The sequence below is a fragment of the Pezoporus wallicus genome, unplaced genomic scaffold (assembly GCF_028554395.1).
Source record: "Pezoporus wallicus isolate ANWC-B61680 ecotype Strahan unplaced genomic scaffold, APGP_CSIRO_Pwel_v1 contig_8341, whole genome shotgun sequence".
Classification (NCBI taxonomy): Eukaryota; Metazoa; Chordata; class Aves; order Psittaciformes; family Psittacidae; genus Pezoporus; species Pezoporus wallicus.
In genome coordinates this window covers 2,451,229-2,511,092 of record NW_026638083.1, presented here as the reverse complement: position 1 = coordinate 2,511,092, position 59,864 = coordinate 2,451,229, and the positions used below count along the sequence as shown (strand labels likewise).

General features: G+C 52.1%; 1 protein-coding gene across 2 annotated transcripts; it reads left to right on the top strand.

The window, feature by feature from the left end:
* Positions 1 to 19,306: 19,306 nt before the first annotated feature.
* Positions 19,307 to 48,787, top strand: OLFM1 (olfactomedin 1). 2 transcript variants are annotated; one of them, XM_057409162.1, is made up of 6 exons: positions 19,307 to 19,843; positions 30,649 to 30,798; positions 35,983 to 36,138; positions 38,565 to 38,784; positions 43,863 to 43,969; positions 47,035 to 48,787. In XM_057409162.1, the coding sequence occupies exons 1-6, from the start codon at positions 19,778 to 19,780 to the stop codon at positions 47,707 to 47,709; spliced, it is 1,374 nt and encodes a 457-aa protein (XP_057265145.1). In that variant the 5' UTR covers positions 19,307 to 19,777; the 3' UTR covers positions 47,710 to 48,787. The 2 variants fall into 2 exon arrangements, with proteins under 2 accessions (XP_057265145.1, XP_057265143.1); XM_057409160.1 differs by lacking the exon at positions 19,307 to 19,843 and adding an exon at positions 28,492 to 28,916.
* The last annotated feature ends 11,077 nt before the right edge of the window (positions 48,788 to 59,864 follow it).

Genomic DNA, 59,864 nt, shown 5'->3' with positions numbered 1-59,864 from the left:
TGGCAATGCTCTGATCCTGGGGCTGGGTGCTCTGGGAAATGGGACATGGTGCTTCCCCGGCTTTGCAGGCTCCTGTTCCCTGCCCAGTCATTGCCTGTGGGAAGCTGGGTGTGATGGAGCCGAGGGGCTCAGGCAGAAGCATGGCTTGCTGTAAAAACTGTTTGCATCATTCACATTCATGGCCGGAGGTGCCAGGCGTGACAGTGACACATGGGGCAGGAGCCGGATCGGCCCCAGCCTTCCCAATGTCTGGATACGGTTTGATGCCCATGGGTAGCACCCCAAGGTGCACAGGACGCCCCGAGAGGTCCCACAAACGTCCTGGGTGGGAGGGACAGGATTAAACCACCTCCCATTGCAGAAAGCTCCTGCAGCCAAAGGCGAGCCTTAGTCAGGTGTGATGAGCCCTTAATGACTTTTAATCAGCAGGTCATTAGCACGGGGGCTGTACTAAGGGGAGGGCCTGGAAGCAGAAGGGTTTAGGTCTTTCTGTGCTTCCAGGTGAGTACAAGCATTTTGGTCCTTCCCTTTAGAGGCTATGGATGTTGCTGTAATATTGCCATTCCTTGCCTGGCATTTAGACGTGGCTGCTCTTTCCCTGAGGTTTCCGTATTCAGGCTTCAATTCCTCTCCTTGTACGCGCTGTTTCATTTCCTAGGGATCAGGGTGAGGTGGGCATCCTCCTGCTAAAGGTGTTCAGAGCTGCAGGGGGGGCTCAGGGCAGAGATAAGGGGCTGACCACTGCAGCCACTCTCCTCCCTCTTCTGTGTGTGGGATGAGAAACCGAAACACAAACCCTGCTTTTGCTTGCACAGCCCCTGGTTTTCGTATCTTCATCTTCAGTGAATGCTCTCAGCAGAGCAGTGTAACTGCAGCTCAGACCTGGTGAAAACCTGGGGCAATTCCAGGTGTCCCTGTGAGGGTTTGTGGTCACCATCATCCCAGGAACTTGTTGACAGGGTTGGTTTTGAGGTTGTTTTTGCCTTTGCTTTTGGAAAGAACAGTTCCCCCGTGCAAAATCACCATCTTGACTCCTTCTGTCACACTTCCTCCTGTTCCTTCCATCTGCTGTTTCTTGGATAGTTGGACCTGGCAGTCCTGCCTCCCTTTTGCTTCCCCTTTGCCAGCGTGCTCACATCCGTGCTGCCGTGAAGTGCTGAGCATCCTCCTGTGCTGCAGAGGAGTCTGATGCCAAGAGAAGGTACCTGCTTTCCCATCCACACACGTGTACATGTGATGGGCATCAGATGTGGTGTTTGGTTCGAGGGGTGTGCTGGGTGCTGGTGCTCAGGAGGCAGCAGAGGCTGGCTCAGGTCCTGTGCACTTCCAGCATTTGCTCCCTGCTGAGAAGCTCCTGGGAGGGAAATTCCAGCTGTGGCAATGGTGAAGCTGTGCCCTGGCAGCACACAGCTCCTGGCTGCCAGGAACACCCAGCACTGGAGCGCTGCTGCTCTGAACCGGACACCGGGAAACCTCGCAATTGCGTGGCAGCATCGGGTTTAGAGAATTCTCCTTGGGTTCCTTTCTCTTTCCCTCCTGCCTTTGTTTCAGAGCCATTAGCTGGTGCATGGATCAATGTTCTTCCACCTTTGCTCTGGCACCCTAAAGGCAAGCAAGAAAAGCTTGTTTTAAAGTAAAATGTGTGATTCCCAGGTAACTACTAACCTTGAAGCTGTGGGTTTAAGAAAAACACTGAATACCTTATAGCTCGCAACTGAAACGCTGCCAGTGATCAAAGCAGCTCTGGGCACATTATTTACCCTTGAAGAAAGGAAGGTGCAGCATAAGCATTAGGGAAAGTTCCAGCTATCAGGATGGGCATTCCAGTTATCAGGCTGGGAGGGAGGGGTGGCTGGAGCCGGGTCACAGGAGATGGTGGTGGTCACGTTCCCCTGCAGCTGGTTCTCTGTACATTGGCCAGTGGAGTCCCAGTCCTGACTGTCCCGCTGATGGGAGCTCAGTAAACTGGGCTAAGACCTTCCCTCACTGGAGTCTCTGCCTCGGTGGCTGCATTGTCCTTTTCACACATTCAGCCCCTGTTGGGTTTTGCTGTAAAAACCCAAGAAAAAGCAAAAGCGGGGCCCCAAGGCCTGAGCCTGATTTAATACTAATCTCCACAAACATCCGAACTGGGGCTGGCTGTAATTAAAATGACAAACTGGGGGAGCCAGGGGGATGAATTACTGAAGGAAAACGTTACATTTCCCTACAGCTAGTTTAATTAAAAAGAGCAACGCATCAGGCAGAAGAGCCACTTCCCTGTGCCAAAGCAGGAGGGGCAGGGCTGGCAGTGGCATCCCGGTAGGACCATGTCACCCAATGGTTTCCTCTGTCATTAAACCCCATTGCCAGCTCCAGAAACCCTTCTGGCACATCCACTTGGCTGGGCTTTGCTGCCGTTTTTCCCCTTAGCTGCCCTTTGTCATTTGTATAAATTAACATCCCCCCAGGATCCAACATCTCAGATGCTGCAAAAGGAGAAACAAACGCAGGGAGTGGTGCCTCTCCCCAAGCACGGGCCTTCCAGGGCATCTGCTCTGCTCATGGGTGTGCTTTGGGCTGAAGGAGGTCGGGAGGCAGAACGTGGCCCCTGCAGCAGCTGTGGGCATGGCACAGGTTGGGGGCAATGGCCTTGCCCCCATGTCCTTTTCATGTATGTGACGTTTAAGATCTGAAGGATGGAGGCAGGTCTTTAACTTTGGAAGGGAGGTGGTGGGGGTCTTCCCAGCGCTCCCCCGCTGGAGCAGTGCCTGGACAATGGGGAAGAAGTATTTAGCAATCGCAGAGGAGGATTTAAAGGCAGTTTTCTTCATCCTGTTAGACAGTTACTTGCCTTCTGTATCACCTACTACAAGCTCAGAGCTGCCCTGGCTACATCAGGAGGTGCATTGCCCAGCCCCAAAGTCACTGGGGTCTAGTTGAGCCTTTAATTTCCCTACCTGATAGAAGAGCCCTATTCCAAGGGCTTCTTTCCAAGACTATTTTGGGATTCTCTTTAGAGCAGAAGAGTGTCTCTGGATAAATAATTCTTGACCCATGGTTTGACACCTGCATTCAGCTGAACCCAGAGCATGATCTCTCTGCTCTCCTTCTCCTATTAAAAATAACACTTATATCTGGTGCTTGCTTCTTGCCCATATGTGAACTCCCAGGATCATCTGGGCCTGCGTTAAACAAGCAGAGCCCATCTTCTGATCTCCCTGGCTTTGGCAAGCAGAGCACATGTACTGTTCCTCACTAAGCCCCAGCACGCTTTGATGCTTATTGATCACTCATTTCCATCCCTCGTGGTAGCCAAAGAGCTTTGTCCAGTGCTTGGGTTAAAGGAAACCTTGGTGTGAATCCATCAGTGTGTCAGGTAGCACAGGGCTTCTCGTGCCTTTTGTACCACGCTGAAGAATTAAATCATCCTCTGAGTCAATACATGCGTGTCTGTGTGGATTACCATGCCTGCAGATAACTGTGCAACCATGGTTACAGTCTTTGAGGTGCTGGGATATTTGGGGCAGGCTGTAATTCTGGCTCGGTGGCTGTGCTTCAAAAGATGAAGGGGAATGTGCTAGAAAAGGCTCCTTTCCTCTGGGTCTTTGGGAGATGGAAAGCGTCGGGCTGTTGCAGTGGTTACGGCACAAGGACCTGCAACAGCACATTCGTGCCTCAGCATAATGCGTGTGTATTTGTTACTGCTAAAACAACACCTGAGAGATGGCTTTTCCTCTTGGCCGTGGGTCATGGTGAGCAATCGGTCCCCGGTGACCCACGCTGGGTCAGACAGACCGTTCCCTGCTCCGTGGCTGGGCGCTCTTCAGCCGCTGCTCCATCCATCCAGGAATGACACATAGACCTGTGGGGCCCGCTTCGCAGGGAGGGCAAAGCCTACTGCCGTGGGGCTGGTGCCTCCAGCTGATCTAGCACTGAACGGTGATGCTGAGCTGGCCGCTGAGGAAGCCAGACTTCGGAATGGAATTAAATAATTATTCTCACTTTCCTTGACTTAGGGAAGATCCTATTAGAGAAACAAGCCTGGATTACTGCCGGGCTGACATTTTCCCCTGAGCCTGTCTCCGGATTGGATTTAGCTCCTTTATCTCCTAATCCCCAAAGCTTTTTAATGTAGAAAGTAATGGCATCCAAAGGCAAATTTAATTTTGACAAGTGATCTGACTTCCTTTCCTTTTCTGGAGCCGGGGTTTAATCCTGTTTGCTGTCTGAAGCTGCATTATGTGGATGTATTTAAAATCTCTCAAAGAGAAAAATAAGGGAAGCTGCAAGCCTGGGAGCAAGGAATAGTTTCTTATCAAACATTTCTAAACGCTTTATTGCTGCTGGTTTCATTAACCCCTGCACCACGCTGCAGCTTGGCTCGGAGCTGCCTTTCTCTTGCTCCATTGCAAGCTTTGGAATCGCTCAAGGAGTGGCAATGTCAGGTCTTCTCCAGCTCTTCTCTTTGTGTCAGCAGGCAGGGCCTGGACTGCGCCTGCAGGGAGCTGTGACCCCCTTGGGGTGGTGATGCTCTGCCACCAACACGCACCAGAGTGCAGGATGCTGCCTACCGGGTATTTGGTGTTAGGCATCAAGCACTGCAAAAAAAACCCAACCCAAAGCTAACAAAGGCAAGGCAAAGGGCAGGGTAATGGAGCTTCAAAGCCACTAATCTCAGCAGAGAAAATAGAAATTTCTGTTGTTATTACATTTCTCCAGCTCCAGGTCCCAGAGAGTTTCCATCACGGCAAATCTCACCCTGTGCTGTTGTCCTGCTCTGTTCCAGCCCAGAGCTCCCTTTTTCCCTGAAAATATCAATTGCAAATAGGTCTTCTCCTCCTGAGAAAATCTGTGCTTATTGACTGGGGGCTGTTTTCACAAAAAGCCATAAGATGCAGAATGTTCCTGTCACTCTGCAGCAGCTCAGCTGATGGGTCATTGTTCCAGCACGTAAATACCTGGCTCCTGCAGAAGCAAAATGTGCAGCTTGGGGCACCGATGGCATCTCCTTATTAACTAAATAAAATGCGTATCTGTCTCATTGCAGCTTGGCTTGAAGGCACCTCAGCAAAAGAAGTGATTGTGTATAAATACGTACATTTGCACGTGTCGGCCTCAGAATGGGAAGAAAAGCTTGCAGCAGCACTGTGGGCCTGGCAGAGATGGAAACGGGTCGGTTCTGAGCAGCAAGGTGCAGCTTGTCAGCGGGAAGCCAAGTGAAACAAATGGGAGCTCTGCTGTGGGATCCTTGGTGCTGAAGGCAATTAGGGTAAGTCGAGTCCCATCCCGTGTGCCAATGTGCTCCATTAGTCTTCAGACCAAGCCTGTGTGCTTGCTGTAGGAAACCAGAGCTCAAGCAGCAATAGCTGATCAAGGGGCAAAAAGATAAACCACTTTCTAACCACACCTTGGCCATGCCTCTGCCTGTTTTGCCACCTCACCACCAACACGTGCTGCATAAACCTGGCATGGCCACAGAGTGGAGGGCGATCTTGTAGGCAGTTGACTGGAAAGGCTTGTGAAAGGACACACCGCTTTGAAGCCCTCCCTGGTGCAGCTATAAGTGCCTGAACCCTGATGGCCAGCCAGTATCTCCATCATGGACCAGTAAGCTCAATTTTATCATTGCTCTGCTGCCTGGTTTCTTTGGTCCCCCCAAAGAGGGGTTTGCAGATGGTGCACCCATGGTGCAGAGATGCTCTCCCCTGTCCCGGTGTAGGGACCACAAGGGCAATCACAGCCAGTGGAGCTGAAATGGGAAATAAGGCAGCTAACCCCCCGCACCCCAATCCATCAGCTTCCCTGTAGGGTAATCTGGACCTGCCCTGCTATTAGAGCAGGGCAAATTGAGTTCACTGGGGCGGCTGCTGCTGCAGTGGATGTTTCCTCGCAGCCTCCCGGTGCAGGCAGCTCTGAACATTTGTGTCAGTAATGATGATGAGCACTGGAAATATGTCTCTTTAGGAAATAAAGATCAGATGAGCCCAAGCACCATGTAAGCTTCATTTCTTTCACAAGGCAGATTACTTGGGCATGAAATATTGTCACACTTTACCTCGTGGATGACTGATTCCAGAGTTGACCTAGTGCAAGCCAGTGTAAGTAAACACATCTCCATAACGCTGGTAAATGATCTAAGCGATCTGATACTGACAACAAGGACAGAAGGGAAAAGACTGTCCCAGTGTCGCTGGATGAGATGAATGTATTTTTCTCTATGTGTTTAGCAGGGTGTTTTGAATGGGATGGTGCGGGATGCGTCTGTCAGTGCGCAGATGACGTTCATCCCTGGTGGGTGCAACGTTACCGGCTCACTCACGTGCAGTGCTTTGGGATGATTCACTGTGACTCCAAGTCCCTTTTGTCACCAGTCAGCCCAACCCACAGCTTTCAGATACCAGTTCTCCAAAGCTTTTCAAGTGTATTTCAGTTCAGCAAACCCAGATCCCAGAACCAAACTGTCTCTGATGTATCAGATGTATCCATCCCTGGGGTCTAACGCAGATTCCTGCTCCATTGACTGGCCACGGTGACACCCACAGCCTGGAAGGGAGCGTGGATGTTGGGTGCTGCAGGAGGGGCACAGCTGATGGTCATCAACGTGACTGCAAAAGGAGCAAACGCTTCCTTTTTTTTGTTGACAGCATTTAAAACCTGAAATGTTTAAAGCCAGTTTTAGAAAGAACCCGTTCGAGTTTACAATAGATGAGGATCACTAGGAGCTATTTATTTTTTCTCTCTTGCTTTACCACCTGATGGCCAAACACAAAGCTCCTGAAACACCATTTCCTATAGTAACCCAAGCCAAAGTGCAGGCAGGAACACCACGATGAACTTAGTAAAGATGACTTGGGAAAATGGTAACTGCAGTGACAATTCTGCCTCGTACCATCCGGGTTTGTAATTTCAGGAAAGGAACATTGAGAGGAGAGGATTTCAACCCATCTACAGCAAATAAAGAGTTCTACTGGACAGTAAGTGCCAAGCTTCCGGAGGAATCAAGTGGGAATCAATTCTCTGATGAAATGGGTAGGAAATTTGTCTTGTTCCAGGTGACGTGAGCAGCAGTGAAGAGCAGATTAATAAAACCCTGCATTCACTGCCCTTACAGCAACCGTGTAACACTGGTGCGTATGTATTAGTTAAATGACGTGTCTGCTCTGGTGTGGCCCCTCCACCGGTGCCCATGAGCGGTCAGCCACAATGCCTGGGGTGGGAAGGGTTTATCCAGCCAAGCAGGACTGAAATGGCAAACCCAGCCCCCTGCCTGCATCGCAGGGCTGTGAAACGAGAGGATGCCGGCTCTTGGGACAGATGGAGAGGAAAGGGAGACAGCCAGAGAAAAACACAGTCCCAGCCAAGCAATATGTCCGGTTACCCAGCTCCCCCCTTGCCTTTAATATTAAAGTCGTACCAGTGCATTGTGTGGATCTGAGACACCTCTCTCAGGACTGAGCTTTTCTCATGTGCAGGCTGAAGGGTGATTGACAAGCCAAGAAGCATCGCTGTGTATCTGGGAGCCGGTGACAGACGGGAGAGTGTGATCCCTGCCTCCCAGCACTGCAGGGAAGCTGTGCGAAGCCGAGCATCCTGTCTCCTTCTACCTTTTCCTTCCTTTTTTATTATAACTAAAAATATTCACATTCATATTAGCCTTCTGGAACTGCCTCTAAAGGCGTGCTGGAGTCGGGCTTTATGAATATCCACAGAGTCTCTTGGGAGCAGCAAGAGCCTCTGAAGAAGCAATATTTGGATGGGAAACTTATGTCCTGCAAGCTGGCAAGTTGCAGCACTGACACAGATTTTCGTGTAACTGCAAAGCTCCCTGTACAAAGGGTTTAAAATCCCTCCTGCCTTCCCCTCCTTCTCCCCTCCATTATTTAACAACTGGCTATGATTTACATGGTTCATTAATGCAATGGTAACAGACACGCACGTTCCCAAATAAGCCAGAAGGTTTATATTTGACCTGGGCCCTCTGTTCACTGCAGATGCCCCGGAGGGTCTGAGGAGCAGTGATTTGAAGTGATTGCATTGGATAAGTACGTTTCACAGTGCAAACACAACTGGATGCAAGCATTTAATTTTTAAAACCACGGCTGTTGGAGTCCCTTTGAGGCAGCAGAGGCAGCAGTTCAGCTCCCCCCATGGACTTGGCTCTTTCCTCTCCCTGACGATACAGAAGGGAAGCAGGACCAGTTTCAAACTGGAGAGGGGTCATCAGGAGCTTGGCTGGGATTGCTCCGAATGCTCCCTTTCCCTCCACGTCCCACCTTGGATCCCAACAGAGGTCTGAGGTGTCCCTGTACCATTCACCCCCTCCGAACCCTTATGCTCCAGCAGCGAGCAGGTGAGGCTCAGGGATTATTTGTCCCCCACAGGCTGGATATTTATTGCTCCATTTGGGTTATTGTGGAGTGAGGGGAAGCAAAGGAGAGGGTGCAAAATGATGATTGCACAATAAATGGCAGCATCTCTGCCAATGTGCTGAGTGCCCACAAGCAGCTGCCAGTTAAATACCCACAAGGTTTGCTTTGATGAGGTGTGTGACCTTCCCCCTTCCTGCAAACGGCTTAACTCCATCAGCTCCTTGCCCTTTCCCAGACAGGTGCTGGAAATCAGGGAGCTGGAGGACACAAAGCACAAGCCCGGGGTCAGCAGGAGGGGATGGAGGAATCCTCAGGGACCAGTGCGATTCCCGGAGCTCCCTTCCTGCTGTGGAGCCCATCAGGCTCAGAGATGGTGACGTGATGAAAGGAAGCCTGCAAAACCCACTGGAGTAGGAGACAAGATTGCAGAACACAGGAGGGAACAAAGCAGCGAGACCGTTCCCGAATCCTCATGTGCCAAAGATTCCCCAGGGTCCCCCCTCGGACGGCTCTGAGGAAACGTTTTCATCTGTGAAGTTTATTAAAGAGGATCCCAAAAGAACCGTGAGAAGGACGGACCCTTTAGAGACATAAATAGTTCTGGTTCCACCTATTCACACCATTTCTTCACCTTTTTCACCCCAGCAATTTCAGCCCATGGAAGCCAGCCCACGGTTCTGTACATCCTGCAGCCGCTCTCCCTGCTTAATCCTCCTTACACCCTCTAAGAACTCCTGTGACCCGCACAGCTCTTCCCACCTGAACAGCTCCCATCTATTTACACACAGAAGGATGATTACAGCCTCTCTTCCTGGCTCCCTGGGCTGCAGGAAGCATCAATGGATGATTTGGCAGGCGGGAGGCTTTCCTGGGGAAAGCAGGGGAAGCAGTGCCTTGCCTCGGTGCCAGCTCCACCCCCAGGAGCTCTGGCACCATCCGACTTCGAGAGGAGGAGAGAGGTTTTGAGGATGTTACCTTGGACTTGCACAGGATGGGTTAGATGGAGGAAGACCCAAGTTAAAGGCTCCAGGGTTGCTCGAGCCCTGGCTGCCCAGGAGCACCTATAGCTGCTGTCTGGTTGTCTATGAAAGGGGACACGATTGGAGCCCGGGATGGCAAAAGGCTTCTCTGATCCAGTACCATTACAAGGAACCAAGATGGAAAGAGTGGAGACAGCTGTCCCTGCACCCCTGCAAGCTCTCAGCAGTCCTGCAGGAGAAGGGCAGGATGCTGGTGGGTCTCCATGGGGAGCGAGCTGGGAAGTGCAGGGATTATCTGTAGCAGCTTTTGGCTCAGTCTGAAAGGAAGCACTGAAGGCATTGCAAAGGGTTAGAGCAAAGTGAAGACACTGAAGCGCTTCGCAAAACACCCCTGTGGACCTATTAATTGAGGTATTGGCCCTTCCGCCTTTTCCAGCAGGTTCCTGGAATGGGCTCGCAGCCAGCTTGGCTGTGGCTCTGTTTGTTTTCCAGCTAATGGAGCAGCAGGATCAGTTCCAGCTAACAAAGCTGGCAGTCGGAGAAGCCATGTCCAGCTCCCATGGATAATTTGTAACACACACCTGGTAGACACTCGGTAGCTGCACAATTAATCCAGCCCCACGGCACAGGAATAGGAACGCCATGCAAAAGCGGACGTGAACCATGGGAAACCCATCACCAGAAGAGCAGTAAAAGCACATTTGCCTTTGATTGTCACTGGTGGATGGGAAAACTGCGCTTGGCAATTTGGAAGTGTGGCAGCACACACAAGAGCTTGGCTGGGAGCATCCCCTGAGGAACCTCTCCTGGAAGTGGCATCTGAGTGGTGCTCATCTGGCACCATGCTGCAAATGAGTTCTGCACGTGGCTGTCCAAACTGAGCCATAAGCACTTGTTACCAACCCCGTTAAGCTTTAAACAGCACTTGAGCCTTGCTCATCCGTGCAGGGTTATTTAAGACATGAGGCCTGACACACATGGTCCAGTTAGAGCAGGAACAGCCAGAAACCTGCATCCCCAGCCCTGCCTGTGAGGCAGCACAAGCCGGGTGCTCCGATGGGAAGAACAACAGAAAAAATCAGGAAAACCAAGAAAAGGGCAGGAGCAGGCCAAGAACAAACAAAAACTGGATTTAAAAATTCATGGGGTTTGCCTTTTCCAGTAGCTTGAGTTGGATTTCATTGGGTGCCACCTTCCTTTCACTGGGTGCTCCCTGTGAGCGCTGGGCTCTGCAGGTCAGCGCTTGCCATGCGCAGACTCTTCCCTTTTATCTTCTCGCCTCTCTCTTATTTTTAAATATGCAAATAGATCAGAGTGTTTCAGACGCCTGCCTACAAATAGATCTGAAGGGCCTGAGAGCTTTGAGAGGCTCCTGCCTTACTCTAAAACACCCAAACCCCACAAACGCACGGATGCTGCGCATCCCCTCTGCTGTGCCTCTGAGATGGACCCAGTGGGAGATCCAGTCCTGACTCCTGCCTTTGTCCTCCCAGCTTCAGCATCGTCTCCCAGCACAGGCACCAAGCTCCTACTTCACATCCTTCTCTAGGGTGGGTTCAGCTCTGTCTTGGGCAGGGTTTTGAGGAGGAAAGCGGGGCGTTGAGGAGCTGAATGAGCAGAGGGAACGTGGGTCTCCAATGTGAAAACACTGAGTGTGAGCCAGAAACCTCAGGAAATGGAACAAAAGGAAATACCAGCTGGGAAGCATGGACAGAGGGTCTGAAAATCCCTGATGGGCTCCGACTGAAGCATTCAACTGCAGTGGGTCTGCTGGAGAAACCTGAATGAAGGCACCAAGGCCCTAATTTGCTCAGGCCGACCTGTGGTGTACAAGTTAATAAGGCTGGCTTATGCACACTGTACCCTAAATCTAAAGGTCAGAAGGGTTGGTGGCCATCAAGATTCAATCTGCACAGATTGGGTCTTATAAACTTCATTTTAAATATTTATGAGGGTGCTTCCATAGCTGCAGGAGAATGTTGTAATAGTATTAAGAAGAAAAAAATGTTCTTCTGTATTTAAAAGCTCAGCATGAGCCATTTTCATATATTATGCATCACTAAGTGCTGTTTATGGCATCCTGCAGTGTATGTGGCAGGGATCATGGATTCCGGATGTTGGCTCTGCCATGCATTAGCCCAGCGGTGGGCACAGCCGATGGGAGGGACGAGGTCCCAGCAGCCCAGGGCAGTGGGGTCCTTGCACGGTAAGCACGGTGGCACTGCCAGCTCTTGTCCTCTGCATCTCTGTTCCTTTGCTGGAACACCTTCTGCTAGAGCAGCTCGCTCCAAGCCCCTGTGTCCAACCTGGCCTTGAGCACTGCCAGGGATGGGGCAGCCACAGCTTCTCTGGGCACCCTGTGCCAGCGCCTCAGCACCCTCCCAGGGAAGAGCTTCTGCCTAAGAGCTCATCTCAGTCTCCCCTCTGGCAGGTTAAAGCCATTCCCCTTGGCCTGTCCCTACAGGCCCTTGTCCCAAGCCCCTCTCCAGGTTTCCTGGAGCCCCTTTAGGCACTGGAGCTGCTCTCAGGTCTCCCCTTCGGGAGCCTTCCCTTCTCCAGGCTGACCCAGCCCAGCTCTCTCAGCCTGGCTCCAGAGCAGAGCTGCTCCAGCCCTGGGAGCATCTCTGTGGCTCCTCCTCTCTGTTTGTGCCAGCTGAATGGTGGGCATGGGCATGCAGTTATTCTGCTGTTTATTGTCTCATGATATTTAGCAGAGAAATGTCAGAGGAGAGCAGAGCTCCATCAACGTCAGCTGCAGGCAAACATCCCCTGGCTTTCCCAGTGCCACTGGTTCCAGGCACAGCTGCGCCCCGCTGCCTCCTGACAGAGCTCTGCTGAGTCTGGAAATCATCTGCAAACAAGAGCAGGTGGGTGGGATGCAGTCAGCAGGATCCCAGATCCCAGAGCTCTGTCCAAGCATCACCCCCTCCATGCCAGGGCTTGGGACCACCCCGATGCGACACCATCACTGCTGGTCTCTGCGGATCAAACTGGGTACCACAGGGTGAGCCAGCAGGGAGGTCAGCAAAGCTGGAATCACTTACAGGCTTTAATCAGCTTGTAATTACAGCTGAGATGAGTTTTTGTCCCTGTGTAGAGCAGCACAATTCAGCCTGAGTGGTGCCTCTTCCCAGGGGCTGCTGAGAACCAGCCTTACTGCCCTTATCTCTCTAATTTTCAGCAGTGCTCATGGTCCAGGGGAAAATGCTGTGTCAGCTCGGTTTCCCAGGACTCATGAACTTGTATCATGAAGTTAATCTCCCACATAAAGTCATTTTGTGCAGTGTGAGGGGAAGCAAACTGGGTTTTTGCCTTACTGGATTGAAATCGGCCCCCAAGCTCTAAAGAAATAGGAGGGTGATGGACAAGGGAAGGGATGCGCAGCATGCACCAGCATGCATGAGCGGATGTCACAGGCCTCATTTCCTTAGGAAATCAGGTTTAAAATTAAGGCTAATCAGAGTTAAAAAACACTGCAGTTACCCTACACCAAATGATACTATAATGTACTCAGTATATTACATTCTCAATAGCAAAGCAGCATCTGCTACATAAAATGAAATGTGTGTGTCACCATATGTAGGCAGCATAATGTGGACTCAAATTAAATAAAAACATTTCAGGGTATATGGTCCAATCTGCAATCTGGGCCCTGGGAAATGCTGAGATTTACTCTAAAGTTCTTAGCAGTTGGCTAAAAAGCTGAACCCAAAACAGTGCAAACGGGGATTTTTAGCAACATAAGCTGTTGTCAGCACTTCCCTCCCTATGAGCTGAAATTACTGCTGGAAATTCAGGAATTTATCGGTTTTCCTTTTAATGATGTTTTAATTTTAGCCTTTTCTCTTTGGTTTGTTTGTTTGTTTTTGTCTGAAGCTTTTTGCATCTTTCCAGTGGTTGCAAAACATCTGAGAGCAAATTCTGCTTTCCATGTAATAGCTGCCCTCCAGAAACACCACGGAGCACACCAAAGCCCCATAAACCGGTCAGATGGCCTGGTAGCTGTGCACCAGAATTAAAATGAAAGAGGTAAACTCTGCAGAATGACTTGACTTTCACCTTTTCCAGCTCTCTTTTTTTCCGGCTGAAATCTCTCCCAGGCAAGGATGCACAATTTAGTGCTATTTTAAAAGAGATCAGGCTGCAGAACTGCACCAGGCAATCTTCCCTCGAGGCTGATGGTGGTTGTTATCTTCCTTGACCCTGTTTATTGGTAGGAAAAGGGGGTATGAAGTGTGGCTTCCCTGCAAGTGTCAGAAAACCAGGAATGTGCTGGAAGTTTTGCCTGGCTTGGAGAGAAGATGAGTTTGTGATCATAAAGCATTGATCCCTGTGTGAGTTCAGGGCTGCTGGGAAGCCTGCAAGCCCCTTAGGATCTACTAATGTGGGGTCTGCTTTCTTTCTAAGAGAATATATGCAGTGTAAAAACCACTTTCCAGTGCCAGGAAGGAAGGTAATACTTGCAGAAAACTGTGCTCTTGCACCCAGTTTGCCTGGTTGGGGGGGGGATCTCTTCCTCAGGTCCTTGAATTATTTGGGCACTAAAAAGGCAAGGAAAGGCCTCATTCTGCTCTTTAAAAGCAGCAATTTCCAACTGTGAAGCCTGGACTGAAACATTTGATGGAGGAAAAAAATACCCCTGTACCAGAAAGCAAAGGAAAACACAATGCTGCTAACGCAACTGGCTGTGCAACCATCGGGCAATGCTGGATGCACCTGTAAAGGCTCTGGGAAGTCACCAGGACACAAAGGCAGGATACCCACGTGCTGCCTGCACCAGGATGAGGGAGCGTACGATAAGTGATGGAGAGAAGACTGTAACAGGTCTGTTCCTGCCTGGGGCACTGCAGCTGACAGCAGCAGACTGTGCCTTGGGGTCATCTGGGACTCCATGGGGCAGTGGGGAAAGGACTCAGTGTCTCACAGAAGTGGAACCACAAGGCTGGATGCCACCAAAGCTGCCATCTCACACATCCATCCATCACCCCGTCCTCACCTCAGCCGTGCACGGATTCAGTGCAGCAAACATTACAGAATATCAACCTGGATGGGGTCTGGTTTTCCTTCCGCCATTGGCTCTGTCTTTTCCAGCTCCCTTCCTGCTATTGTCTTCCGCACCTCCCTGTGTTTCCAGCGGCTGTGCTAATTCTTCTCTCTGATGGAAGGGGCTCGTTCTTACCATTCCTCACACACACCACTGGTTTCTGACCTGTTCTCACTTGGTCTCCCCAAAGCATTGGTGAATGAATTGAAGTCTGTCGGTGTCTGCTCCTCAGCCCCCTGCTGAGCAGGAGGGTGAGGACCTGCAGAGAATGAAAGATGTTTCCTTTCAAACAAACATGCCATGTTTTCAGATGCACACATGCAGCTCGCCTTTCATTCCCATCCCCTCTGTCCTTTGCATTCCCAGTGCTGAGGCAGCGGGTGAAAATCCATGGGAAGTGGCCTTGTCTGACTCCAAACCGCACCGCACGAGAGATGAGAGCCTCAGAGAAGGAGATAAATCAATGAAACTTGCCTGAAAGTCTCATTTCAGGGCATGGGTAGACACCAAGGCAGCTTTTCCAGTGTCACCTTTCTGGCTTGGCTAATCCATGGCTTTTCCATGCCATCCTCATGACCAGTGCGCTCTGCACACCCATAGAGGCTCTCCTGCGGCTGGTGAAGGTGAGGAGGGGACCTGCCAGGAGGGGCTGAGCTGACAGAGCAGGAAGATGCTGTGGGCTGGAAGCCAGTCCCCAGGAGCAGTTATGGCATTGGGGTGCCTTTCCCCTGGACAGGGAGCAGAGCTGAGCCCGCATCCCTGCCAGGGATGCTGCAGCAGTTGGTAATGGAACAGGAGGAAGTGTGTTCATTTAGATTTACTGTTTGGAGCACGGCACTGCCTGATCGTGGCCCACAGCCGCTTTGGACTACATGCTGTAAAAACGTGCAATAAACAGGGGTATTTTCCAAGAGTATTCCCACTTTGTAAGGGAAGAAAAAGGACATTAAGTGCCCACAGGCAGGCTGGATCAGGTTTGGTCAGGTCTCTCCACCTCTGTTAGCATCTCCTGTTAGAGCAGGCTGGTTTTCTAGGAGAGAACAGGTTTTGCTTCCATTTGGGTTGATACCAGTAAAACCAAGGGAGAAATTCACCCCCAGTATCTGTAGCTGGGATTATGAGGCAATTCCTAAGAAGAGATAAGAGGAAAAACAATTACACTGGCAGCCATGGTGGTATCCCAGCTGCGTCCATCACTGATTCTGTCTGTGTGCAATGGGCTGTTTGGGAGGATCACACAGGAATGATTTCCTCTGAGGACAGGTTGCCTGCTCCTGGAGTATCAGATGCATCAAACCCGTCACTGCAGTGAGTCCTGTCACACACCCTATGACAGAGACGCTCGTGCCTGGCATCTCTCCCCCTTCTGATCAAGGAATCAACAGTTTGGGTCTATTTGGCCCTTGAAGGACCTACCATCAAAGTGTCAGCTGAGCCAGCAGCCCCAGGAGGGGACAAGATGATCTTCAGGTCCTTTCCAACCGTAACTGTTCTAAGATCCATCTGGATCTTGTACAGGAGTGATGAAAAGGGGAGGAGACAGGAGGGTTTTACAAATGGCTATCCCTAAATGGGTCTAGGAAGGAGTCTCCTGGGGGTTCACGTTTGTTGGAGTTGTTGTCCAGTGTAAATCAGCGGCAATGCTCAATTTGGGTATTTATCACTGGGTAGTGATAAATTTATCACTGTGTCCTTCACCCACAGAGGGTGGAGGCGGTTTTGTGGAGGATCATAGAATCCCAGACTGGTTTGGGTTGGAAGAGACCTTAAAGCTCATCCAGTTCCAACCCAGCAGGGGGGAGCAGAGCAGGACCTTCAGCAAGTGCTTGGCTCTGTGAGGGGTTTGCAGAAAGGCGGCAGGAGAGAGGAGATTACGGAGGCAGGAGGGAGACCATCACCCTGCTCTCTTTAAATCTGGACCCTAGTAAAGGGCAGTGAGAACTAGGCTGTGTGAAGGGCCACCATCTGGCCACCATCCCTTAATTTTCCTGTGCAGGGGAAACAGTGGATGGGGTTGTGTGAGGTCCTCTCTGAATGCACTGCATCACCCAAAACCCACCCTGGGGGAAGCAGGGTCAGGCAGGAGCTCACGGGCTGCCAGGGGAGCATCAGCATCCTCAGTTGAGACCTAAAGAGGGAACCATGTGCCCATCTCCCCAGTGCACAGCAGCACCCAGCTGCCCATGTCACGGCTCTGCAGATGCCTCCAGTTCTCAGCACAGAGGAAGGGGGTCCCAAACATCGCCTGCCATCCCCTGCCTCTGTGATGCTCACACAGCGGGCTGCTCTGGAGAGCAGAGCTCTGGCTTATTCATATCTTGTCAATCAAGAAGAGAAACCAGAAGTGTTTTGACCTCCTCTCCTGCACCACACAGCAGAGCTTCATTGAAGGCATCTCGCCTGTAATTTCTGGAGGAGTCAGGATGCATCTTCCGGAAAGGCTCTTGGCTCTGATTTAACTATGCCAAGCAATGCAGAGGGCACCGTGCCTTCAGCTGAGCTATTTCACAGTCTGATTATCTTCCCCTGAGGGAAAAAACAGGTCCTATTTCTACTCCAAACCTGCTTTGACTTCTTTTAATGAGATGAAAAACTTCCTGTGCAGAAACCTTCCTGGGGCAGCCTCCTCCAGCCCATCCCTTTGCTGGTGGAAGAGCTGGATCCTCTTTAGCTGCTCTCCATGGGCAGGTTCTCCAGCCCTTGAACCCTTTCCAAGCTGGTGGAGGTATTTTTCAAGGCCTGGATAAGACACTGTGGGAATGCAAAGTTCCGGGTTGTGTTGCCAGGTTCTGCTGTGTCACACTGGCTGGTTTTTTCCCTTTTACTTCTCTGGGTTTCTGTGATTTTACATCCTGGAAATGGAGCTCTGCAGGTTTCTGTCCCGGAGGAAGGACTATACAGGGCTTCACACTCCGGAGATGAAGCTCAATAACAAGGGTCTTGATATTAATTATAAGGGTTTTGAAAGGGGAATAAATGAGAACTAATTGCACAGCTGATGCTTTTGCCATTTACACAGGTGAAAGCCCTGACTATTGCCATGAGGCCAATGGAGCCAGATGTGTATAAAAGCAAAGTAGGGAGAAAAGCGATTCCCCTTTGGGGATGTGCCGTTGCTGACTTGGAAAAGGTTCTGTTTCAGAGCCTTATCTTGTGCCACTGTGGAAATCAAATCAAAGGAGGGGCTCTTCTGTTCTGAGGTCTAGGACAGCCAAACTGGAGTCACCCTCCATGGGCCCAGCAACTTAAGGTGAAGCTCGTCTCATCCTTGAAAATCTCAGTGTGAAAGCAGTTCTCATTGCTGTTCTTGCACCTCTTGAATCTCAGTGGTGGACTTGGCAGTGTTAGTGGTCGGGCTTGATGATCTTAAAGGTCTTTTCTAACATAAATGATTCTATTTCAAGCCCCCTGAGCCCCAGACGTGCCTGGGCCCTTGCATGAAGCATCCTGACCTGCATCAACCACGTTTCACAGGGTTAATGGGAACCTGCTCGGGAGGGTTTTGAAGGCACTTTCAGCAGTGCACCCAGCAGGGAAACAAAACCACATACAAGTCACTCATCCTCCCTCCTTCCCTTGGTTTGAGGGAAGTTTTTGTCCCTCTCTGATCCCTGCCAGGGCTGGGTGATGCCTGTGGTAAAAATAAAAAGCTAACTAAAACACCTAAGGCATCAGGGGAGTGTATGTTCAAACCCTGTCACACCATGGATGCTTTTGGCCTCATCGCACTGCTCTTGATAAAGTCAAGGGGAGCTTAATGCTTTTTAAAGGTCCTCAGCTTTTATGGGCTATAAAGCATTGAACTTAAAGGGAGGTGCTGAGGGAAGTATATTAAAGAGAGCTCTATATGGGGTGGTCAGAGACGCAGTTTTCCCATGGCTGCTCTCAGAGCTGCCTCTGTCTGAGCTCTCATTGAACTGATGTGTTGATGCCCTCCCTAGAGAAGAGCTGCCTGATGCTGCAGGATGCTGCTAAACTCACTCTCAGGAGGTCCGGAACAACCTCCCCTTGGACGTTTGCTGATGGCAGCATCCAGAAGTCTTTATCCAGTTTGTTCTCAGCTGTTTGTCCCCACTGAGCCTCAGGCACCGAGCTGCAGATTTCCTGCTTTCTGCTGAATGCCGCAATCTGTGATGCTGGGACTTGGGAAAGGCAAAAACCCCATCTTCACGCTGGGAATAACTGGTACCAGAGGACTCCAGAAGAAACCCTTTGCAATGAACAATCAAGGGGGGAAATCCTCTTGTGGGGCCCCTGCTAATGGTGGGCCTGTGGCAAGTGATTTCTGTTAAACCATTCAATAATACTAAGAGAAGATCTGCATCACATTTCTCACCTCTGGAAAAGAGGGATGATGCTATTCACCTGCTTTGCCACATCCCGAGACTTCACACTATTTGTGAGGTCCTGGGAAAACCCTGCTTCGGGAAATACTGGAGTGTGTGGAAGAGAGAAATGGGGGCTAAAGGGTCCCCATGGACTTGGGGGGTGTCACAGCCACAGTACGGGTGGGCTCTGCTGCAGCCCTCTGCACCAGCCGGACCTTCTACCGGGTGCTGGGAGTGGGTGCAAGGGAGGGTCCTGCAGAGCGAGGGGGTGCTCACCTCTAATTGTATGATTTAATTAAGGGCTGCCACTGCCTTCAGTTAACCGAGGGCTGAGCCTTACAGCGGGGGCTGCTCGGAGCCCTCCGCGGGGTGGGTTTGCCAAGGCGGCTTTGCTCGGGGAGCTGGTGCTTTGGCGGCGGGGGGGGACGGGGTCCTTCTGCACCCGCCTGCCCCCGGGCACCCCGGAGAGCGGGGGATGCTCCGCGGGTCCATGAGCCCAGGGTGGGAGGGGGTCTCCGCAGCATCCCCCCGCTGCCGGGGCTGGTTTTCCCCCTCTCCCTCGGCCGTGGTTAGTTAAATTTCCCCCGCCTCAGTTGATGTCACATCCTGTTCCCCGGCCAGCCCCTGCTCGCAGCCAGCCCTACCAATTCCTTTATTTTTTTAAATCCCTGTCCTCTCCCCAGCACCCCCCTTTTCCAGGCAAACTTTTGGCGATAGCCGCGATTATCGCCTCGTGCTCCGCTGCCTTTCTCCTCGCGAATGGTTTTCAATCAGGGGAGCCATTGAAAAACAAACAAATCATCCTTCCAGCCGGGAGCCAGCGCCGAGAGCAGCGAACCGGGATCCCAATAAATATGCAAAGTGCAGGCTCTGCTGAGCCGATTCCTTGCGCTGCTTCCCGGGGGTGCTGAGAGCCGCCTGGAAAACCGGCCGGGCTCTGGGTCTCGTTGCGTTTTGTTGCCTTTCCCCCCCCGTGTTTTTCCCGGTGGGAAGCAAGCCCCGCTGCCGGCGGGAGGCGGCTCGGGCTCGCCGGCGCTGATCTGCATGCGAGCTGCCTAGGACGGGGTGCGCGCCATGCAACCGGCAAGCAAGCTCCTGACCCTCTGCCTCCTCATCCTCATGGGCACCGAACTCACCCAAGTAGGTCTCTCTCTTGCTTTTCCCACCCTTCCCCCTTCCCTCCCTATTCTCCCCAACGCCATTTTCTATTAAACCTCGACAGCACAAAAGAAAACTGGGGTGAGCACCAGCCCCCCCCGCACTCCCCCCGCACCCCCACTTTGCTCAGACCCGGGCTGGATGGGGGCAGCGGGATGGGGGGTTCAGGACACCGGACCCCGAGCCGCAGGGAGAAGGAAGGGGCGGCCCCGGGGGGTGTTGGGGCACCCCGGGGTGGGGGGGTCCCCATTTGCTGCCCCACTTGCAGGGAAAGTTGCAGCCCCCCCTCCCGCCACCGGACTCGGCAGAGTTCGGGGCTGCCGGTCCCGGGTCCCCGCAGGGACCAGCCCTGAGTGCACGGTGATGGCCCCTCCTGCCCCCTCGTCCACCCCAGCTCGTCATGTGGGGGTCGCTTTGCTGGGTTTAGGTGACATTTAAATGTCCCTTGATGTTTCACTGGTGACAGGCTGGTGGGAGAAAGGAGCATCTTATTCATCTCCCTCTCCCCCCTCCGCCTTTTTTCTCTTTATTACTGGATTTTGATGCTTGCCTTTGCTGTCCCAGCCCCTGCATTGAGTGAGGAGTGAGGCTGAGGAGGGGGAAAGGTGTGACACGAAAGACATCGCTTGCAAGTGGAAATAAAACTCTATTTGACTTCTTTAAGATCACTGGGGGGAGGCAGGCAGGGAGGTTGTCTTTGGTGGCTTTTTTTTTCCCAGTCACTGAGGCAAGGAAGAAAAGTAATTGCAAGAGGATGCTCTAGATTGTGGGGTTAATTGTGATGCTGCCTGGAAGCAAGAAAGAAAGAAAAAGAAGCTATAAATAGGAGGGGAATGGAGGCTTCTTAGTGTAGGAGCAATTAGCAGCTGGGCTCTCATCCTGGATGCTTTATGTAGATTATTTTTCCCTTTCTCCTGCTGACAATGCTCTCTCCTGTCAGTGCCCTAGTGCTGAAGTTTCAGCAGCTGAAGCCTTTTGGCTTTACACCCTCAGAGTATTTCTGCCGCCCCCAGGAAGAAGCGGCTGAAAGTACAGAGCTGCTTTAATTGCATGGAGAGAAGGGATGGGAAGGTTGTCGTTTGATGGGGGGGGAAGCAAAGAAACGCAAGAGCTGTGTGGATGAGGAGGGGTGGGAAGGATCCAGAGCCGCAAGTGAGAGCGCAGGAGAAGCCCATTGTGTGCGGGAGGATGTGCGGGGCGTGCGCATGCGCCGCGATGGACAAAGCCCCCGGCGGCCACCAGCATGGACCCCAAAACGGGGCTCCCAGCACAGGCCATGGCAGCAGCGTGGCCAAGCAGCGTGTGGGGCTGGCCCTTGTCCCCCGGCCCCACCAGCCTCCCCTCTGCCCAGCCCCGGGGTGCACAGAGGGCCTGGGGACCAGGGTGGTTGGTACCCGCTCCCCAGGGGCTGCGCATCTCTCATCAGCTGTGATGGCCCCATCGCTCTGCATTGGTGGGTTTTCCAAGGACACAGTTGTCACCTCCTGTGCCAAGGATGCTGTGGTGCCTGGCTGCTGCTTCCTTTGCTTGCTTATGTTTTGTGGATGCAGCACTCCCAACTTTCTGACCAACTTTAAATGGGGGTGGGTTTGAGCACTGTGCGTGGCTTTGGTGGTGACCCCCAGCCCACCCCAGGCAGTGGGAAGCCCCTGCTAAAGCCCTGCCTCTGGCGAGCTGCCTTTGCAAGGGCTGCTGACTGGTTTGCAGTGTCCAGTGAAGCTTTGCTGCCTGCAGGTACCGGGTCCTGCCAGGCCCCATGCTGGCCATGCAGAGCTCTCCTTGCCTGCTGACTTGCTCGGCACTGCAGAGCCCCTTCAGAGTTTGAGCATCTCATTCCTGTAAGCACAGCTGCCAGATGCAATCCCCAAATACGCCTTTCAGCCCAGGCACCGCCCAGCTCAGTGTCTTCACGTTTAATTCACGCTGGATTCACATCTCTGTCACATGTGTGGAGTCTCTCCCATCCCCTACAGAGATCCTGTGCCAGGGGAGAGAGGTTGCCGGTTTAGGCAGCTTTCCTTGCTGATGCAGAAGCTATTGCCACCCCTCTCGGCAGTGACACTGGCAGGCCAGCACATGAGGCAGAAATGGGGAGAGGGATGGCTGTTAAATGGGGCTGGAGGGTGGGAATATGTGGTTCTCCTTCCAGCTGGGTGCTGGGAAAGCTCATGGAGGGAGGGGAGTTATCTCCAAGGTATTGGTGCTGCAGCATCCTCTGATGGTCCCCTGGGCAGGAGGAAGTTGCTTATGCCCAGCTGGGAGCACATAGGGGATGTGCAGAATGCACCCCCGGGGCTTAGAGACCTGGATGTAGTTTTGGCTGTGTGAAACAAGGGGAGAGCTGCCGCTACAGCCCCTTCCCACCCCATTGCAGGCCCTTGCAGAAGCCCCTGCCTGCCCCTTGATCCCCTGCCAAAGGTCTCCTAACTTGTTCTGCACCTTGCCTTGGCTCCCCACAGGTCATAACCCAAATGAGGTACTGAGGCTGGGCCGAGTGGCTGGTTTTGGGGTGCAGTGGCTGGATGGGGGTGCAGCACCCTTGCCCTGGCTGTGCATGCAGTGCTGGGCAGAATGCGAGGCTTTCTCTCCTTGTCTTCTCAGTGGGAAGCAGGGCAGGTCCCGTGGTGGCTGTAGAGGAGCGAAGCCAACTGATGCTCTCTAAGGATGCTCTTGTCACATGCAGAAGGACAGAGCTGCCAGAGAGTTTGGGCTGCTGTAGTAAAGGCAGAGGGTCCAGGATGCCATTGCTTGTCTGTCTGTCCAGCCTGTCCTTCCCCCTGCTGGCTGCTGAGCTGTTACTGGTGAAAAGCTCTTTGCGTTCCTCAAAGTTTCACGGCGCTGACATCCACTTCCCCAGTGATCGCTGCAACCACGCAGGAAGCAGCCGCTTCCTGCCGCAGGAGTCAGTGCACGTGTAGGGCTTCTGCAAGGAGGAAAACAAGCCAATTCTGCCATTGATTTTCCTGAAAGCTCCTCGGGTCCCTTTGGGGCTGTTCTCATGGGAAGGATGAGAGCTGCCAGGACATGCTGCCCTTCCCACAGCTGCCCGTGTTCTGCTGTGCTGGCTCCCGTGCACCCATGGGCACTGCCCAGTGCCCGCTTTGGTGCTGAGGCTCTTCCCTCACCTCTCAGGGGTGCACATGGGAAGAAGTGGGATTAAGCTGGGAATCTGCAGCCGGTAACAGGAGGCAGCTGCCTCATCTCATAAACCAATTTGTGTCTGATTTCACTAACTTCAGCTTTAACCAATAAAAAAGGTAATTTCCAGCCCTGGGTTGTATTTATTGCTCCAGTTATCTGTCCTTGTAATCAGTATTAGCATCACTATGTAAAGTAATACAAAACTAATTACTATCTGAGTTAGACGGAGGCTGTAGACTGCGTTGAGAGTGGAAGGAGCTAATTCTTGAGTTGTAAGTGTTGGCTTTGCTCTGCTGTGACGAAGCTGTGAACCAAAGGGGACAAGGCAGGGACAGGGACACCCAGAGAGCATCTCTGGGGTTTGTTGCCTGTGTTACCTTGGCCACACTCTGGGAGATGTGCATGGGCAGGGGGATACCTGAGACGTTAAGTCAGTCCCCCAGGAGGGGAAATGCACTTGGGGAAACCGAGGCACAGCCTGAGATGTGTCTGATGTGAGCTGTGCGGGAAGAGCACCTAAAACTCCCAGTCCTGCTTCTTTTGTGGACTGTCGCTATTGCTTGTGACTGCCCTCCCAGAGCTGAGCCCAGGAGCCCTACTCCCAGCCCCTGGACTGGTTTGTCCTGGGGTTTGGCCCTGGGAAGGGTTCTCCCTGTTCAGGACCCAGGCTTTGGCTCCCAGCTGGGAAGCAGCATTCAAACCCATCCGAAACGCCAAAGGTCTCCTGGGAAGGTAGCGGTGGGGCAGTAGCACGGTCAGCCCTGGGCTGTGTTTCAGAGCAGGATTCCAATGTTCAGAGCAGGATTTCAGTGTGAAGGCACTTTGTGACTGGAGGTGGACGACTGACCCAGGGGGGTGCACCCAAAACATCATCATCCCTAAGCAAAGCACCCAAGTGGCAGGAAACCTGCGCTGGCTGTAGCAGGCTCTGCTCCAGCCCCCGGGCTCTGACACCATTGGCACTCGCTGTTAGAGCCCGGGTTTAGTGTCATGAGCAGCTTTAGTTGAACACAGGCTTAGCGAAGGGAAGACCTGCAAAGGGGGTTGTTGTGTCCAGTGTAACACAAAGATCGTGTTCTTTCTGCTGCAGTTTCTGCTCACCATGCAGATGGCTAAAGGGAAGCTTGCACAGGGTTTGCTGCAGAGGAATAGTCCCAGTGTCTGTAGCTGGGCTTAACTTTCTGGAGCACTTTGGGCTGCCTGATCCCGAAAGGTGCAGCAGCAGGCACAGGCAGTTTCACACCACATCCCACCGGGAGCTGGCAGTGATCTGCAGCACCCTGGTCACTGTTCCCAAAGCACTTTGGGGTCTTTAATTGCCCTTTTCTTTCCTTCCTTCACTTTCCCTGCCTGTCCATCCACACCCTCCCTATGACAGGGGAAGGGTTTGCTCTGAGTTAGGACAGTGCTGAAGTGATGGGGTCCAGCTCCAGGACTGAGGCTGTGTGAGTGATGACAGCACAGGCAGTTACAGGGAAAAAGAAGGACTTTTGGAAATCAAACCCAAACTCAGGGAAACCTGGTGTCATTCGTTGTGTGGCAGCTGGGACCTGCTGAGGGACAGAAGCCCCACGGCAGATGCAGCAGCAGAATGTGCCACGCTCCAAAGGTGATGGGGTACAAGGTGTATGTTCTTTAGTGAGGATGAGGTTGCCCATGCTGCCTGCCAGGGTGGGTGCCTCTTGTGCTCACTGCTTTTCCCAGCCCTCCTGCTCCCCATGGGCTGGTGGGGAGGGATTTGGGGTCCTTCTACCCTGCAGCTCCCCTGCCTCATGCAGCCCATGCTCCTTTGTAACAAGGACCCTGGCAGCACAGCATCATTCGAGAGGCCAGGAAGGATGTGAAGTCAGTGGAGGCAGAGAGTCCTCCAGAGGCTGGTTCAGAGCACCTCCATTAACATCAGGAGGGAGCTTTGGAGACAAGTCACATAGTCCAGGTATCTAAGGAGATCCCTGAAGTTACGCAGCAGGGTCCTTCTGGACAGGACAGACCTTTCCTGCAGCCTCTCGCGGGTCTCCAGTGCAGAGAGGAGGTGGAAGGAGCTGGAGTATGGGCTATGCCCCGCAGCACAGCAATCCTAGGGCAGGACTGTGTGTCCTGCTGCATGATGGAGCTCTGTGCTGCCGGGACAGGAGCTGCTGGCCCTGGGAAGGTGCCTCGGTTGGTTCCTCAGCTGCACGCATCCTCCTCGCCAGAGATGGGTGTCAGCTGAGATGCCTCCAGCACTTACTGAGCAGCTTGGGGCGGCAGCAGGAGTTGAGGCTGTTAAAATACGGGTGTATGTGTTCTAAAGCAGCTCCCTGCCTCCCACCGTGCGCTCAACAGGCATCCTCCCGCTGGGGTCCGTGGATCCCATCCCCGCAAAGGCTTGGGAGCAGCAGGAGCTTCAGCACCTCTTCTCTGAACCAGCCAGGAGAGGGAGACAGCGACCGGCGTGTCCTGCACACACACACAGGAACTGGCCCTGCCTGCGAGCCCTGACCCTGGCGGGGCTCCTTTAGGCAGGCGGCCACGTCTGGCCCCGTCACCTCCAGCAGTGATGGTATTTCCACTGTAAGCAGCTACTGTGGAAGGGCTGGGTCTGTGCTGTACCCAGCCCTGCGCCTCTTTCTCTGCTCACAACGCATGCACAGGGGCTTTGCCCCTTGCAGCCCATCCTTTGCTGGGGACCTCCTGCACCTGTAGGGAGGGTGCTGCAGGGAGCCCATCGGACAAGAAAACCTCAGTGACAACATGGGGGGGGGGGGGGGGATGTTAAAGCAACATCTTGTGCAAAAACACCGAAGTGATGAGGAGGAAGCGAGGCTCAACCGGCTCCGCAGAGCTGGTGCCCGGGCTTTGTGCAGACGTTACAATAGCCAGGTGCTCTTTGAAGGTCAGGTCCTGCTTTGCTCTGAAGGCCCATCAGTGAATGCCATCAGGTTGAAAAGAATCACCTGAGTCTTCCTCTTGATTCCAGGAGCCTTTCTTCTGATTCGCTAAAGCTTGAGTAAAGGCAGTGCCAGGTGTTCTGCATCGCGCTCGTGCCCTTACTGTATTTTGCTGGCTGTGTTTGTTTCATTGCCATGCTGGGCTTCCAAAACCAGGGAAGTCACTCGGGTAGGGAAGAGGTTTCCCTGTCTGCACATCACCTGCAGCAGGCTCTGACGGGACCAAGGTAATTTGCCTTTTCCTGCTTGATGCCCATGCCCTGGCAGGGACCTGTGGCTGCTGCTCCTCTCTCTGTGCCTTGCTGTGCCTGTCTGAAGAAGCTTTAATCATAACAAAGCATTTGAAGGGCATAAGAGTGACATTGACGTTACCTGCGTGCACTGGTAGGAAATAAGACTTTTAGTGCAGGTGGAAGCCAAAGCAAGGCAAAGGAGTGCTTCTTACCCCGCTGAATACCATTTTAAATAGTAAAGTATCTGTAGGTCTAATTCCCTTTGTATGTGTTTGGAATAGACAAATATAAGGGATAAACTTTACTTACAAACTGAGTTTCAGAATGAACATTAAGGTGATTTAAGTGCAACACTTGAGTGTGGTGTGAAATCAGAGCAGCAATCAGGCTCTCGGGTGCCTGCCACAGTGCAAGCACCTGCTAGAGCAAAAGGGGCTGAATGGGAACAGAATGGGGAGCTGAGATTTATTCTCATAGATAGAAGCCATCTGAGGCTTTTCCCTGATGACCCTGGTCCTACAGCCACAGCCTGAAACCCTTGGTGCTCACCTCCTTGGGCATGACGTGGCAGTGGTTTTGCCATGCTTGATTCTGGGCTGGGTGAAGTTGGAAATAGTTTAGGAGCCCCAAGCAAGGCAGTGTCTGATTCAGGAGGCAGGGGTGGTTTCTTACTGATCTGACCTAGTGCCAGCACTCATATTCCACCTCATCTCTTTCTCTCCACCTGGTGGACTTGCTCACTGCACTTTCATTTCATGCTCTGCAGCATCTCCCCGGCACTTTGGAGGAACAGCCCCGCTTGGCTCTCGCTGGTCCCCACTGCCTCTGCCCAGAGCAGCAGTGCTGGGCACTGGGATGGTCCCACACCAAGGGCTGATCCCCGGCCAGGGACAAGGTCCTACTCAGGTGGGACAAGGTGGCTCAGCAGCGGTGGCGTTTCAGGGCGCAGCTTCCTGCTTCCCTGCAGGGACTTGCTCCATACAGTGGCCTGGATGCTCTATGGCAAGGAAGTGCCTGTGGGTCGAGGACTGGGCATTCCCTCAGCTCCCAGCGGGACCCACAGCCCTAAGGAGCTGTGGCATCAGCAGAGCAGCTCTGGAGGTGGCAGGTTTGTGTCTGGGCTGGTCAGAGACCAGCGGGAATGTGGTGGCTCCCATGGGTTGGCCAGGCTGGGGCTGGTGCACAGGGTGTCCTGGAGCAGGGCTGTGGTGGCTGCTCCAACACCCTGAGGCTGGTGATGAACCAGTGGAGCAAGGGGTGTCGCTTCCATCCTCTGGAGAGGGCCAGGGGATTGATTTCATCATTGGCTTTGCAAAGGGTGTTTAAAGGTTCGGTTAGGGAAGGTTGTGCAGGGAACTGCAGATCAGTTGCTCAGAGACTTTGGTTCTGAAGTCCCCAGGACAGTTCTGCAAATGCCTTCAGGAAACCTGAGCTGTGTTCACTCCAGCTCACTGCAGACTATATATCCCCAAAGCCAAGAGTTTTCTTCCAACTCTGGGGTAGGATGTCCTGGCAGTGTCGGACACTGCCCGAGCTCTCCTGCCCGTGCAGCCCTGGCTGCTGGGAAAGGGACAGAAGGGGACAGGGTGATTTGACTGGGCTCAAGTGTGTTGGACCCTGTGTGCTGACAGAGGGCTGTTTGCAGACTGTGCTGAGGGGACAAGCGGGGATGCGGGGGATGCTCTGACGGCCCGGGGGTCCGCCTGGGTCCCACACCTTACGGGTTTGTGCGGGACCGGTGCAATCCCTGCGGCAGGGAGCGCTGCTCCCTCCGCCCTCGCTGCCTTCATCTCGCTTTCGTCCCGTGGAGCAGATCCGTCTCCGGTACAGGCGCTGTTCCGCTGCGGTCCCCGAGACTCGAGGCCGCTCCCGGGGCCGGTCCCGCACCGCGCTCGGAAGCCAGCAGGGGGCGCAGCGGGGCCGCGCCGCAGCGGGGGAGCCGCCTCCGCCCCGCCCGAGCCCTTCTCCCGCTCCCAAATCGCCGCCGCCTCCCGGTGCCCGCTCTCCCCACACCTTCCCCGCACACACGGGGCTTTTCCCCTCTCCCCTCCCCTCCCCAAACCTTTCCGCCTCTCAAGTCTCTTCCTTTCCGTGCAATTCCTTCCTCCTCCCCGGTTCTTTTCTCCCCTTCCCCCCCCCCGCTCCCCCTTCCCCAAATCTCGCTCTCTTCCCCCAAGAAAAATTTCTTTTCCCTCCCCCGATTCCTTCCCTGCCCCCCTCCCATCCGCAGTCTCTCCGGCTGCCGGGGCGTTCCGAGGCGCTCACCCCCCCCCCCCCCCCCCCCCCCTCCCTCTCTCCCGGTCCCCTCCCATCCCCGTCCCGCCTCCTGCAGCCGCTCGCTCCGCTCCGGCTGGGGCGCGCCCGGTGGCGGCGGGCGCAGGGAGGCGGCCCCGGCAGAAGCACCGGTAGGAGCAGCGGCACCGGCAGCGGCACCGGCAGCACCATCGCCAGCGCCGGGCAGCGCCGCGGCGGGGCGGCGGCGGACGATGGGCCGGCGGCGAGCGGCGGCGGTGGCCGGGCGGGTGGCGCAGCCCGTCCCCAGCGGCATGGAGCCCGGCGCCGGTGCAGAATGAAGGGTGCCTGGCGCCCCCCCCCGCAGACATGTCTGTGCCTTTACTCAAGATTGGAGTCGTCCTCAGCACCATGGCCATGATCACCAACTGGATGTCGCAGACGCTGCCCTCCCTCGTGGGGCTCAACACCACCAAACTCACGGCGGCCACGGGCGGCACCTTGGACCGCAGCACGGGAGTAAGTGCGGGGCACGGCGGGGGGGCTGCCCGACGCATCCCTGCCTCCCGGCGCATCCCTGCCTCCCGGAGCATCCCTGCCTCCCGGAGCATCCCTGCTTCCCGGAGCCGCTGCGCTCCGCCGCCCCGTTCCTGGGGATCAAATCCCTCCTTGCCCCGGTGCCCCCCCCCCCGCACTCCTGGGATCTCTCAGCCGCCCCTCACCAGACCCCGCAGAACCCCTCCTGCTGCAGAGAGCAGCGTCCCGGGGAGAGGCAGCGCCCCTCGGGGTGATGGGGAGCTGGGGTGCAGAGAGGGGAGCTCCTCTCCTCGGGTTTAGCCATCCCTAGCGCGGGGCTGGGGCGATCCGGAGCCTTCAGCCAAAGGGTTGCGAAGTTTCCTTCGTGGCCGCTTTGCAGCCGCCAGGAGCAGCGGGTGCGGGTCCCCCGGGTCCCCTCCGCGTCCCCGCCCGTCACCGGAGCCGGTCACAGGGTGAGAAAGCAGCGGCGGAGTTTCGGTGTGTGCCGGTCGTGCCGCATGTTCCCTGTGCTGCTGGAGCGCTGGTGCCGTGCCTGGTCTCGGCACTTTGGGAATGGCTGAGGAGAAAACAATCCTTGTGTCTTCCCTTAGCAGGGAAAAACGGGAGCTTTCGCTTCCAGGCTGCATGCTTGTGCCTCCTGAAAGAGCGGAGGAATTACAGCTCTGCTGTGTCAAGTGTTTCAGGTGACGGTTCTGCCGGTTGTGAATGAAGCCGGGGTTTGGTTTTTTCCATGTCACCAAGGATTGTGAAACCCATTTATTACGTTTTTTCCTTCGCAGTTGTTTTAGCTGGAGAATCAAATTCTCTGCCTGCGTCGCTGTCCCTCTTAGTGCACATCTGACAACATGGGTGTTTCATCACTAGGTGGTCTTTTAGGTCCTTTCCAACCCTGACCACTGTACGATTTGCAAGGTGATTTGTAGTATGTGGAAATAGCAGAAGGAGCCTTTCCGTGCTGGTTGGCAGCACGGTGGTACCTCCACGGTGATCGGAGGTTGAATTGTGGTTAAAGAATGGGTTTTGCCAAGTGCTGTGGGATCAAAGGAAAATGAAGACCAGCACAGGGAGCACGAGGGGAGTTGGGGAACGCGTTCAGGTCTGGGCTCCCCGACTGCAGCATGTCCTGACCGCAGAGCATTCGCAGGGACGTGGTTGTCTGGTGACCATCCCCATCCCAGGAGGGTCTGCCAGAGGAGGGGGAAACGTAACTCCCAGTGTCCATTTACTCAGGAGAGCTGATTCTCCTGGTGCCGGATCCAGGAGAGCTCTGCAGCAGCTCATTGATCCCTGCTCAGCCCGGACACTGTATCCTCCCTGGTAGCTCGGGCACATCCTTTCCACAGTGTCAAGGAGAAGTCAAGTGCTTTGTACCAGCGACCAGGCAGCAGTTCCCCATCCTGATGTGCTCAGTGCCCTTCAGCACACTGCAGCCCTCACTGCTTCGTGGTTTGCCTCATGTCCACGCTTCTTCTCTTGTGTTGCCTCCTTGCTCCAGCTCCTGCTCTCCTTTCATTTGTCCCCAATCCATATTTTTGCATTACAAGTGAATTTTGCCAGCTGGGCCCTCGGAGGAGCCTCCCTCCACATCCAGCACAGCTCCAGGGTCCCCTCTGCCACATCCCCCCTGCTTCCTTCACTCAGCCCCCCTTCACGTCCTGCGCCCCTGCCAGGCCTCCCCCCCATTAACTTCACCATCTTTCCCTGTGTCCATTAGGTGCTGCCTACCAACCCAGAGGAAAGCTGGCAGGTCTACAGCTCTGCCCAGGATAGCGAGGGACGGTGTATATGCACAGTGGTGGCACCTCAACAGACGATGTGCTCGCGCGATGCCAGGACAAAGCAGCTGAGACAACTATTAGAAAAGGTAATGGTGGAGCCCTTCTGGGAAAGGTGGATGGATTGGGGTGATGCTGGGGGTAAAATCCCCAGTGAGCTGGGCTGAGCCTTGGTTTCCAGGGAAGATGGAGCGCCATGTGTGTAGTGGGGAATCATCAGCTGCAGTTGGGAGGATGAATCTCTAAGTGTTTCTGAGGCACAGAGGAAAAGGGAGCGTGGCCTAAAGTCAAGTGAAAGCTGCTGAGATCAAAGCCACAATATTGAACCGTATCGCTTTAAAAAAGCTGTAATTTACTCATTTTCCCCCATTATGTTAACACCAGCAGTTTCAGAGGCTCGGCTTCAACAGGATGAGAGAAGCTCGAATTAAAACCCCAAAGCCCGTGCGTTCCTGACCAAGCTGATATTAAAGAGGTCGAATAAAGCAGTACAAGCTGTTGACATCAAACAGCACAGAAATGACAGTTAGTGGGGTTCTCCCTAATGGTGACATCCACTTGATTAGTTTTTAATAGTCTGCTGTCCAGAGAGATCAAAGAATCTCATTAAGGAAACGTTCCCGATAACAAGAAATTTTCCAGATAATGGATTTCGTTGCAGAAATGCTGTTTCATGTGAAATGCTCTTCTCTTTAAAATATAAGTGGCCTGTGCTGGATATTTAATCATCCCTCATGCCCTAACGCTGTGTTGGCATGTGCTGTGCATGACAAAGCCATCTTTATCCTGCTGCTTTGGGGAAGTTGCTGTATTAGTCACTCAAAACAATATTAAACCTACACTTAACTGATTTTCCTGCGCGATGAGGACAATAAAGGGAGGCAGGAAGCATTTAGCCCTAAATGACTTCTTTGGTATGTCAGAGGCTTCTAAAAATAATCCCACTCCCAGCTTTTCTTTCTCTAAGCAATAGCAGCAGCCGGTCCAGCAGCACATTTAAGAGGCAACGCGTGTTGTGTTAGCGGCTGACACAGGCACCCGAGAGCCTTTGCATTCCCAGAACCACTCATATGCATTAAACGAGCAGGGTTTGACCCAATGCCCTCAGCTAATGGGTCTGCGAGACCTGGGATAACATCAGCTCCCATGTGGAGGGCATAAGTCCCTTCTGCAGCTCTCCGGCTGCCAATGAACAAAGTGAGGGAGGAGCAGTATATTCCAAGGCATGTGTTCTGGGGGTATGGTACCTGCTTGCTAATCTGTCTGCATCTCACTCCTACGCTAACCTATATGAAAACCCCAAAATAAAGACTAGGCTCTTAGTGCCAGACATCTGATCTTGATGGAGGCTGAAATGATAATCCCTGTAGGAAAATGCAACTGCAGAGAAGAGCTTCCAGCTTCCCGGGAAGGATTTCAGACCTGAAAACTCCTTCCCTCATCTGACATCTTAACTCTAGCTTTGAGGTGGGAAAACTCGCATCTCCTGATTTCTCCCTGCCAGCAGATGAAGAAGCAGCATGTGTCAGAGAGGTAACTGGGTTTGGGTTTCCAAAGGAGAGACCTGTGGAAATAATAAGGCATTGTGTGTGCGTGTATCTGTGAGTACACAGACCAGTTACAGCACCTTCAGTGCAAACCTCTGCACGGGGGCTTCAGCCACTGAATGTACTTTGAGGCTCCGAGCTGCTAAGACTCCATCTAACCTCAACACTTGGGCACAGGCACATGCATAGAGCCTGCAGCTCCTGCTGCGTGCAAGTGAATCCTGAGCACCCCGTTGGGTTAAAGAGCAGGCGCTGAGTGAGGTGAGGTGAGGCAGGTCCTCTCACCACTCACAACCTGCCAGCCTGTATTCTGACACCGAGGAGCCTGAGCTCATCTTTGGCTGGAGTGCACGGAGTCCTTCCAGCCTGGCATGTGCCAGGTGCCGAGTCCAGATCCTGGCCCGCATCCAAACCAAGACATCATCCAAATCCTGTCCATAAACAGGTTGTGTTTTACCTTCAAACAGATTTTCATACAGTTCTGGGGGCTCTGCTGTCTGTGAGGACTTCCTCCTCCGATGGTTAACCCAGTTCTGGTTTCCTGCCAATTCTTGTTCTTTGCCAGCACTGATTTCCAGATAAACCGTTCCTTTTGTTCCTTTGGTATTCACTCCGAGGTGTATACAGGGAGGACAACAACATCTCTTCTTAGCCTTTACTTTGCTTTCTGCAGAGCTTGTAAGATGAACTTTCCATGTTGTGGTCCATCGGCTGAGCCCATCTCTCTGCTAATCCTTCACATAGGCCATGAAGATCTCCCTCAAGATGCTTTGTGCTGTTGCTCCACCAGTTTGTCCAGCTACTCAAAGCTAAGGATTCATCCCAATTCAAACCACAAAGATGGGCTTAGAACAGCCCTTTCTGAGCTGGTACGAAAGGCTGATCCACAGGGAAGCTTGAGCAGGGTTTAAACCATGGCTTTGACAATATGAACCTCACTCGGATCACCAGGCCAGTATTGCCCCTCTGTTAGCTGTTTAATTCTGAAACAACTCGGTGCCAAACATGAGCAGAACAGTGCTGGAAGCTTCATTTGTACTGGTTTCCTGTTTCAAATGCTAAAATTACCTCCTTTCCCCAAGACAATCACAGGTATCTCTTTCACATTAGCCTGATGGAAAATGAGGTTTCATTTGTGTGTGTGCTCCACCAACAGAGGCAAAAAAGCATTTTAGCTGATGTTTGAGGATAGCAGTTAATGGCTGAACCTGGGGGAATCTGAGAGCCCGTATCGCTGGGTCTCAGCTCGTTAGAGCACTTTGTACGTGTAAGTTTAAGCTCAAACAGCCTTACTGAAATCTAATAACGTGCCAAAGTACTTTGCTGGATCAAGAGCAGAATGTGCTAATGAAGGAAAACAAGTAGATCTTCAGCTGATGAAGTCCATGTTACTGTCGGGGATCAGGAATGGTGGAGACTGACTCTGTGTAAGTCTGGCCAGGATCTTGCCTGGTTGAAAATAATATGGGTGACAAAGAGTGAGAGTCTGGAATTGGAAAACACACCCGAAATAGCACAGCAGCCTATTTTGGGTGTCTCTGTTTGGAGACATGTGAGGATGCTGTTTTCCTCTGCCGTCAGGGGAGAGGCTGACTCCTGCAGAGGTGATTCAGAGCAGAAACCTGAGTGAGATACTCTGATTCATTTCCTAGTGGAAACGTCTCTGCCTCCCCACCATCCGTGAGGCAGTGGAAGGAGCCCCCCCAGCCTGGCTTAGCCCCTGTGGGGTCAGATACCAGAAACCTTTTGCAATTTGCCCTTTAATTGGGGTTAGGCATTAGTGGAATAAATGAGATCAATTTTGTATAATCCCTGTGAGTCATTCCTATTCCAAGCCATGGGAACAGTTCTGCTGTGTAGATGCAGCTTGACTAACAGCAGGATAGGCTGGATTACCAGAATACAAATATCTGCAGACAAGTCATGCTTGCGTAAAACTTCCCTTCTCCTGCTTCAGGGTGGAGAGAGGTCTTCAAGATCCTCCCCATCCAGCCCCGGTAACTCGGCACCCAACCGTGTCTGCTGAGAGCTCCTCTACCCCAGGGCTGAGCTCAGGTTTGCTCTTTTCCTGTTCAAACCCAGAGGGTCTTGTTCTGCCCTTCCCTGCTCCTCACACCTCCCTGAGCAGGTCCTTGGTGGTAGGCAGGATGGGTACGGGTTCATCTCTGAGTGATGCGTTTGGACTTAGAGGCTGAAAATAGCTTCACCTTTGCTCAGGAGGACTGTTAGAGCCCCGGAGCAGTTATTCAGAATGTTTCCTCACTGTTGGCCTTTGCAATAGGGGTTGTCCATTCATTTTTAATAGCTCCCTGTAATAGTTTGCTTGTCGTTGTGTGTGAGCAATGGGCGTTCTGATCGCTTCGGAGATGCAGACACCAGAGTTGGCATTTGGCCTGTGCTGGTTTCAGCAAGTAGCCTCCGAGACCTGGCTGCGTGCTCGTGTCCTGCCGTCCCCTTGCTCTGTCACTGGAGGTAAGTCACAGCAGCCCAGTGGGATTTGCTGGAGGAAATACTGCACTTGCACCCTTCTTTTCCCATCCCAGCCTGCCTGCACTTGGCTTTGGTGAGGCTGGAGACAGGAGCGGATGTGGCAGCAAGGGCTATGGGATGTGTCTCAGAGCGGATCCGTAGGGATGGGGCTGGCTCATGTTTGGGTTTTGCTCAGGCACCCACAGATGAAGAGCCTCGAACCAGGGTGCCTTTAACGTGAGGCCCTGACGCAGCTGCATGCTGGGGGGCCTGATTCATTCCAAACAGACGTCATCCCTGCGGATGCCTGCGGTCATGTTCCTGTGGGTAACGTGGCAGCGGTCGTGGGTTGAACCCTGTAAGGTACAAACCATGGTACAAATACAGCCATCCCTGACATAAACACCTTAAATTACACTACTGTCTAATGCTAAAAGGTGCTCGAGTGCCTGCCTATGTCAGAGCTGCTTTTACCTTCTCTTAGGCTGAAAAATGAGAGAAGGGAATATCTTAATAAGTGGGATGGCAGCCAGCCTCCAGAATCAGGTCAGCCCGGCTATGGTTTCCCTCCCTTCCTTACACCTTCAGCTCTCTTTCTCACGATGAGCCCAGCCAACCCTCTTGCATCATTCCTTCGGCAGGGCCAGATGGGCGCTGCAGGGATGCGGCATCGCTCGACTAGGAAAGATGCCGACACGGCAGCACCACCCGGGCTCCAGTGGGACCACCCGGAGCAGGAGCTCCTGCAGTGCTTCCCAGCTCTGGGATGCCCTCAGCTGCAGCTGGATTTGTTCGGCAGATGCTGTATATATAAGCAGTAGGGCTGTTTGGCTAATGAAGTGTTACTAGCTGGGAGTAAAGTTTGCACTTAGGCAATCAGTGTCGCTTACATACATGAAGGAACAGTAATGTGCACCTCAGCCCAAGTGTTTCTTGTAGTCAGGTGTGCTTCTGCTCAGCTGAGAGCCTCTCCTCACTTGATGGTGGGGCCATCATGAGGGATGTGTTCTAGCCTTGACTATAACCCCTGTCTGCACGTGTGATTGTTATTCTCTGGAGTATGGCAGGATAGACATTTATGAACACAATTTGCTCTGGTTTAGAGCATGGGTCATATCGATTGACTAGTAAATAATGCAGAGATGCGTTACTCTTTAGGTTGATGGCTGTGTAGGAAAAGGGTTCAACATTGGTATGTGATGGGACTGCCTCGCTGTGGGAGAAGCACTTCTAACTGAGTCCTTTCTCGTTTGGCAGGTGCAAAACATGTCCCAGTCGATAGAGGTGTTGGACAGGCGGACTCAAAGAGACCTACAGTACGTGGAGAAGATGGAAAACCAGATGAGGGGACTGGAATCAAAATTCAAGCAAGTGGAAGAAAGCCACAAGCAGCACCTGGCAAGGCAGTTTAAGGTATGTCTGCTTTCAAACTGCTACCCAAGCTGTGGCCAGGGATTTAGTGGGTGCACACGGGACTGTGTCCCCATCAGCTCATGTGGCCGTTGGTCTGGTTGTACACAGTGCTGGCCATCATCCACCCATCCAGCTCCCCCCCATCCGAAGCACAGCCAGATCCAGGCTGCGGCATCGCATCCTCCATCATCTGCAATACATTTTTCTATAGGGTGAAAGCCTACATTTGTACATTCCAGACCTACAAGCCACCTGGGTGCCCAATCAGCTGTGTAGGATCTCCCTGCAGCGGGGGTCTGCAGGGAGACCCCGGGGTGGTGGAGGTCAGCGTGAGGTTGGTTCACCCTTATGGCTAGGGAGCCCTTCTCCATGCCACGTCCAGGACCCATTCCTTGGGAAGAGCCAGGACCTGGGGTTACCTTTCCATTTCTGGCTGTCACCAAATCACCTCCCTCCACAGAGCGGTTGTAGCAGTGGGGCAACTGATCAAAATATCAACCCCAAAAGTGCCACTGTTGTAGCTGTCCTCAGGGCAAACTGCCCATCTCAAGGATGTGCAAACAGCCAAATTTGAAGTCATGGTGTTGGCAGCAGAGTCAGCACCTTCTGATGGGTTCTGTGTGTTTTATCCTGGTATCCTACAAATGAGAAGGTATCAGTGAAGCTACCATTGGGAACAGTGGTGAAACTTCCAGGAAATTGATTGGGAACAAATGCAATTGCCCAAAAGAGGCTGTTGGCAATATTTGGAATAATAAATCTCAGTAATGCTTTGGGTTAATAGACGTGAAAACCCCAAATGGAGAAGATTTCTAGTAAAATTTGGGGATGTTTTTGCTCAGGCGCCCGCTGGTCCTCACCCTGGTTTGCAGGCACTTCCCCAGCAGCTGGTGTTTTAAAGCAGATCGGGGCTTTTTTAGTTGAAGTGAAAAATTCAGTTCAATACTGAAATACCAAGAGTACATCATCAAAAACTGCGGAAAAGGTTCTTAGAACTTTTCACCAACTCCACCTCCTCCACTCCCCATCTCCGGTTATCACAGGACCCTAAATATAGCTCCGCAGTCTGGATGGAAAGACCAGCTTTCCAATTTAAGCATGAGTTCCTTTCTATTTTTTTACTTGTTCATTTTCTTCCCCCTCCATCCCCATGAGTTAAATCCTCCCCGCTGCCAGCCAGGGAGCTTGCACCAGCAAATGCAAGTACATAAGAAAGTAAATATGTTCCCCAAGTGGAAAGAGCAGGAGGAGAAGCCTCATGACAGAGAGGAGGGGATGGGAAGGAAGGCCAGAGATGAGGCTGAGGAGCAATCTGTGGTCCCGTTCTGCCCCAGCTGCTTCAGCAGACAGGCACATGTCCCAGCCCTGCCCGCTGGGAGCTTGGCCACCGTGTGCAGTAGTTTGAGCAGCACCAGGTACGCTGTGTGTATCTAACACGCTTCATTAAGGGTAGGTGCATGCATATTTATGGCTACTCATTAGCTGCTGGAGCAAAGCATCCTCAACAAAATGCTGTGTAGCGTGCCTTTAAATGAGGCCTTCATTGCATTAAAAAAGATGTATAAAACCCCTCCATTTCTGCAGAGTAAATTCGATCATGGCTTTGATTTTGATGTTCCTTCTAGCATGCCGAAAACCAGTCAGGGCTTTTTGTCTAATTTGCTGCCAAAGCACCATTTGAAATAACAGCCACAGCATTTTGTTTCTGCTAATGCCAGCATTAAACTGTGAGTGGTTTGGAGCTCTCGTGTTGTTTTTTTCTCTCTCTAGTCCGTAAGAGTATGTGTCTATGAATGGCTATCTATATAAGGCAGGTTAGCGAGCTAGATCCTCAACAGTATTTCATTTTCTTGCTTACAGGGCTAACTTAAAAGCAAGTTTTTTCAATGCTGCAGTGACTGAAGAAGCAGTTCACTCCCATGTAACCATGAAAAGAGGGCCACAGAGCATTTTGCACCATGCATTGATTTTTTTGATTATTTTCCAAATTAGCACCATATCTCACTAAGGAACCTTGAACCACCCAACCGAGATCTTCCTTTGCATGCAATTGTAGATGCATTTCATGAATAGTTTGAAACCCTTGTCAATGCATATATATTTATTATTTTCTTTTATTTTTTGGAAAGAAAAAAGCCGACAAAAAACAGCTCTTTGTGTATGTGATCTGAAGCATGTAACCCTAAGATGTTGCATTCTAAAAATGACAAATAAAGGCCTTTCCCAAATATTTTGGTGTTCTGCAGCCTGTTTAATATGTTCTTTCCAATACATCATTTGGACCAAACTAATAATTAAACTAGTTTAAATGATAATGATTGTGGGATATGAACATTTGCACTCACGTAGGAAGCGACCAGGTCAAGGCAGAGGGTTGCAGATTTTTGCACGCATAGCACTGAACCAAGCTTATTTTAACCTTGCAGGCAATAAAAGCGAAAATGGAGGAACTTAGGCCTTTGATACCAGTGTTGGAAGAGTACAAAGCCGATGCAAAATTGGTATTGCAGTTTAAAGAGGAGGTCCAGAATCTGACGTCAGTTCTAAACGAACTCCAGGAAGAGATTGGCGCCTATGACTACGAAGAGCTTCAGAACAGAGTGTCAAATCTTGAAGAAAGGCTTCGTGCATGCATGCAAAAATTAGGTAGGCTCAGAACAACATGGTGGCACTGGCTGAACACCATCGGTGTTAACCCACGCATCCCGTCTGGAGGCAGAGATGCTAGACTGGACATCTCCTTGGGCCTGGCTGTAAGGGATGAGCTCGTGCAGCCAGGTTTGATCCTGAACATCCTTATGCCATCAGTAACATCCATCCCGGGAGTAGTCCTGCTGAGGATTGCTCGCAGGAGCGATGCTGCTCATGGTGTAAGCGCTTCAGGATCAGGCCCTGGGCTGGGCATGTGGCGTTTTGCAGCGTTTGCATAAGCGGGCAGTGAGACGCGGTCCATGCGCTTATGCAAAGCAAACACATGCACCCGTGTGGCTTGTGCATCGATGCCCCATCTTGTTGCAAACTGGACCTGGCACATCAGAGGTCTCATGCACCACATTGAGCAGTGTATGTGTGTGTGTGTGTGTGTGTGTGTGCAGGCTGTGACTCGGTTTCCCTTTTCCCTTTTGCATCTTGCAAATCCCCGTTGAGAAGAGCATGGCGTAGTGGAGCGGGATGGAAATCCTCCCCATCCTTTCAGTTGCCCAGGGGAGCCCCTTCCATCAGGCCAGGTCACCAGCGATGCTAAAACATGATTCACCTGTAATCTCAGTTAGAGAGCATTAATTGGCTGAAGCCTGTTGGGTCTGTTGTGGGGAGACGCAGGCATAGCTAATCCCAATGTCCCACCCCAAACAGAAGTGGAGAAGGGGAAGGTGGGTGCTGCCTCCTGCAGCTGCAGAAGCCTCCCCTCTGGTCACTGGCCCAGCTCTGACTTGATTCAATTTCTCCTCCCGTTATTGACTTTCTTGTTACACGGCTTAGATAATCTAAACACATGAGCTGCCCCGCGCTCTGTTCTGGTAGCACATACGAAATTACACTCAGGTAACTTCGCGGAAGATCAGATCTCTCCTGAGCACTTTATATCCTTGGCAAGGTAACGCTTTGTTTCTCTCTCATCTCTGCTGGTGGGATTGCTTTTGCTTGTTTCTAGATGCCTCCCGTGTGTTTCCATCTGATGCGCTCCTTATAAGCTGCCTCTCACTTGGAATCTGGGAGAGGGAAATGATGGTCCTGGGGAAGGCAACAGGGCTGCAGGGTGGCAGGGAAGTCCTGACACTGTCCTCAACTCGCTTGCGTTTCACCCTGAAGCCTTACTGGGGACAGAAATGGTGGAGGTTGTAATGACGTGGTGCTTTCTGTGTTAGCAGTACCTAGTACCTGGAGCTTTATCATGGGGGGGCTGCACAGGCATCTCAGGAGTGACAGTCCTGCAGTGGGTAGGATAAGGAAGGATGGAGACCATGGCCAGGAGTGCCTGGTTGACCAGAGCATCCCCCCAGCAGCCCCACAGCCCTGCAACAGCTTTTCTCATTCCTCCCCTGCTGAAGGCAGAGGTGGGTGTGATGGGAGGAGAGGTGCCCACTCCTTGGGCACCATCTGCTGCTGCATCTGTATCCTTCAGCCCATCACTTGGAGATGAGGAGGAGCTGTGGGTGATGGGGAGAGGGAGCAGCAGGAGGAGCAGGGCGTTCAGTCTGAGCTGTAGAAGTACCTTCCCAGGGATGGTTCTTTAACAGAACCACCCTGGACCCCACAGCCCCTCTCCAGCAGCCTCGGTGCAGCTGCCCAGCAGGGCTGATTCCAGCAGAGCCAGGGGAGCTGTGACGATCCCCCTGCAGACTGTAGGAAGCAGCTCCCAAACCATTTAGGGCCTCAAAATAAATAGCGTTTGCTCTTGGACCGTTAGCCCCTTCTGCTGTGGGGCATGTCCTGCCCCATTGCCTCCTCTCTTCCTCCACTCAAGGCAGGAGCCCAGGGGACTGATGGGGAGCTCCTGCAGGCAACTTCCTTTTAGAAACTTTTGGGAGGGTTTGGAGTCTTTTTGAGGCTTTATTGGGCTTTTTGGCCATGACCCTTCTTTCTCCTCTTCCCCTCTCTGTGACCACGGGTCTGGGCAGTGGTTCTCCTCTGGGGCACCGCAGCACCCCTGGGTGGTGGTGGAGATGGATGCTGAGTCTCACAAGGGTTCGCCTGGGCGGGTGATTTATTTGGTTACTAGACAGCAAACAGCACAGATTGAATTTCCAATGTTGTTTATGGCTCCGGAGTGTAAACCAGTGCAAATGGTGGTTAATTGAGTTAAATTGGGATAACAACCTCACAGACACTTGGCTGCTGCACCATGAGGCTGTTTGCTGGGGATTGCTGTTTGCTGCAAATTATCTGCTCAGCAAGGTTCACTGGTGTTTCAAGAGGAACGTTTTAGCTTAGATTTGCTCTGCACGGGCAGAAACGCTGCTCACCTGATGTATGTTCACATTCTAGAGCTCAGGGTACAGCTTGAGGTGCCCAGAACAGGATCAGGGACCTGCTGCAATAAGCATGGGATGAGGGAAAAGGATGCGTTCCCATCTGGTTCACCTCTCCCCACCCTCTGGGAAGCACCAGGGCTCAACAGTGCAGCAGCATCTTCCTTAGATGGTCCTGTTTTGCATTTTGGGCTTCCTAGGCATTATTGATGGATCAATAGTGAAAACATCTCCTGACCCCGGTGTGTGTGACTGGGATAAAGGCATGTTCAATCTGTTATTCTGTTTACACTCTTAAAGATCACTATTTATACAGGGATTTTAGTGTTTCCATTAGCGTTCTGTGGAGGAGCCGGGAGGTTGTCACTCTTTGGCTCAAGGGGGAATTCAACCTAATAGCAGGAGCTTTCCCTGGCTCCCACGGATGATCCCAGCCCACAGCCCTGGTGCAAGGATAGGACCAGGACTGGTAATAGGGGGATCCAACCTCAGATTCATGGGAAGCCTCAGCAGGGAAGGTGCTTGGCTGCAGCAGCCTGAGCAGAACCACGGAGTCCAGAAGGAGATGGTGCTGGTGTCGGTGGCTGCGTTGGTGGGTAAACTGCTGCTGAGCTGCTCAACACTGCTTGTGGGCTGGATCTGAGGAGGACCATGGAGCGGAGGTGTTGGTATCCTGGGAGGGTGGAGCGCTTGTTTTAACTGGCTGGAGCAGAGCGCGTCTTCTCCTGATGGAAAATTCCTGGTGTGGCTGAGGAAGGGGCTGTGTGCCTGGAGATGCTGTGTATGCAGTGCTGAGCTGCTGGGGGCAGGCTGGCTGGGGAGGGTCACTTGGGAAGAGGCTGATTTGTGCTGTTGTCCAGGAGCAGGGACATGCAGGCCCTCACGGGCCACAGGTCCAGCAAAACTGGCATGAGAACAAGTCCCCCATGTATGCCCCGGAAGCTCACAGGCTTTCCCTGTATCCTGGACTCGTGGATGAGCACCAGGTCGTGCTGTCCCAGTTTGAGGCCTTGAAGGATCCATTTTAGACTTCCCCCCCTGGCATCCAAGTGCCTGTGGTGGATTTCCACCAAGAAAGGAAACACCTTGCCCTGTGTAAGAGCATTGCTGAAGAGCTGCTGTGAATGTGCCTCCGGCTAAACACATGTGAGCTGCAGCCTCACCATTGCAGGCACCGGCTCACCCTCAGCACCGGCTGCTGCTGCTTTTTAACGTTTTGGTTTTAAATCAATGAGCTTTTATCCAACGTTTTTCTCCGGGGAAATAGAAGAGAAGAGATAAAGTAACAGCAACGCAGGGCTGCGATAACGGCAGGCAGCGCTGAGCAGGTCTGTGATTAGAGGAAGGCTGGTCCTCTGCTAGGGGAATTGGCAAGACATTAAGCATTTATTATGGTAACCCATTGCATCCCTTTGTCAGTACCTTGCTCTCCTTTGGAGCTGGGAGGTTTTGGATGCACGAAGCAGGAGGATAAGGTCCCAAACGTCGTGTCTCAGTGAGGCCAGGGAAGCCCCCTGCTCTTCAATGGGATCTGTCTTTACCTGCCTGGTGTCTGAAGGCTGTGGGAAGACTGGTGGTCCCCATGGCCGTGTTGTGCTGGTGTATATCAACAATAGCTTCATCTATTTTATGCCTCAGGCTAAGGTGATCCCTTTGGCCACAGCTCAGAGCTGAGGGAGGTGGATGTGTCCCGTGGCTGTGATCAGGAATATAAAGGGTCAAATGAGAACAGGCTAAGGAGAAAGGCAGCAAAGAGGTACTGTGGACTGTGTGTACTGGAAGCATTCCAGGCCAGGCTAGCTGGGGCTTTAAGCAACCTGATCGGATTGAAGGTGTCCCTGCTCATTGCAGGGGTTGGAACTGGATGACCTTTAATGGTCCCTCCTAACCCAAACCGTTCTGTGATTCACGTTGGTGATTCAGAGCAGAAGGACCTTGTTCTGAGCTGGCAGAGCTCTAACCCTGTCTCAGCAGCACCACCAGGGCTCCCACCCGCAGCCCCAGCCTTGAGCACCTGCACCGAACCCCAGGGCCGTGTGTGCTGCCATGCCATGGCACAGCTCATCCTGCACACCCAGCACCCGGAGCAGCCACCCCATCCCACCACCCCTTCCCCTGCCCCAGCCTGCAGGAGGCTTTTCCTTCAGAAAAGGCAGGAGGAGGCTGGTGCATTCCTTCGTGTCTCCGAAGTGAGCAGGCACGGTAGGGAAGGAAGAAGGTGGATGGCAGAAGCTGGTAAATGCTGTTTGCAGGGATGAGCTTTTATTGCCCATAATTTCCCACCTTTTCTTTTTCTCTCCTTTGCATAACCCGTACCAGATGCATGTTTCCAGCAGGGCACGTCTGTCTTTGTGTCACTCTATTATAGCAGAAACGAGCAGAGCATTCACTTGATTTCCCTACCTGGCTGCTCGACCCTGACTAACACTTCTCATAGAGTCATCGAATCATCTGCTGCGTGTGACGTTAGCAGCAGGGCTGCTTCAGGAAGGCTCCTGCTTGGGGCTGGGTGGTAAGGACAGCTGGTTCTTGAGAGGCATGAGACAAACAAAAGCATCCCACGGTTGCTCTTGGCCTAATTACCTCGAACTAAATAGACCCAGGGCTGCCCATCAGAGGGGCAGAGCAGTGTGGTGTGATGATGGCCGGCTCTGGTGCCCCTCACTGGGGCTTCGGGGCTGGCTGTCAAAGGCAGCCTGCCAAAGGAGCCGTGTGGTCTGACGTGGTGCTCACCAGCCTTGCCCTCTTTTTCAGCTTGTGGCAAGCTGACGGGAATAAGTGATCCCATCACAATTAAAACCTCGGGGTCCAGGTTCGGATCGTGGATGACGGACCCTCTCGCTCCCGAGGGAGAGAACAAGGTAAGACCATGACAGCTTCGTCTTTGTGTTCCACCTCCAGGGATGTGGCTGAGGTCATTGAAAACTCATTACATCCAGCACCAAAGCCCAGGTTATGCCCTGTGAAACCTGTGGAAGGTTCTAGTCCATCTCATAGGGCTCTGCTGGCCTCTTCTGCAGCAGGATGGGGCTGAGGATCCCACAGGGAGGGTGAGAACGAGGATGGGGCTGAGCACCCCAGTGCAGTGGTCCCTTCCCAGGGCGGGTAAAACTCACTGCAGTGGTTAGTGTGCATGGTCTCAGAAGTGTCACCACGAGGTCTGTGCCCCCTGTAGCAGGGAGAAATCCAGTGCTGGGTTTCTGATCTGGGTTTGGCAGCCAGGGCTTAGCAGAGGGACCTGGTCCCTGCTGCTCTTCTGCTGCCAGCACCTCCAGTAATGTACCTGGCTGCATTTGTCCTTCATCCTCCTCCTTCATTGTTGTGAGGAATTAACAGACTGCAGCCAGAGAGAGATTTGTTTTGCATTGTTTGGGTCTTTTTTTTTTCCATTCAGACCATTCAGTTTTGATCCCAAGGAGGTAGGAGGCCAATAACTGGCTGAAAATCAATCCAGGCTTCCCATGACTGATGGAATGGAAAATATCTCAGAGTGTTTGCTGAGGATTTGCAGGCAGCAAAACAAAACAGAAACCTCAGAGCTTGGCTGCGTGGTAATTCCCCCCTGCATGCAGCATCCATCAAAAGATGAAGGCACCAACAAGGGGTGTATCAGGGCACCTATTTTGAGAGCTCTGCCCTGTGATCAGTTTTCTGTAGCTAAGGGAGGACGAGGGATGTTCTGGATGAGGGATGCTCTGGAGAAGCCACCCCGAGGGTGGCTCCGTTTGCCCATGGATGCACAGCAATGAAGCAGCAGTGACTTGAAGCATTGGGCTCTTTCTCTGAACCAGCAGCAAACTGGTTGGCACTGGTTCCCAACATGACATGCCCATATATTAGTTATTAAACCAACAAGATCCTGATCTGAAGTGGGATGGGAAGGCTTTACCCACATGTCTTGTTCAGGAGAGGGGACAGACCTGTCCCCTTCAGGCTCTGCTTGCTGCATCCCTCATCACTAGCATGATTTATACACCTGTGAAGGGAGAGTCAGGCCTGTTGCAGCTGAAGCTGGTTGAGCAAATGCTAAAGATCTTCCCATCTTCAGAGAGTTTGGTCTCAGAGCACTATTTTTAATAGGGTTTTTTTCACCCCTGACTTTCTCTGCAGGGTATTCTTGTCCTGAGAGTGGACAGGCAGTTTGCTCAGAGCTGTAGCTCAGGCTTCATGAGCATCTGTGTGTATGTAATATATAAATGTGCTGGGAATCTTATTAGAAACACAATTAAGGGAACTTCACTGGCTGCCCGGCAGAGTGGGGAGGTGGGCAGGGTATCGTATCCATCTTACGTCACCAAGCCCCAGGAGGTGGTTGATGGTTCATAGATTATTCTGTTCACGTCATGAGATCATTGAACACAACTGGGGAATGGTGATCCTGCAGGAGCAGGGTGGATGCTGAGTGCTGGGATTGACGGGTATTGGCAGGAGGAGGTTGCTCATTGCCAGCTCGTGTGATGAGATGCTGCTATCCATCAATCCCTGCTTCTCCAAAGCTGTTGGGCCCTGCCACCTTGCAGCCCCAGCATTCTGACATGGGGTTCTGCTCTTGCCTCTCTAAAAGCCGAGCACAACGCACTGGCATGTGTAATTCTTTTAATTCCAGGTAATGAAATAGGAGCAGCAGAGAGACAATCCGTTTTCTTGGGGGTTTTATGTTATTTCCCAAGCTGGTTCAGTTGAAGGTGAGGAACGCTCCCCAGCGCCACATCTTGGAGCAGGAGCTCTCCCAGGCTGCAGGCACGTCTCTGCTGCGGGCTTTGGAACACCTGGGTTATCTCTGGTGCAGTTGCAGCCACCCTCCAGCCCGCAGTGGAGGTGTGAGGATCAGAGCCCTTTGCCAGGCGTTCCTTCCCCCCTGCAGTGTTTCCAGGGGGGTAACCATGGAGGGCTCAAGTTCCCTACCAAGGTTTTGCAGACCCCACTTGGCCTTTCAAACAGCAGCCAAAGGTCTTTACATGCACACACACAGCGTGTAAATGTCTCCTAATGTCTCTCCTAAGGGACCCTGGAGACAGCCACACCGCAGAGACAACACTATTGCCTTTTCCAATGGGTTTATTTGCAGAAGTTTGGGCTACAGCAGTACCCAAATCTGCATCCTTTAAGGCTTCTCTCTTGCTGTTTCATTTACCTTTTCTCCTGCCTAACCAGCTTTTAGGGAAAGCAGCTATCTTTATCTGTAGGCAGTAACTGCATATAGAACGTCACTCACTGAATGGATATTCTTGATACTAACTGCACAGCTTGGCCATTTGCCTCGGAATTGGTTTCATATGACAAAAGCTTTTTCTTTCAGGAGTCTAGACAGCGTCCCTAGTGAACTGGCACTTAAATGATGATCTAAAATCTCCCCCCCCATCTCCTGATAGCAGGATTTTGATGGCTTTGTCTCTCATAGCAGCCTTGGTTTAAGCTTTTGAAGCAGAAGTGTATGATTTTTAAACCAATATGGACTTTGCCTGAATTTCCTTGGCAATGAGCGATTACATCCACAGCTTCTGCATGCCACATTAATGGAGTCCTGCACAGCAGCTGGGATAATTCACTGGGTGCTGCCACAATGGGGCTTGCAGGAAGCAAGAGCAGCATCAACATAATGTGCTGGGTCTAGCCAAAGATGCTAATTGCCCTCTGGAAGGATGGTGCCAGTCACGCAGCAGGTCCCAGGAAAGCTCTCATGTTATGGGGGGATACCAGCTTACCCCCGTGGAAGCTTTGCTGTTCCATTGATTTCTTGGCTAATTTGGGGTTCCAAGAAATGGGTTTATTTCTGGGTGAAGGTGGCACTGAACAAAGGTGTTTTCCAGTGGGTTGGATGCCTTGCTCTGGGTTTTGCTCCCCGCTCAGTTCTCAGGTGATGTGCAAAGGGCTCAGGTGGGTCTCTGCTGTTTTCTAACCCCTTGTGTTTCTGCTGCTCGCCCAGGTCTGGTACATGGACAGCTACCACAACAACCGCTTTGTCCGTGAATATAAATCCATGGCAGATTTCATGAATACTGACAATTTTACCTCCCACCGTCTCCCTCACCCATGGTCAGGCACCGGTCAAGTGGTCTACAATGGCTCCATCTATTTCAATAAATACCAAAGCCACATAATTATCAGGTTTGACTTGAAAACAGAGACCATTCTCAAGACACGCAGCCTGGATTATGCCGGCTACAACAACATGTACCACTACGCCTGGGGTGGCCACTCGGACATTGACCTCATGGTGGATGAGAACGGGCTGTGGGCCGTCTACGCCACCAACCAGAACGCGGGCAACATCGTCATCAGCAAGTTGGACCCCAACACCCTGCAGAGCCTCCAGACCTGGAACACCAGCTACCCGAAACGCAGCGCCGGGGAGGCCTTCATCATCTGCGGCACGCTCTACGTCACCAACGGCTACTCAGGAGGTACCAAGGTGCACTACGCCTACCAGACCAACGCCTCCACCTACGAGTACATCGACATCCCCTTCCAAAACAAGTACTCACACATTTCCATGTTGGACTACAACCCCAAGGATCGGGCCCTCTATGCCTGGAACAACGGGCACCAAATACTTTACAATGTCACCCTCTTCCACGTCATCAGGTCTGACGAGTTGTAGTCCATCCTTCTTTAGAAACTGATTTAGAAAAGGAAACAAAAAGGAAAGAAAAGGGAGAAATGAATTTGAAAGGGAATTCTAATGTTGAGAAAACACTCTAAATAAGTAAACATATAAACAGCTGCCAAAATTAATACCAACATCACGGAGGATTATTCAGCATCAACCCGACAGATCAGCATTACCTCTACATTTCTAGAAGTCTGGCCCTGTGTTATAGACTCACAAATAACCATGTACTTGCAGCTGGAACTGCACTTAAAGAACCACTTCAGTCTGGGTTTTGTTTTGTTTCTGTTCCGATAGCAAACCTATAGTACATACTAAAGTAAGGCAATGACTGTTGAAGGTTTATCCTTGGGAGACTCGCTCTCTTCTGTGTGTGGGTTGCATGGACATTCCCCCGACGTCCCGGTCAGCTGTGATGGATGTGTGATTTGTATCTCGAAGCAGAAGAAGCTGACCCGTGAGGAGCGCTCGCTGTCTGAACAAGACCTATCGCAGGTTAGTTTTCTTCGCCTTCCATTGCAGCTACTGTCTCTCAACTGTGTTCTTGTCACTTAGATTAACTGTGCTGAGACCCGAAGTAGCTCATGGATCTGTGTCTTAGTAACTATTAAACACGATGGTTTAAGTATGTATTATGAACAAGTTGTTGTACCCATATTGTTTGAACTTATGTATTCAGCAAATATATTGTATAATGTATGTCTGTTATTTACCAGAGGTGGCAAAACTTTGTATGTCCAGTTTATGCAATGAATGTTGTAAATGCAATGATGTAGTTTGGATTAATAAATGATGGTTTTGTTTCTAAAAAGAAAAAAAAAGATCAGTGTTCACCCTTATACACAGATAACCAATTTCATGTTGATAATTACAGGAATATTCTCTTACTGTTATACTATCTACATAGCATTATGGTGGTTGGAAATGGCTTCTGTGGAAATCCTGTGGCATCGGGTTCCCATGGGAAGCCCTGGTTATGGAAACGTGAAGGTAATTAATTTTTTTTTAAGAGGAAAACTTTGTACTATCCACAGTTACCTAAGGAACAATAAAAATATTAGGAGGCTTCCTTGCTTTGATCATTGTCTTCTCTGTCCCAAGAGGGGTAACAGGGATTAGCGTGGGGGCTTGGGGGTAACGGTGAAGCAGTCATCCTGACTTCCTTTACACCTTGAATTGAGTATTCATAGAATCACAGAATGGTTGGGTTGGAAGGGACTTTAAGGATCATCTCGTTCCGACCCCCTCGATGGGCAGCCGCTGCCAGGAGGGCCGGCAGCGAGGAGCTGGGGCTGGGAGGATGGAGGGTTTGGCTCTGCTCTGCCCGGCTCCTGCAGCGGGATCGCCTCATGGATACTCCTTCAAGGAGAGAAGATTCTTGTGCTGCTGCTGCCTGCTGGTGTGTGCTGCGGCTGCTGGCATTGCTCTGCTCAGCCTCTTCCCTGTGTGAGTGGGGTCGGGGGGTGACAGCTATTGGCATCAGGGCTACAACAGGAGGAAATGGTGGTGTCTGTCGTGTTCATTAGAGTTGGAGACACGGAGCCTTGGACTGCCGGGTGCCATCGAGTTGTTTTCCTTCTCAGATGCTTAGGGTGCTGCTCATCCTGAATTTGCTGCACTCTCGTGCTAGCAAAACCCTCCCTTTATTTAATGCAGCTAGCACAGCGATGCCTGCTCTGGTGAGCAGCCGGTACTGTTGGGGCCTGAGCACTCAACATAACCACTCCTCTCGTTTCTGCCAAAGCAGGGGCCTCACAGCATTGCAGGATGCTGCAGTACAGCAGCACACACCTTGAAATGATCCTATCTATAGTTTCCCACAGCCGGATTAAACCACAATCAACAAATGAACCTCCATATGCAGATGTTTGAGCCAGTTGCACAGGTTTAAGATGCTGCCCTGTGTCAGCACCACTACTCCTCTTCCTGAAATGTTGGCTGCATCCAGAATGGGGACAGCTCTCTGAGGACCCGTTTCTGCGCTACACATCGTGTTTCCAAAGCTCTGGACTGCCAGGTTTGTGGCGATTTTCAATATATAGCAGTGCTTTTCTCTCCAAGAAGCTAAAAAAGGGGGATAGAGACCCATGGTGTAATTGGCAGCAGTATTGATCTTCAATGCACAAGAGAAATCTGTTAAGCCAAAAAGCTGTAAGGCCCCTGCAGTCATTTCTATTTAATTAATGTGTTTCTTCAGTGCCAACTCATTTAAGGAGAGCACGCTGGGTTTATCAGATGTAAAGCTGGATCCAGCTACTGCTGCAGTCGATGGGACAGGCGCCGATGCCTACAGCAGGGCTGGGCTTTGCAGGCAACTGGAAGAGCCCAGCACCTCAAGCACACCGGGGTGATGCTCACACATCTTGCTGGAGTTCTGAACCAGGGCTGGTGTCAGGTACCACACACCGAATTGTTTCTTGGTGCAGATTATTGGCCCTACCCATGGAGCTGTGCTGATCGCTCTGGGCACCAGACAGTTCTTCTCTAAGACCTCTGTGGGTGTTCATGAGGATTGTCCCAGCTCATGTGTCTGGTTCTGGGGAGATGTTTCACATGGACACGGCAGAGCATCACCTGGATGTGCCGCCAGCCCAGCCAGGCACGCTGCTACCGAAGCACTCCCTGTGCCAAATTACCCAAAGTCAGCTTTGTCATTAGGCAAGATTTGAGGACAAAAGAACACGTTTGCTTCAAAACATTGATCTGCAAAAATAAATTGAATTACAGAAAGGCAAAATAATGCTGTTTGCTTTAGGGCACTGCTACTTTTAGATTCTCATTTTCCTAGTGCAATTCATTTAAGACAAGACTCAACAGCACAAAACGTCCTTGAACACAACAAAGACAGAGAAGCTTTTCTGTAACGTGGACCCAAAGTTAATGAGATGAGAAAAGCACTTTAAGGGGTGTACCTTGCTCCTATTTGCCTGTAGTGCAATGTTCTATAAACGGATGCCATATGGTCATATACTTAATGGTATGTATTACTTTTCAAGTGGATGAGCCATTCAAAGACAAGCACATCCCAGAGGATTGCTTTCTGTAGCCTGTGATTTACCTATTTGGTGCATGAGGCAAATTTAGCCGTGGGAGTCAGCGAGTTACTTCAGCGAAGCGTCTGACCACACTTTTGTATGTGTGTTTATGTGGTGTTAATATTTTACAAGGGATTAGTTTGAAAGCACTGCAGTAGATGTTTGTGAGCTTTCTGGTTTGATGCAGGAGCCAGGCTCTGCTCCCAGCCCCATTATCCGTGCCGAGGCCCAGCTCCATAGCCGAGCTGTCATGGAAGAAAATTACCCCAGCTGAAACCAGGACCGTTTGTAAGTAGTGAGATTTGATTTTGCTGTTCCTTCATCCTTTGAGTCAGATGAACCAATGCTCTCCAGCTGGTTCACACCTGCCTTGGGATGCGCGGGGTATCAGTTGGGGCTTGTTCTCATTCTTGCAGTTCACCAAACCATGGTCCTTTTCTATCCTTTGCTCTGAGCCAACCCCATTCCCTGGAGCCCTTGTGCCCCCCCAGAGGACCCCTTCCCAGGTTTTGGCCATGGTGGGACATGACTACAGCGTGGCTGTGCACGGTGTCAGCTCAGACCACGGGCAAAGCAGCTCCCAGCACCTCATCATCGTGGCGCTTTGTCATTCTCCAGCCCGTGCCTATCAATGTGAGTGACTGGGGCTCACGTACAGGAGCTGAAGCTCATCTTTCCCCCCACCCGTGGCAAAGCCCATGGGAGCAGCAGTGGGCTGTGAAATGCAACCACGGTGCTTACACAGACTGTCCTGTTGAATTAAATGAAGCTTAGCACCTGGCCCAAAAGCCAGGCAGCAATCCTGGCTGTTGCTTAGCATCATCACACCAAGAGCTAAAAATGTTCCTTTCTTCCTTTGCTGTTCCTCCTGTGACCTTCATTAGTTCTGCAAGCACCGAATGCAGAGCCCATATGGAGACAGTTATCATGAAAAAATGAATCCTGGCCCCTTAATTAGCTGCTCATTATCTGAGAGCTCCATATTGGAGCATTAAACCACGGCAAAGCAATTGGTTGAGTTTCCAATTAAAACTTTTTAGGATTGGTGAGCCTTTTAACGCTTTGTGTTGACAGATCGCCTTGGACCTGCCCCAAAACGCACGTTGCCTTCACTGGGGAGGGATGGCTGGGGAGCTGGTAGTTCCTCATGTGCAGTCCCTGGGTTTGATAAAGTCATAAACCATGTCAATGAAGCTGCTCTTTTTATACCTGATACAATAGAGATGCCTCTGAATGAGTGCAGAAGGGAAAGAGTCATTAAGAGGGCAATTACATGCTGATTTCCTAATAACTCTGCTTTTACAGCACTGTAAAAACAAATGTACACATCTCTCTTTGTATTAATTTATCCTGGATGTGCTCCTACCCGAGGATGGTAGGTGCTGAGCCCCTCTGTTTCCTCAGGGGTGAATAAGGAGCTTGCAAGGCTCAGCTCCTCCCAACAGCACGCTGCAGGATTAGGCCTGTCAGGAGTAAATAAAAGCCAGATGGGCACGGATTATATCCACTGTGCTGTGCAAGCTGCTAGCTGGAGGAATGCAGCTCCCAGATACGGACACAGAAGAAAAATGGGTCTCTCCCATGAAGCACGGAGCCATACAGGATCCACCTCAATGAGTCTATGGCCTGATCTACTGTAGCGGCCAAAGCCAGGAGGAGGTGGGTGGCTGATTGAGCAATTCCAAAAGGGAAGCAAAGGGGAGCAGCAATGGCTCTGCTGACCTGGAGGGGGATTTGGTTCTTAAAATGGTTCCCAAGCCTTTTGGAAGGGATGGCCACCTTCGCATCACATCCAACGAGTACAAAGGAAGGATGCAGCTTATCTGCAGCACAACAGGCACGGGCTCACAAAGCTTTAACTAACCCCAAAGAGCTTCCTCCTCCTGCAAAATAGTCCCCAGGTGCACCAGGCTGTTTGAGTTCGCAGCCGTTAAGGGTATGTTGCATAATCATTGTAGGAGGACGTGTATCACCGGGGGAGCCGACCGAGGGAAGCGGTTTGGTGCGCACAGAGCTGTGAGCAGGGATCAGTGCAGGCCATGACAAACAGCACCGTGCCAGAGAGACCTGCGCTGGCCTTTGTGATTTCAGCCTGCGCCGATGACTTGTGATAATGTGGTGCTTCTGCTCTTCGGGATGTTGTAAAGCCATGAGCTGATCTGTATTGAACATGTCATTTGTATTCCCACGCTGGTTTTTAAGCAAATCTGTCAAATAAAACCAAAAAAGACACGGAAAGAGACATGCAAAGGAGTGATTACATAAGGAATTCTCCATGGCAGTTCCAGGCACCGGGCTCTGCTGTCCTCCAAGAGGAGAAAGAGCATTGGTCTGGGATGGAAAGCAGCATCCCAGAGCGTCAGCTCTGACACCCAGGCAGGTGCTTAGGACCACCTCCAGCCACTCTGCTACTGTGGCTGTCCAGAGGATGCTGCTTCCTCCTGGCCCTCAGCATCCTCCAAGCTCTGGGGCTGCTTTGCAGCAAATGAGCTCCCTCTTGCCAGATGCAGGCTGAGCTCTTTCTCACCCTCCTTATGGCTTTTTGAGCTGGCTTTTACAGACCTCACCAATTCAGCATCACTTTTCCCTGCCCTTCTGTGAACACTTCCCCATGTTTTGCACCTTCCGAGCACCAAAAACCAAGATGTCTACATGCAGCTGAGCACCTGCAGCTGCAACGTGGGTCCTTCCTCAAGCACGCACACCCAGCCCCCAGCAACACAAGCAAGGGACCTCGGGGACAGGAAACAAGAATCTGCCATCTGTGGCAATTTAGCATTTACCAGCCATGTTGCACGAGGGCACTGTCACTCTGAATGATGTTAAAACGCTTCCTGAGCAGTCTCCTTTCCCCATCACATTGGCCATGGAGTGCCATAATCAAGCAGACATAGCGGGGCTGCGAAGGGTCGCTCAGAGGGGCTGACATTCAGGCCTCCTTTGGAAGGAGGCATTCAATTAAAGTTTTATTGCTGTTCTACAGTGTGAAGCCGCAAGGGTGAGCCTGGATCACTGTGCTGGGACTTTAAATTAGGAGCTGAGGAGGAACTTCCAGTGATCCTGGCCCTGGGCATAGGGCAGTCAGCTCAGCTCAGCCGCAGGAGGGAGAACACTGGTGGCATCACACACTTGGCTCTGCTTTGCAGGATAAGGAAGCAGAAGCATGGGATAACCTGGGAGCAAATGTATTCAGAGGAGGATGAAAGGCTGGATCTGGAGTGCCAAGGTGAGAACGACCCAGGGGCACAGAGTGGGATCTGGGAGCTGGGATTCCAGCGACGCTGTGAGGAATGAGGCTCAGGTGTGCCCTGCAATCAGGTGTTAGGTGTTAGGTCAGCCTGAGGAAAAGGTGTTAGGTCAGGCCCACTGCCTCTGAGCAGAAATATTTGTGCTCTCAACTCAGCTATCCTTTTGCCCACGGTGCTCCAGAGCTGGAAGCCTTCAGCTGTCAATGCACAGGCAGCACAGCACATTGTGATGCTCAGACAGGAGCTGAGAGATGTTTCCAGACTTCCACGTTTCTTCTTTTCATCGTTTCCCCTGAAGAATCAGCACAAATCATGGATGCAGCAGCGGCCAGAGGCATTTGAGGCTTGCAGTGAATGGAACAAACCGGGGCTGTGATCCTCTACTACAGCAGAGATGGCGATGATGATACCGGGCCAGGTTTGAGTGCCTGTCTCCTTTGCTGGACACAGGTCTGGGTGCTGGCTCTCTGCAGATGGCGATGATGATACCAGGTTTGAGTGCCTGTCTCCTTTGCTGGACACAGGTCTGGGTGCTGGCTCTCTGCAGACTTCCCACCCATCCCTGGGAAGGAAACCAGCCTCTGGAAGCACAGGCCATTCTGCAGGAGGAGATCCTGGGTCTCTGCTGAGCATCCAGATGTACCTAACATGGTACCACTCAAGTGCAGGTGCTTGGAGCAGAGCCGCTGCGGCAATAAGGCAGAGGATGAGCTGCTCTGAGTGAGCAGGGCTCAGTGCCCAGGTTTTAGCCAGACCATTTTCTTTCAAAAACTCCATAAACCTGCGTTTTGCAGAGGAGAAACTGTCAGACTTTAAATTACCAGCCACAGTTGTTGTGTTAGCATAATGCCAGTGAAGAGAAGCTGCTCTGCCACTGCCAGATGTTCCTGTTCCTGCTCACTGCAGTGGTGATGAGTGTGGTGCTGCTGTGTCCCGGCTGGGAGCCAGGGCCAGGAGCCCCGGCCGGGTAAAGAGCAGCAAAACGTTCCAGCCATTGGCATGAAAACAGCTTCTGCAGCTAAACCAGACGGGATAAAACCTGTGGAAGGGCAATCGGCCCTCGCACACGACGGCTGTCAGCTCGGGGTCAGGAAGTCATTTGTCCTGGGGGTGATGGTATCTAATGGACTGTGTTAGGCGCTGTAACGCTCTCTGCTGACAGCATGCAGCAGTCGCTGCTGTTGCTGAGCCAGGCTGCCAGGCCTGAGCCCGGTGTCGCTCTGATGTGTTTTGTATTTTGAACTGTTAAATGCAGAATTAATATCGTAATTCCCATCTATTACATCAATATCATAAGTGCTCTACTCTGTTAAACACCCACCTGGCCCGACCCTGAGTCTGGGCTCTGCCTCCTCATGGCAGGAGCCTGAACATCAATCCAGTGGGTGCTAGTTAATTCCTTGGAAGCAGGAATGTAGGAGCAGGGCAGGGCACTCCATGAGACCACACAGCCAAGGCACTGTTGCACCCAAGGGTGTCCTTTGACAAGGAATGAGAGCTGAGTGTAAGTAGAGAGGAGAAACAGTCCAGAACTGGGGAACGTGGATCACTTCATCCCATAGCAACAAGCCCATTCAACAGGAGGAGCGTGTTCACAGCAGAGCCCTAAAAAAGGAGCTGTTAAAATAAACATTGGCATATCTCACACCTCCCTCTTCCCTGAAGGATGCTCTCTGGAAGCACATGTGGACAATCTAGGGAGGGGAAGAGAAGGAAGATCAGGATGAAGGCGAAGATTAGAGGTACCCTAATGAAGCGCTGAAATTAATCCTCTGTTGCCTTTCACTCTCTCGTATGTTCAATCATTGTGGCTTCTCTGTTGTTCACTGATGAATCCAGGAGTCTCTTTCAGAGCATCTGGTCATGTTATTCCTTCACTTAATGACAGCATCAAAACCTCCCAGTGTTTTCTGGGGAGCTTATGCCCTACATACCAAGTGCCACTTCGCAAACAGGTGACAGAGCATCGTGGCTGTGTGTGACCCCATCTCACACCCATCACTGCATCCCGAGCACCCCCAGCCTGAGCAGAAGATGCTGCTCTGGGTGCGCAGTCCCTGGTAGGCAAAGCTGGGAGCATGCATGGACCACCCTGAACCCCCACAATTTCCTGTATGCATGCAGACAACACCACACGTGCCATCACGTTGCCTCCAGTGACTCCAGTCACACATGTGTGTGTTGGTGTCCGAGGAAAGGCCGGGATGATGTTATTTTGGAGTTAGCACCAGAGTTGCACTTGGTGCCTTTCCTCTTTCCCCTCTTTTTATTGTTGTCTTTGTATCAGAGCAGACCAGAATGTCAGCATGTCACCGTCACCACAGAGCAACTGAAGACTGGAGCCGGGGCAATGATGAGACAGTTTATCTTCCCCACACAAAGAGCACTGGATGAACCACTGGGAAATAAGAAACCTTTGATAAATCACATTGTCTCTGCTGTGGAAGTAATAACAGCGGCAGCCCCAGGTACAGGGAGAGGTTTACTCTGAAGTGTCATGTCTGGAGCCAGGCGAGTCCCTGCTAAACCCTCCCAGCTGCTCCCATGGGCAGTGGGGTTCAGTCACTGGGCTGGGAGTTCAGGGGACATCCAGAGCCATGCAAAGGCTTGGGAAGCTCTCTTCCTACTGAATACACTCCTGGGCTGGAGCAGGGACTGTTCTCTTGGAGCTTTTACCCCGGGGAGGCATTTAACTGCTTGTAATGGAGGTGTTTGTTTGCAGAAGGCTGCTTTGCAAGGGGAGTTCAACAGGCAATGGTTGTGGTGCCAGGTTAGCCAGGCTTTTATCTCTCTCCTTTTCCTTGCTAAATCACAGTTTCTCACTGAAAATACAGATGTAAAGAGGCTTTCTTCCAAGCCCTAAACCCATCTGCATCTGGAGTAGCAAAGTCTGGCAGTAAGCTAGGCTCAATGAAGAGATGGGAGCAGACTACAACTCCCGTGAAGTGCTGAGTGATGGCGGTTTGTCACCTCCATCCTCAGGCAGGACACCTTGTCCCACCAGACACTGCTGGGGATGGCACGTCCATCCCTGCCCCTCTAAGAGACCCATCTCTGCAGCCTCATGCTGCAGGTTGGACACTCCAGCTTCTCTTGCATAATCACTGGGCTGAAGAAAAGCAACTCATGACAACTTCCCACTCACATGTCCAACCCCCTGCAAATGGCTTCTTGCCCTGGTGGAGCAGAATATTGTGGGACTGCCATAAATAGGTAGTAATCAAATAATGCTGCAACCCACTCCCATCTGCCAGGAAAAGAATCCTGCCCAAGTGATAGCAAGAGAAAGCTGGGAAGAATCACCGTGTCCTGCACCGTGCCCTGGGCATCAGCACCTGCTTTGTGCTTCCCACCCATCGCGCTGCTGGAGCAGGAATAGGTGGGCAGCACCCCTCCGGAGCCAGGAGGAATTGCTGGTTGCCAATGAACGTGCTGGAGTGCAGACATCTGGCTGACAGAGTCATGCATTTTCTTTATAATGTGATATTGGCAACGTTATATGAAAACATTGATGAAAAATGAAGCCAGATTCTGGGTGTAAAACTTTGTCATTCAGCCTTGCATCACTCGGAACGTGACCGCGTGGGCTTCGCTTATAAAACAGCAGGGACCAGTTCTGCTGGATAAAAATCAGTGCAACAGAACTCAGTGTAGAAGTCAGGGCCCCTCTGCAGCACCAACACGTGCTGGGGGCTCTGCCCATGCTCTGTGGTGTGATATGCCACCCCAGGGTGCTGCTCAAAGGAGATGGGCCATTCACACATGGCCCTGAAGGACCCAAATGCCCCTTGGATGCACGGCATCCAGATCCATAGGGGGGCTTTGTGGGCTGGACTGGTTACAGGTGCTAATCCGGGTTTATTAATGAGGTATTGGATAAATGACTTCAGCTCTGCAAGGAGCAGCTTTCCCCCAGCTCCTCAGAGGACACTTGTTGAAAGGTGAGAGCAATTCCTTGGTGCCTGCAGGGCTGGGGAGTTGGGACATGCAAAGGCAGGGAAAAAACAAAGTTAATCCCAAGGAGCCTTTTCTTCTGCTTTCTCTGGCTTTTCTGCCTGACAAGCTATAGCAACATGAGCTCCAGCTGATCTTTGGTGAGCTCCTCCGATGAGAGGGGAGGAAAAGCTCCAGTCCTACCCCTACCCTCTGTCTCTGCTTGAGCCCATCATTGACAGGGGCACGTTGGGGCTTGGGTCTCTTCAGCCTGAGATGCAACTGATAACGTGGGGATGTCCCTGCTCTGAACCACTGGCTATCAAGGGCACATGGAGAAAACACAGCACTGGGTTGGGGTCCGGGGACAGGGCAGCCCCTTCCCCTGCCAGGGCCTTTCAGAATGATGGGGATGTGAGGTGCTGGGAGCCGGTCCTGAGCAGAGACCTTGCATGTATACAGAGTGCTGATTCATCTCGCTGCCACTTGAGACAGAAGAACATCTAATTAAGTCACCCGTGTATAAATAAATGTACAAGGTGCAACCTCAGGAGCCCCGAGCAGCGCTGGAAAGTCTCAGAAATGCTCAATGTGCTTTTCCTCCTCTCACCCCTGGGACTGCCCCTGTGGTTGGAAAACATCAAAGACAGAATGGGGTTAGATTCTCGGTTGCAGTATTTGTTTTTACATTAACATGAGGCGATTCTCTCTTTCCCTGCACTTCAGCTGTGTCTGGGGTACGTGAAGTCTTCCATAACCCCACTCGGAGCAGGGCCCAGTCTCCAGCTCCATCAAAGGCTGTGTGGGGTCTGCCCCCGCCTTCAGAAGGGAGCCGAAACCAAAGCCCAGTGAGCAGGTAATTGCCGGCCCCCTCCGGTGCTAATGGCAAAGCTGAGGTGTCTGCAGCTGCAGGACGCGGCGCCAGACCCTGCCCTTTAATGAAGCCTCATTAAAAGAACTGGTGCAGGGAGCTCCCGCCTCCGTCCTGCAGCGGGAGTGAGCAGGGAGCTAACGAGAGCCCATGCCTGGGGTTGGGAACTGGTTGGTGGTTTTCCCTCTGCCCATCTCCAGCACCTTTCCAGCCACCGGTTGCTGCTGGAGCTGTTTTTGCAGCTGGAGCAGGGGCTGAGGCAGGGCTAAGTCTCTCCTGAAGCATCACCTCTTCCCTGTTGAACTCTCACCTTCCCATAGAACTACAGTCATTATTTTCATGTCCCCTTTTCATCTTCGAGACGTTGCTGTTAACATCCCCAAAGATGTCTTTGTTGCCTGTTGAGCTGAGCCTCCGAAGCATCCCGGCTATTTCTTCTGATGGCATAAAAAGGCTGATAAATCACCACCTTGGCCAGGAGCTTTGGGTGTTTGTCAGTAAATAGCCCCCTTGGCCTCTTCCCTCTTCACGCAGTGCTCGTTAGGGCTTTTACAGTGCCTCTGTCCTCAGGTTAACACAGCAAATGGTGAAATAATGGGAATAATCCTCGCTCATCTCTGCCTTGCTGCGGAGGGACCATGTCGGTCCCACCCTGCTGCCCTGGGGATGCTGGCTTTTGTGCATGGCCATGCCTGGGAGGAGAAGGTGCTGTGCCTTGCTGGAGGCAGCGAGCTGATGCACTTGCTCCAGGGATGACCTTGCCTGCCAAGAGCCGTATTTCTGCGGCTTCAAAGCACTGATCCCCACTGGTCTGACTGATTAAAAAAGCAAAGATCTGAAAGTTCTTGCACTGAACTTGAGTAATAACAACATCTCCCACTGCCTGCTCCAAACAAGGGGCTGGGAGTTTATAATTAAACCTGCAATCTATGCACACACCCCACTGCTTTCCATCACTCAACACTTGGTGGAGGTGATGCTGCTGCAGCCCATGTCACGGGCCCGTGCTGGCTGTGCAGGAGTTCGCACTGTCCCGGTCTCAGAGGCATCTGCCTAATT

Bases quoted from the DNA above. Each gene is read 5' to 3' on its own strand.
- OLFM1 (XM_057409160.1), top strand. From the start codon at position 28,767: ATGTCTGTGCCTTTACTCAAGATTGGAGTCGTCCTCAGCACCATGGCC. The intron at 36,139-38,564 runs GTATGTCTGCTT...TTAACCTTGCAG, and splicing joins ACCTGGCAAGGCAGTTTAAG to GCAATAAAAGCGAAAATGGA. The intron at 43,970-47,034 runs GTAAGACCATGA...CTGCTCGCCCAG, and splicing joins CTCCCGAGGGAGAGAACAAG to GTCTGGTACATGGACAGCTA.